At 42.2% G+C, this 72,089-nt stretch overlaps 3 protein-coding genes across 3 annotated transcripts; 2 read left to right on the forward strand and 1 right to left on the reverse strand.

Annotated features, from left to right (window-relative positions):
* The first annotated feature begins 4,418 nt into the window (after positions 1–4,418).
* Positions 4,419–51,001, forward strand: LOC117539399 (alpha-1,3-mannosyl-glycoprotein 4-beta-N-acetylglucosaminyltransferase C-like). The gene is made up of 5 exons (XM_034205565.1): positions 4,419–4,584; positions 8,585–8,673; positions 46,919–47,052; positions 48,744–48,891; positions 49,408–51,001. The coding sequence occupies exons 3-5, from the start codon at positions 46,933–46,935 to the stop codon at positions 50,571–50,573; spliced, it is 1,434 nt and encodes a 477-aa protein (XP_034061456.1). The 5' UTR covers positions 4,419–4,584; positions 8,585–8,673; positions 46,919–46,932; the 3' UTR covers positions 50,574–51,001.
* Positions 51,002–55,241: 4,240 nt separating this feature from the next.
* Positions 55,242–60,151, reverse strand: LOC117539385. Its single transcript, XM_034205536.1, has 6 exons — positions 59,894–60,151; positions 58,529–58,595; positions 57,573–58,246; positions 57,231–57,475; positions 56,832–56,885; positions 55,242–55,302 (listed from the first exon to the last, which is right to left on the reverse strand). The coding sequence occupies exons 3-6, from the start codon at positions 57,915–57,917 to the stop codon at positions 55,242–55,244; spliced, it is 705 nt and encodes a 234-aa protein (XP_034061427.1). The 5' UTR covers positions 57,918–58,246; positions 58,529–58,595; positions 59,894–60,151.
* A 2,463-nt stretch (positions 60,152–62,614) lies between these two features.
* On the forward strand, positions 62,615–69,167 carry rnf141 (ring finger protein 141). The gene is made up of 6 exons (XM_034205553.1): positions 62,615–62,757; positions 64,404–64,601; positions 65,435–65,543; positions 65,954–66,126; positions 67,524–67,631; positions 68,036–69,167. Exons 2-6 carry the CDS (start codon positions 64,468–64,470, stop codon positions 68,184–68,186), a joined length of 675 nt encoding a protein of 224 aa, XP_034061444.1. The 5' UTR covers positions 62,615–62,757; positions 64,404–64,467; the 3' UTR covers positions 68,187–69,167.
* The last annotated feature ends 2,922 nt before the right edge of the window (positions 69,168–72,089 follow it).

Genomic DNA, 72,089 nt, shown 5'->3' on the forward strand with positions numbered 1-72,089 from the left:
GAAGAAGAGGGGACACATGTTGATGTAGAAGAGACATGAAGAAGAGGGAACACATGTTGATGAAGAAGAGACATGAAGAAGAGGATTTTGCATAATAGGTGACCTTTAAGAGTACATTTTGCAATAAACAGAGTTCCATAAAGGTGTACAACGCAATTTCAACCAATTGGGTTAGAAGAAGAGAAATACAAATATGTCACATAAAAAAACAATAGCATCAAATTGATTATGTTCAAGATAATGAATACATCGTGCAGAAAATAACAGTTAGTAGCAAAATATGAATGCAAGAACATAATGTTGTTGACTAACCATGCACAGCAATATGAAGAAACAGAACACAAACCAGCAATACCAATGCACTTAAAATAATAAAACCATCGCTGTGACATCACTATGTAACACTTGCGCTTCCTAAAGGAAAGGAAAAACTCCAAAAAGCGGAATAGGGCCTCTTTATATGTAAGTCAGTCAAATATGACACACTTGTTAACCATGCAACAGTTATAAGAAACAAACGTCAAAATTACGATTTTAGCACATTGTTCATAAAACACTACTAAAAACATTAACTACATACTTATTGGACAAGTTACAGTAATAATATATAATTTTTAAAAACATATTGTGCAGTAGTTAGTTATAGCACTCATGTTTTTATTTCCAGGGCATTAAGGATTATGTTAAGCTCATCTGCCATTAAATATGCAATAAAGCACATAATAACATTCCCCTGGCAGTGTAACTTTAAAGTGTATGACTAATGACTAAAGGGCCATAAAGTGGTTTTGCACATTAACAACAAACTGCAGACGTCTTTCCATACCGTAGCTGCTTATTGATTTTGTATCAGTGCCAGGTAGACACAGGTTCCAGATCATTTCACAACACGATCATAATCAATAGCTGTGACTTAAGAAATGCTTCAGATACAGAATCCATATCAGGGGACATGTGTCAGAGCCTCCACATTTTTCTCTTTTAGCTTTGATTTTCTAACAGCCCATGAATGAAATGTGTTGCTGCAAATTACTCAAATATCCTTGAATGCATCACCAAGGACAGTTTTCAAAAAGGTTCTTAGAGGGCGGTAAATACATCCAAGGTATTCTACGGAAACCTTCAATAAACATAGTTGAATGTGGAACACCACCACCATGACATTTATTTTCATTGCTGCAACTTTGTGTGCTTTAATGCCAGATGAAACAATAACAAGACCAGCTTCCCCTGAGATTGGAAAAGTGTGTCCTCCATGTTTTATATACCAAAATAAACATGTTATGGATCAAAACCATGATCCTCTGCATGATGAACCCTCCCATCGCCTGCATGAATGGATATCAAAACTACAAAATGAAAATTATTTAATACTTTTAATTCCATATTAAACCGTGTAGCAAATCTCAACCATGTTAATTGTATTTTTTTCTTGGGGCCAATAAACAAACCAGCAGACAGAGAGTCCTCTAAAACCCATAAATAAAAACTAACAAGAAGGACGACAACATGAGTCGTGATTAACAGAAACACTGCAGCTCCCAATAAGAGCGGCGCAGATGTTCCTCTTTAATTTCGTGTTTGTTTCAAAGCGGACGCACTTGAATTAGGCTAATGCTTACTGGAGTATTGTAACAGCGGGGACTCTGTGTTAGTTTGTGGTGTTACACGGTGTGAGCTGAATGATTTAAGAGCTCTTACATTTTAAAACAGCCTCAGATACGCAAACACGACAACACCGATAGCTCTGCACGCCTTAAACTTGAGCACGTCTCTGGGTTTCATGCCTATTTAGAGTTAATTTCATATGAGGACATGGCGGCTTGGATCATCTACATTTTAAGGGGCTGGAAGGCTAATTATAATTGCAAATTGGTAACTTGACTCCTGGCCCTCGTTCGGCGCAGACCCAGTTTGAACTGATCATTAAAGGCTACATCCACTCAAAACTCACTCTCCTTTAATCCTCTCAGTGAAGACAATTTCGGGATTTTCAAACATGCGGCTCGTGCTGTGCTATATCATTTCACATCTTTATAAATTAATGTCAAATATAAATGCATTGGAATAAAATCCGCAGTTTCATTACGTTATGGAGATAAAAACATGATTAACACAATGGAAAGGGTTGAAGAGACTATAGGCTTTGTTTGCAGAGGTTAAATAAGTACTCGAACGAACAATCTGTTTATTTTCTGCCTCTAGAGGGCTCTCAAAAACAACAACATCAGGAGCGGAATTATCCGAAGAGGTGAACCTATCATCCACCACCCCGTTAGCAGGTGCCACTTGATTGACGTATCTTTGAGACATTCCTTGTCGCTCCCGACAATAATAGACTGACTTCAAGTGATGCTGCATATTTTCATGACATCACTCTGTCCGTCCCCTCAGTACGCACGGTGCTTGGGAAAAAAGCCATATCGTACTCTGCCCCCTCGACCTGGAACACACTTCAGCAGGAACTTAAGCTGACCAGTTTGATACCCATCACGGATTTTAAACTAATTTTAAAAAAGCTGGAGAAGTCATCTGTGGGTGTTTGCATCTGCTATATCTGACTGCTGTATATGGATTTCAATGACTACTTTTTTTTACGATGTTGTATTTTAGTGTTGCCTCTGTGTTTAGGCAAGGCAAGTTTATTTATATAGCACCTTTCAACACAAGGCAATTCAAGGTGCTTTACAAAAATGAAAGACATTCAGACAAAGGCATTTAAAAACAGTCATTAAAAAGAAAAAATACATGAATAAAAAGTCACAGTGCAGTTTAAGATATGTAGTTTAGTGTCCTGTCTGTCTGTAACTTTGTGTGGTAGTGTTACCACTGACAGGTCTCTCTTGAAAATGAGACCTTGTGTCTCAATGAGATTTTACACCTGTATAAATAAAGGCTAAATATGAAAATAATAATTATGCCAAAGTAACTACATACTGATACCGGTTAGTAAAAACCATGCTTTAATGCTTTGACAAGTCTGCAGACAGACGGCAGGCGAAAAACCTTTTAAAATGCGTGTTTCCTGAATGGAGATCGGATAGATCAGGCTAAACTAACGTTGTAGCTGCTCCGTCCAAACTCACAACAACATGATACAGACACAGATACAACAGCGACTGTATTCGTCATGACACAGACAGTCTGTGGTTTGTACTTGTTTAACTTTTGTCTAGTTTCTGAACAGATCTGAGGAGCTGTGACCTCTGAGTGCTAAGAGCTAACGGCTGCTGTATTGCTTTTCTGATTCAACGTCAGTGACGGCTGGCAATGCTGCACTTGCACTTGCATTCAGTGGATAAGCCACACAGTTAAAATGGCACTTTATGTTATCTGCTCACTGCAACATGTTATTTTTTTCTTTGTTGTTGTTGCTGTCAACAAAATAATGTACTAATTCACTCAAACAAATGGAAAATAAGCTACATACATTTATATTTAGGATTGTAATGAAGGAATGAATGAAACATAACATGATAGGTATGATGTAAATATATATATTTATCCTTTTTTACATGTTAGTTATGTTGTGTTCTTGGTTTAATCAAATTGGAAGTTGCACCAAATGATTTGCTGTAATTCAGATGCAATTGGCCGACATAAAAGGCCTCAAATTGGAAGTACTGTCTGGGCCGTCTTTTTCACTCAATTCTGTAATAGGTAGATCTCGCCTTTCACCAAGGCCGAGGTCGGGGATCTTGGGCTTAAAAAGGTTGGTGACCACTGTGCTAAAGGCTAACGTTAGCACAGCATGTTCAGTTAGTATAAAAGATCAACATCCTACTGTAAAAGATCTTAAAAAATTGTCAAATATTGGATAAAAAGTCTCTTCATGACCGAAAACAGCTGAAACGGACTGTTACCCTCATTAACACTAAAGATGTATCTATGTTTGAAATCTGGCAGTAGTGTGTCCTTGAATGCATCATCAAGAACAGTTTTCAGATATGTCTGGTTCTGGTTTCTTTCCTCTGCTTTTACAAGAAAAAAAGAGTTATGGACGTAACATGTAATTTGAGGATGCAATCTCGAACCTTGAGAAATACCGATATAATTGTTTCAATGCTATTTAATGAACGTATCTTATATCTCCTTTAAGATAAATCAAGGATATAATGGGCAATGAAAAGTGAGTTAAGCGGCTTAAAAACACTGAGACTCAGCAGAGTAATGGAGCTCTGTCTGCCCCCCTGTAATCCAGATGTTCGCTTTAATCAACAGTTTGATTGTTTCTCCAAGTTTCCGATGTGGAAGTGCTCTGAGTTTTATAGCTGATGCATTGCCTCTTTAAGTCAGGCAATCCAAATAGAGAAGAGAGACAGAGAGAGGAGGAGGAGGAGAGAGGCAAAGAGAGAGGTGAGAGCCAATAAGACACTCTGTTTGTGACACCTTGTGGTGGAGAGTGAGGGGGTGGCAGAGATGGAGAGAGAGGGGGGCACCAGTAGAGAGAGAGAGATCAAAGCAGAGGAAGAGGAGGATGAGAGATAGCAGCGCTGCAGAGAGCGAGCTCTGCGACGAGTGTTTACTCCACTTTCCCTGAGAGCCGGTTATGTTCCCTCTGCGTGACTCATGGAAGTGATTTAGGTGAGCAGAAAAACCCAGGTGTGTGTGTGTGTGTGTGTGTGTGTGTGTGTGTGTGTGTGTGTGTGTGTGTGTGTGTGTGTGTGTGTGTGTGTGTGTGTGTGTGTGTGTGTGTGTGTGTGTGTGTGTCTGCGCTGTGGGCAGGTAAGCTCCCTCTTCTTCTCTCTCTGGGTGTAAATCACTGTTTTATCTGCGAGGAGGAGCAAACAACTTCTGCAGAGTTTGGGTTGTGTTTAATTTTCCTCTCCTTACCTTAGCGCATCCCTTTAATGCACTTATCTCAACATTTGTATAGTCTTTGCTCGTGCGGGCTGTACGGTGGGACTGTGTAAAGTGTGAAAGTCGTGCTGCAGCCTCTCTGACATTGTGAGCCGCGTTAAGCGTCTCAGTATTGACAAAAGAGTAGCCGACGGCTGGATGAGGGAGAGGGAGAGGGACGAGTCAAATCTCCGCTTGAGGGACCAGGAGGGGAAATCAGCTGATAAAGATACCGATCTGTACCAGCAAAAAGATAATCCGGCATGAATAATTCTTGGCTGCTTGTCAGATTTAGAAACTGCTGAGGTAAAGCATCTGAAAAAAATCTCTTGTGCACAATCTCTTTTTCTTGGCATCCTTTCTGGTTCCTTTTTGGAGGCAGGTGATGTTTTATTTGTGTCTGAGCTGTCCTGAGTGACAGCCCAGCTTTATCACAGCGTTCATCATGACTCAAGCTGGTAAACTGCAGCTCAGTTTGTGACACAAATACCCCCCCCCCCCATCCCCGCAGCACTGTGGGAATAACCTGCCCTTCCTCTCACGGCTAGATTACAGTGAGTTACTGCTGTGTTTGTGTGGGGTTTGACCTATAATGGCACCTAATGGCATCATATGTTATTTCCAAGAGGACACTGTCAGACAGGACGCCGGCGCCCAGTCACATCCAGGTGTGATATGGGGAGTTGTTATTAATGTTAGCTCTCCTCATGACCCCCATCAAAACTACTACTGGCTGAGGTGCCGGACAAGAATGAATGGATCTGTTAAAATTAGATATTACATTTACTGTGGGCTGGATTTACCGTCAGAGAGCACTTCCATCACTCTCTCTGTAAAGGACGAGCCCAGAGGATATTTTGACTTGTGTTGGCTTTAAAAAAAGATTGAATGTGCAAAATATTCCTCAGTCTTCAACGTCCCTGTTGGAAATCCTTGTCATTGATTTGTCTGCTTCTCCCCACCTCTGTCTGGATTGGTACAAATCTAAAACGCTGAAATGAATCAATAGAGAGAAATGTATTTTACCTGGATGTACCTGTTTCATGAGCCATGTGGGGAGAGAAAACAACTCTGACTTGTTTTCCGATTTCTTTGCTCTGTGTGAGCTGTCTCGGATTGAAAACCCTTAATCACCTTCCTTTAAATTCGAGACATCATATTAAAGTTTCAGCGCCGTGGCTGGGTGAAATTGCTCACGCTGGAGAATCAATAAACAAGCAGAAACAATGAGAGGGGGAAGCTCTACAGCTAGTAAACACATTTAACAACGTGAGCCGCGGCAGGTAGGCTTACAAATCACTGTCTTTTATTAAAGTCAACACCATCCAGCATGCACAAAACTAACCTGGGGGAATGGAGATTTCCCACCATGAGGGGACAAAAACTCATGTTGATCGTGCCGTACTAAACCTGCTGTCGCTGTTTTCTCAATAGACTACAAAAGGTTGATGATTGTGCGTAAAATAAGCCGCATTACTCGCTTGAAATAAGGGTATGAAAGTCTCATGGGTGCAAAACCTGCAGTGCGACCTGGGATCTGTTTTGTGTCTACATCTCTCCCTGTCATTGGGTCTCTCCTGGACCCAATTACCAGATCGTTATTGGTACTTATTATGACTTTACTAAATAGGATTGGGTATAATTGGGATTAACGACCAATAAACATTAAAACGTTTTCTTGTCAATGACAGAAACAGAAGTGAATCAGAAACAGAAATGTTATCACAGTGGGACCCCAACTCCTTTCATAGCAGCACCGATTCCTTTGTCCTCATGTAACCTGAAAAATAAATCTGCACGAAAGAGCTTCTACTTAGTAACGTTTCCAGATTTTAAATTAGGTGCTTGGTGCCACATTTGCCATGCTCCTTTGTGTTTGCCATGAGATCTTCCCAGATAAATCACCATTGTTTTTGTTTCTGTCATTAACATTCCTGAGTATTTTACAATTCCCTACAGGAATGCACTTATGATCAGTCTCGTTTTTTTCGGACAAAAATGAACCTTAAACCCTTGAAGCTCGAATCTTCGCTTGAATCCTATAATCACAATATTGTCCAAAGCGATACTAAGTGAAAATAGACCCAGGAACTAAACCTCTGTCTTTATTGTCCCAGCATCCACCTCAACCAGCTCCCTACAGCCTCTGTTCTGTTAGATTGTATACAAACCTTTCCAGTAAACAACTCTCAGGCAGCAAATACAAGAGAGATAGAGCTGCAGACCAATTTCTGTCTTTTAGAAAACAAATCCCCCACTGCGTCAGGCCGTTGTGTCCTTGGGCAAGACACTTCACCCGGATTTGCTCCTGTGGGTAATGTCCACAGTACATGTATGATACTAATGTGTACTTGTAAAAGCGCCTCGATGACATTGAGGCGTGAAGATGGACGGTGTGGCGCAGTGCGCTGTGCAATGATCATCAGATCAAGGGGTGAAACCCGCCGCTGCTGCGTCTGTAAAGCCGTTGTGTCCTTGGGCAAGACACTTCACCTGAACTTGCTCCTGTGGGTATTGTCCACAGTACATGACCATTGCATGTATGATATGTGTAATGTGTATTTGTAAAGCGCTTTGAGCACCTGGAAAAGCGCTATAATAAATGTAAGGAATTATTATTATTATTAAATCATGCACTCGAGTGTTAGGATTCAGGACTGAGTTATTCCAGTATCAACAGATATACCTTCCATTTGGCGAAAAATCGATGTTTCTTATCACTAACGACAAGGTTGATTACAATTTGAAAAACTGCAAAAAGAGCCTAATAACTCAAGAAGATCTCCATCAACCCTGGAACAATAGAAAGTGTGTTTTCTTATTTATTTGGCCTTCAGAAGTCTGTCTCCCTCTCAGCTTCCCCACGAGGAGATAAAGTGTGAAATATTTGGAAGGTGGGTGGACTGCCTACATTTAAACAAGCAGGCAAAGTCTACACGGCCATCTGCTCGCACCAGAATATCTTTTTGAATCAAAGCTGCAGCTTCACAAGACTCTTTCTCGCTCTCACAATCTAGCATCTTGTTATCGGAGCGAACAGAAACACAGCATAACATGTGATATGTAAAAATACAAATCTAGGATACTTACTGTACTGTGTGTATATATTTTTCCTATGCAGTTTATTAAAATAAAATGTCAAGAGGAGGATTATATAGTGCTATTTAAAGTGTGTTACCCTCAAAATTATGTTTTGTATCCATGCTTTATTAAAAAACAATGATTGACAGCACCAAACTTAATCAAATCTAAAGTTGTATTCATGAAATGCTAATACACTTCATACAGAAACAGTGAAGCTACATAGTTTTGCGTTAAAAAGGCCAGAGTGCAATGAAGAAGAGTTAGAATGAATATATGTATTGGCCTGGCTTTCGGGTGGGCGGTGTGATTTTTCAGTATCTAAAATATAACAAATGATTGATGCAACAGTGATAAGGAACACTGCACAAGAACATTTGGTACAAACTTGAGTGCATAAATCTGCTTTCAGAAAGTAGACAACAGTTTCTGGAGATGGGCGATAATGAGGCACTTTTTCTCGTCAGTCTCACCACAGATGTTTGGGAGGTTTTTTTGGGGAGACAGCCCAACAGCTTTCTGTTTGGGAGTCTGAGTCTTAGCTCCGACTGAACATGCCCTCCTCCGTCTCGAGAGGCCAGACCGTGGGAGAAAATACATTACAGTCTTCTGAGTTGCAAAACAAAATGAGTCACCATTTATTGTTTATTTTTTTCCTTTTCAGGCCGACTCTTTTAGTCATTAAGGATCAATGCCAGTCCTCCGAGTGAAGAGAATAAACGCCGACAACAACCCGACTACTTCAGCAGGCAGGTAGGAGTTTAAGGCTCTTAAAATGGGCTGGAATAGGAGTGGAGAACCAGATCCAATTGTCTGATCCAAACATCAAACTCTGTAAACTGTATGCAAAAAGATATGAACTATGGTGATACTGGATGACAGCACTGCTGCTTCTAATATCTTGTTTTTTTCAAACTTAAAAAAGACATAATACAAATGACGGTATGTTTACACAATCACACTTAAATTCAGTCTCCTTTGGACAATATTAGGAAATGCATATTCATTAGTAATAATAATTATCGCATGAACATGAGCACTACACTCCAATGTCCACGTAACACCAAATAATCAACCATAGTATAACTGTATTTGTTAAAAAAATAAACGTTGCAATACAAAATGTATTCATTAATTAATAAATAATAATTATAAATAAACGGAAAAAAATACTATTTTTATTAAGGATTAAAAAATATGTAAAAAATAAATAAATACTTTCATAATAATGATAATGTTTTTATTAAAACAAATTAGAAAATTGATTTTTTTATTAAGGATTAAAACAATTATTTGAAACCTCATGGGCGCTAAAATAAAAGATTGCCGTGTATTTCAAACTCAATGCATTAGCGCCGCGGTTTGGGGTAAGGCAGGACCCAGATGCAGTTTAAGGAGAAGCGGGTTTCAAACATAAGCGAGCTTTAATTAATAAAAGCTGTTGACATGGCAAACAAGACAAAACCATCAATCCAAAACACGTGGCATGAGGACAAGGACAAAAACCAACCTGGAGCGTGACAAACATGGAGGGTGACAGGAAAAACAACGATCCGACAGAGCACAGGGGAAGACTAGACTAAGGCCCAATCCCAAACCACGCCCTACACCCTACCCCTACCCCTCCGTGAGGGAGTGAACTCCGTGGAGTGACATTCGCAGCTCAACATCCTGTCAGATGGAGGGAGTAAACACAGCCGCAAGCTTTGGGACGGCCTCCCTTCTCTCCGGCAGAAACAGGAAATGCCGTAACTGTAACAACGGTTTCAAATCAGCATCTCTTAGACAAAAAGTTTATATTAATAACTCAAATAAAACTCCAAACATCTTTCATTGTGTTACTTTTTTGTAAAGCTCTTTTAGTTTTAAACCTGATGTTTATAACTTCTTAGTTTTTTCAACGGTCTGTAAATATACACAACTTTATAACAAAATGCACACATTTACCTTTTTCTAGACTAAACACAGGTATGATCGTAAGTTAAAAACATATGAGGCTATCATGAGGTTGTTAACATCGCAGTTTATCAGTGGATGTTTGCTGGAACTACTTGTTAACAGCGTGTTTCCTGACGGACACACACAGCGTGACTCCGGTCAGGTAGAGACCGGTCTCCAGTCAGCATCGATGCAGACTCGCTGTTTGATGGCTTGATAACCCACTCCAACCAGGGGCGGACTGGGACTAAAATTCAGCCCTGGAAACTGACCCAGTCACATGAAATGTCAAATGTTAGAAATCCGCTGTTTATTATTTAAAGTTTTACGTCCGATTCGCTCCTTTTTCCCTCTCTGAACACAGCTCCAGTTTGGGCATCGGCCTGTCATCAGATTTCATTTTTAGTTGCTGCTGTAGCGGAAGTTTAGTAAAATTATTTTTGATGAAATACTCCAAATCTCCACCCTCCATAATTGCACTTGCTTCAGTTGCTTGCTACTTTTTAAGGGCGGTGATGACAGTTACAGTACGAACTGAAGTTGATGCGATTTGATTGGATTGTGAGGCATGACGTGAGCCTCATCTGATTGGCCAATCCCTCGATCTTTTTTCACCAAGGGCCTCCAGGAGAAAACGCCACTGAGTTCAAGGGATAATTCTCACCCACCTCTTGCCCTGCACTTGTATACGTGCCAGTTGAGCTGGTTCTTCCACCAGCTCAACTCTGTCCCTCATCATGAACGCAGGAGGCTGGCTGTATATCTGAACTCTGTCCCTCATCATGAACGCAGGAGGCTGGCTGTATATCTGAACTCTGTCCCTCATCATGAACGCAGGAGGCTGGCTGTATATCTGAACCCTGTCCCTCATCATGAACGCAGGAGGCTGGCTGTATATCTGAACTCTGTCCCTCATCATGAACGCAGGAGGCTGGCTGTATATCTGAACTCTGTCCCTCATCATGAACGCAGGAGGCTGGCTGTATATCTGAACTCTGTCCCTCATCATGAACGCAGGAGGCTGGCTGTATATCTGAACTCTGTCCCTCATCATGAACGCAGGAGGCTGGCTGTATATCTGAACTCTGTCCCTCATCATGAACGCAGGAGGCTGGCTGTATATCTGAACTCTGTCCCTCATCATGAACGCAGGAGGCTGGCTGTATATCTGAACTCGCTCCCTCATCATGAACGCAGGAGGCTGGCTGTATATCTGAACTCGCTCCCTCATCATTCTCTTCATCATCTTGCACTTGTTTTAAGCTGCTGCTGATAGTGCTCGTAGCAGCGCTGCTGCCAAAAAGGTCAGTCAATTTGCGACATGTATATGCTTCACCTGCGAGTGACTTCACCTTTTTTTCTCTTGCCTTCTCGGCCCACCTTTTTCCTTTTCGTTTTTTTTAATTTGTATCCATGTTTTTTCATTCTCCCTGTCTGCCGCGGCGTCTAATCCCTTCTCTTCGTGTGGCTGCCCGGTCTTCTTCGTGTGTGATTATTTGACAGATACTTGCCGCGATCACCCTCTGTCTGCCGTCAGCACAACTTAAATGATGACGTTAAACAATTTTTTTTAAAAGGGCCAGCCGTCAACGGCCCTTGGCAACCGGCCGTTCTGTGGTTCTCCAGATTCTACAGATGGCCAGTCCGCCCCTGACTCCAACCCACTCCCCCTCCACACTCGTTGGTTTGGAACAGCACTTAATGTGGCGGACCCTCCGCGCGAACGGAGGGGTAGTGTGTAGGTGTATGGCGTGGTTTGGGATTGGGCCTAAATACACAGAAGGGTAATGATCACAGGACAAGACACAGCTGGGCAGGGGAGGCAGAAACACAAGGGCAACAGGTGAACACAATCAGACACAGGACACAGGAAGGAAGACAAGACACAGGGAGAACAGAATTTCAAAATAAACCCATAACTTAATACACAAAACTCAAATCATGACACTATGTTATAAAACATTACACAATTGATATTAATAAAAGCTGCTTTACACTGCAAACCTGTACACCTACTTTTATTAACACAGAATATTGTTAGGAATCTATTATGACCGATCAGACCAATGAGCATAATATAAAGGCATTAGCATCAATACAATGTTATCATTCCCATCCCACATTGTTGTCAAATTAGTTGCACATTTTAACTGTAGGAACAAATGTGAGTCGTCGTCACCAGAACAACAGCAGCACCCTTTATCGGTCTGATTCATCATTTATTCAAATGTGACAGTTCTCACTTTTAATTGTGTGCATATCTGTGAACACTCTTTGTGTTGAAATGGGGATTTATGCAGCAGAGATTCAATCATTTATTCGACTGATTGTTCAAAACTCTGTCGGACTTTCCTATGCTGTATGATTCAGACACTAAATGGAGTACATGCTATTTAAATTAATAACAACAAGCTCAATTATTTCTTTACAAAGAGAGGTCACAGACAACTGTGTGCTCAACATTTAACAGTTTCTTGGAAAGGTAGACAAATTACTGTGGAGCGCAGAAAATGAATTATTCAGAAGAACTCTCTTTTCCATAAATTACTGTAACTTCAACAATTAAAAAGTTTTGAGAAGACCCTAAAGTACGTTTGCATTAAAGATTCATCCAAACCTCTGCTCCTGGATCAGAACAAAGTGAAGACTTCTTCATGATGAACATGTCTGGCTTTAGTTTGGACATCAGTTAACTTTATTTGATCCTTACAGGGGATAATAAGTTGTGCTGATGTGACTTTAACCCTCCTATTGTCTTCGTTTCCCCCCCCCCTTACTTTGGTGTTCGTGGTCAAATTTGACCGGTCCTGTTTTAACTGCTATTACATTAACACAAAAACCATTAATCATCACCAAATGTCCTTTAACACCCTTTCAAACTGTACATATTGTATCAGAGTACTGGTATACATGAAACACTGCAGTAAATATACAAAGAATAGACACTGAACGTGTGTGTGTGTGTGTGTGTGTGTGTGTGTGTGTGTGTGTGTGTGTGTGTGTGTGTGTGTGTGTGTGTGTGTGTGTGTGTGTGTGTGTGTGTGTGTGTGTGTGTGTGTGTGTGTGTGTGTGTGTGTGTGTGTGTGTGTGTGTGTGTGTGTGTGTGTGTGTGTGTGTGTGTGTGTGTGTGTGTGTGTGTGTCAGGTGTGATTCACATGGGGGCATTGGGCACATAAGGGGGGGAACACATATAGTGTGTGTGTGCCAGGTGTGTGTGTGTGTGTGTGTGCCAGGTGTGATTCACATGGGGGCATTGGTCACATAAGGGGGGGAACACATCTTGTGTGTGTGTGTGTGTGTGTGTGTGTGTGTGTGTGTGTGTGTGTGTGTGTGTGTGTGTGTGTGTGTGTGTGTGTGTGTGTGTGTGTGTGTGTGTGTGTGTGTGTGTGTGTGTGTGTGTGTGTGTGTGTGTGTGTGTTATCTGATCCGGATGGTTACTAATTCCTTTTCTTTATGGTGGGAACACCATGGGTGTTACAAAGTTGACTAAATCATCCAACATTCAATGAAAGTGTTGATCAGCAATTGTATATGTTCAAATGTCTACTGTGCAGGATATCATAAAGCCTTAATGCAATCGAATGTAAAACAAAAAAGTCATGATTGCTGAAAGTAGTAAATCGGTCAGATTTGACCCGAAGACAACAGGAGGGTTAAGCAAGACTCTGAACCTCTGCAAGCCTAAGTGTTAGATCTTGACATTTTAAGATTGACCGATTTACAAAAGCACATATTGGCAGAAGTGATAACAAAACAAGATTTTATTTACAACTACAATGAGCTCTTTTTGACCGTTCCATCTTTACTTGAACCAGACACTTATTTTTTGATTTATGTGATCAACTGGATTGTATAGATACTGGATGAAGACGAGCTACAACTTCTCAAATTAACGATTACTCATGTTTGGGGCCGAAAATGTCAGAAAATAGTGAAAAAGTCAGTTTAAGGTCCTAGAACTAAGTGATATCAACAACCACACTTGCTTACCACATAAACAACTTTTAATGGTTCATCAATTATCTGTTTCTTCTTGATTTATTTCCTGCATTTCAAAATCAACTTCTCAAATCTATTCCAACATCAAACTCCTCACGTGTCCACTCTTGGTTGGATATTCATTTTTAAAAACCACGATTTCAAACCCTGCGCCGACTTTGAGTGTTCTTTCAAGTAGAAGTGGAAGCATCAATTCAAAGGACAACATCTCCAACAATACGTCTGTTGTCTCCGCTAGACTTTTATTTTCCTCTTGCGTTTCGCAGACGTTTGATCTAGCTCCCTCCTAACTTTTGACAACTTAGAGGAGGGAAGCTTCCAGTCGTCCCACAAGGCTCAATTATCCCTCAGCCTGATAACAAGCCGGGGAGAGGAGATAGAGATGGTAGGATTCATAGAGATTGTCTGAGATTACCTGGCTGTGTTGGCAGGCGGAGCAAATAATCCTCTCCGTTTCTCCGCTCCATGCCAAAGAAATTAAATAAATGCTTCTGCTATGTAGCTCAATGTGCAGAGCAAGACATCTCTGACCATCCTGAGTCTGACGGGAGCTCTCATTATCCTGTAAATACACATCTGAAGACATGAAGCCCATTACAGCTCCCATCCAACAGTAAAGGTCGAGGTATCATCCTGCAGCCGGGTGAATCTCTGCAGCACATTTTTGTTGCATTTTTAATAACCATTGTTACATTTCCTCCATTTTTATCCATATTCTCTGTGGATTGTTTCACTTCACTGGAACATATTCATCTTTCATCATCTCTTTTCTGAAGTGCTGCAATAATCCTTCTCAAAGTTTTCAAATGTGTTGTTGCAAAAGATTTCTGCTCCAGGGACATTTGAACAATTTGTATGAAAAGAAAGGGAAGCGGGGGTTTAGAATAAAAGTAACAGCTGATTTGTTGGAGGAATAAGAGTCGGATGATGTAACCGTGTCATAATTAAGCTTGATTGTTGTCTTTTTGAATCCTAAATATAATACATGGTTGTTTTTTTGCAGACAAAATGGATATTGTCTCATTTTAGCAGTGCTGGAAAAATATTATTTAGGATTTATGATAGTTTTCCATTTCAGACAGAAAAGCTGAATCAATTGTGTTTTCAGAGAGTGCAAACACACAATGTGTTTCCCTCTTAGTTTTTATTCAGAGGACACCTAAACTTTGACAAGGCATGATTTGTGCTCCGAGGACATTTGAACAGTTTGTGTCAAAGGAAAAGAGGCAGAGCTGATTTGTTGGAGGATTAAGAGTCGGATGATGTAATTCTGTCATAACTTAGTATATTTTTTTATCTTATTTAATTCTTGTTATTATATTCTGCTCATTTTCAGGTTCATATTTGTATTTAGTGCATCTACTGTGACAAGCTCTTTATTTTTCTCATACTGCCTGTGCTGCAGCACCTCTTTTCACCCTCTGTCTGAAACCAGAGCTCTGATTGGTTAGCTGGCCGGCTCTGTTGTGATTGGTCAACCGCTTAGGCAGTGGCGGACTGGCCATCAGGACGAATCCCGATGGGCCGGTACTGAAGTGGGCTGGTCGGATAAATCACTAGCACCCCCCCCCCCCACCCCTCGAGAGTCCCAGGCTGATTTTTAGTCCCAGTCCGCCCCTGCGCTTAGATGTCCCGCCCCTTAGCCTATCACGTACAATATGTTGGAGCGCTAGTCAATAGAAGCACAAGTGTTACACAGTGATGTCATTATGTTAGGAGAGTAAACAAAGGTGTCCATTGGAGGCGTTTCAGGGGGAGAGAAACTCCCTCGGGAGGGAACCGTGGGATTTTAGCCTTTGAAGACCATTTACATGCACAGAAACCTTTATAATACACTACAGGAAGGGAAACCCCCAAAAAGCATACTAAGGCCTCTTGTTGTGTTGATACTTTTACTTGAGTAATATCTCCGAGTATTCCTTCGTCCTCTGCACCTTAACCTTGTTACAGCGTGAATCTGAAATCACTCTGCTGCAGCTTCTGATAAAAACAGTGGAAAGGAGGCCAATCATAAGAAACGCCTTCACCGCCCTCAACAAATCCTGGAACCCCGCTGGGCATCAGACAATGTCTTTATGTCCTCAGAGGGAAAAAGATCTCACACTGTACTCGCTATCATCTCTTAGTGAGCATGTCTGACACTGGCACAGATATAGCTAGGAACAGTGAAGCCAAAACAATCTGGTGTGGTTTGCAACCTAGTTTTATGGGTACAGTTGATATATTGTTGCGTGAAAGTGTTCTTTTAAAAAACAATATTTATGCTAAAACACATTTGACTGAGGAGAAACAGTAGAGTGGTTTAAGCTCTCTGATGTTTTATGCAGCACTATACAGGGTTGGGAGGGTAAACATTTATTCTGTTACGATTGCTAGTAACCGGAAAAAATGTTTTATCAGTAAGTAATCTGAGTATCAACATATAAAGGTAATGTAACCTGATTACTTTCCGTTATTTTTTAATTACCTCAATATAACGCAATGCAAATCAATACAAAATAAATGTTAATAACATGTGTTTTACTTAAAGGTGGGGTAGGTAAGTTTGAGAAACCGGCTCGAGATACACTTTTTGTTATATTCCATGGAATGCTCTTAACATCCCGATAGCAATGAATACATTAAGTGCTTTGACAAAAAATCCATAAAAAAATGTCATCCCTGGAAGCCGTGGCGCTGTAAAAAGCACGACCAATCATCTGAGCCGGCCCGGCTAAAGTAACTGGATGGCCTACCTGCCTGTCAGCCTTCCATCTGTGCACAAACTTATCTCGTGCCCTCATTGGTCATGTGCGCGTTCGTGTGTGTTGGAGGAGGGGCTCTGTAAGGAAGTAGCAGATTTCTTCCGGCTGTGTATTTTTAAATTCTAGCGCACTCGAGCTGGTTTCTCCAAAATTACCTACCCCACCTTTAAGTACATGACATGTTACTTGTTAGACGCTTTTATCCAAAGCGACTTACATACTCAATACTGTGGACAATCCCCACAGGAGCAATTTGGGGTGAAGTGTCTTGCCCAGGGACACAATGACATGCTGGGGTTTGAACCTGTGACCCCCTGATCCGAACACATACGCACAACCCACTGTGCCACACGCCTCCATTATATTATAAGAAACAGACCAATGTGACCTTAGGAAATAAGAAACCACAATATTTAGGATCAACATGTCTCCTCTGCTCAGAGATGTTATTAATAGTAACATCTGCCTTTCATTCAGCATATTCAGGCAGTAGCTTATACACCATCCCTGAAACACATGAGCACATACTACAATTTAAAACAAATCTGAGCTGACAGAAAATGCGCCGTTTTAGTTTGATACATATATTCAATACATTAACGTTTTTTTTTTGTATCCGGATTACTTTCTCCCGTTACATGTAATCCATTACTCCCGAAGCCTGGGTAAACATCATTTCTCCAAAACAGCGACTTTATCCGTTAACAGAGATGTCAAAAAGCTAAGCTGCTTAACAGACAGAAAACTCTGTTTGCACTTGACAGCACTAATCTGGTCCCAAAATAAATCTTCTTAAAATGTTTGGATATAATTGAAGAAAAAAAAGATAATCACAAGTTATTAAAGTGTCATAATTGATATTGCTGATCTTTGAATAAATGTTGAAGCGGTTCATTTCCATGGTGTGATCCTCCTCCACACTGAAGGTGAAACTTTTAGAGAAACGATGATATATGATAATATCAGATGTGAGAGGAGGTGAGTGTCCGTGTCTAATGATTCAAATCTCCGCTCTCACCTCTGATGGCTAAAGTAATTATGACAAAGTAATGCAGGGCTTGGAAAAGGATACCAACTTCAGAGAATCATCCACCTGAAGGAGTTAGAGATAATGAGCCGTGTAGCTTCTTAAAACTTAAGTGACTGTTGTTTTTTTACACACTTTAAGCAATTATCTTTATAGGTGTATACAAAAATAGTAATAGTTGTAATACATATTCTTTTTCGAGCACTTAAAGGATACTTTAAGCCACTGTACATGGTAAAAATTACGGTGGCTGACAGGTGCAAATGTACGGAGCCCCTAAAGGGACATGGAACAAAAAATAAGTAAAGAGAGAGAGAGAGAGAAAAAAAAAAAGTCGAGATAACGGGTTAGTTTCTCGTGAGCATGAGAAACTATCTCATGCTCACGAGAAACTAACCCGTTAACCCGGGTTTTTTTTTTGTTGAGAAAGTTACCGCTGCGCCAAGGAGGAAGTGGAGCACACAGGAGACAACCATTTCATTGCAGACTGTTGTTTACGTGGGGAAATGACGGTGCATACATTATTTGAGATATATTTTTAGCTCAGACTTAATTTTAAGGACATTTCGGCCAGGTGTGTGTGGTTAAAACGTAGCAGCCTGCGGTCACTCCAGGAGGCAGCGGGACGTGTAACTCAGACTCTGAGAAGAGCAGCACCAGCGCGCAAAGAGCTTTTACGCACAGCGCTGCTGCTGTGTTTACCTTAGAACAGCTAAAGAGTGACCGCAGGCTGCTACGTTTTAACCACACACACCTCTGCACACACACACACACACACACACACACACTTCTACACACATTGAACTGCCCAATTACTCCCCCTTTTATTAGTTTTATGAAGGAGATGTCCGGTCACCAGGGTGCATGATGTGAGTTCTCAGCCCCGCTCTGTGTGTGTGTGTGTGTGTGTGTGTGTGTGTGTGTGTGTGTGTGTCCCTTTAAACCAGCTGCGGCCAGCAAGTACTCTGAGAGTCGAACATTCATTCATAGATCAAAGCAGACTGGTTTACAGACTCTCCTGTTTTGCCAATCCGGTGCTTAAACAAATAGCTCTACACCCCTGGCCGAAATGTCCTTCAAATTGAGTCTGAGTTTGAAATATATCTCAAATAATGTATGCACCGTCATTTCCCCACGTAAACATAACAGTCTGCAATGAAATGGTTGTCTCCCTTGTGCTCCACTTCCTCCTTGGCGCACCGGTAACTTTCTCGAAAAAGTCAGGATAAGAGGATACTTTCTCGTGCACACGGATACTTTCTCGTGCGCACGAGATACTAACCCGTTATCCCGACTTTTATTCCGTACAAATGCGGCCCAAAACACTTTCATAAGGAATCGATGCAAATATAAAAACACAAATGTGCCAAAACACGAGCAAATTTAGAAACATCTTTTAACGTGACAAGACACGCGCAGCATTTAGAAAACATTCACTAACTTGACAAAACATGTGATACAATACTACTTAAACAACAAATAACAATAATTATAATAATGACAATCATCATAATCCTGATCTGATTTAAGTAAAGGTACTTAAATGCCCGCAAAATAATATTACAGTCCAGCGGCACCAACACAGTTTATCTAAATGAATACTGAGTATTAATATAACAGTAGATAATTAGCAGTGTGCCTCTTAATAGTTCAGTCATCTCTAAATGTGTCATCAATTTGCCTCCAGAAGGACATTCAGATGGGAGCTTATCAATCCTCCCTTTATATCTGCGACCTGCTGAACTGTGAAGAGCACACCAGTTAAACTCCCAGCATGCTCCATGCTTTCCGTACGATGGCGATTCAGATCAGGGATCATTTCTCTAATTAGTAGCGATATGCTCCTCTTCTTTGACACAAACTGAAGCCCGTCACTGATCTGATAAGCGTTTGACATTCAGAGCTCGGTTTTACCTTGCTTTGCAAATCCCAGAGGATTTCATCACAGACTGCTGCCCGCTTGCGTGAGCTCTCAAATTCAGTTTTTTTTTTTTTTTGTTTTGTTAGTTTCTACCCTGCAGTTGTTTCTGAGCTGCTGCCGTGCTGGTGCTGCTGTGGTTATGGCACAGTGCCATCATCCTTTTTGTTTTCCACTGGAATACTAAGCAGTGATTTCCGTAGTTGCTCTGAATGTTTTTGTGCAGTGGAGGCTGGAGGGTGTGTTGGGTAGCTTATACTGGAGCCACACGAGAACGGTAACGCAAACAAACCGAATTCAATATCAAAAAAGTCTTCCGTCCACACGCAATAGGCACCAGAAACGTGTCCGTTCACACAAGACCGCTCGAAAGCACTGGACACGCTGTAGTACATATGCCGGGCCTGTAAGTGGCGCTGTACTCCTGCCACAAAATACACCAAAAGCAGCGAAGAAGACTTCCCGTGCATGGTTGCCATGGTTGCCCTTCTGTTTATTCTCCGCTGTGGACGCTCTGGCTCTTTTTCACCCTCCCCGAGGCAAGCGTTTGCTCCTGCTGTAAATCTTTCCGGTAGTCCACCAGCAGATGTAAAACACCCACCTCTCCGCCTCTTCCAAGGGACGAGGAGACCGTGCGGCAGAGTTTCCGTTACAATTTTTTTCCGCCGGTCAACATGTCCGTTAAAATTTCAATCTTCCGGATTAAAATTAGAAAAGTGCGAGGTCTTCTTTGCTATATAATAATAAAAAACGGAGCCTCTCTTTTCCTCCCCCTCTTCTGACAGCCCAGCAGCTGATCTCTGAGCAGGAGAGGTGGGGAGAGGTGGGGCTATTGCGTCATCGTTATCAGGAAATGATCGTATAGGGCGTAGACACGGAGCCGTTTGGCCCCCCAGAGCGTTGCGTCCCCAGATCTACCCACCTTGGGACCCGTTATCTGCGTTTCCCTGTCGGCCTCGTGTGGCCGAACCGTCTATATGATAGAGAACTGTAGCGGATACGACCGTTACCGTTCTCGTGTGGCTGCAGCCTTAGCTTGTAGGGACTTGGCTAGGGAACTTACTGTAGATCTTTGTCACCTAAGTCCTAGAATGGACCAAATGGTGTTCAATGCAGGGTTCGTACGGGTGCTTGAAATCCTTGAAAATGCTTGAAATTTGACGTGGTGTTTTCAAGGTTGGGAAAGTGCTTGAATTTTGGGAATGGTGCTTGAAATTGAGATAAAGTGCTTGAAAATGTAAATGCTTTACTTTTACAATAAATTGCTGTCTGACTGAATAGTTCGCTTTTTAGATTAAAAGAAAAGAATTGCTTCGCTTCTAAATAAAACAGCTCTGCTCCGGCCTTCCCGCGATATGCGCGAGACCTGCAAGTGTTTGTGTTACGTGTGACCTAGGCATTCTGATGAGAGTGATAGATGACTGTGTGCCAGGAGGTTGCTGTTTCAACGAGCGTTGGCTAGCAGAAGACAAATACAAGCCATGGCTAAGACGAGGGTCAAGCCCACGAGTAGCCTCCTGCAAAGTTTGCAACATAACGATGGGAGAGTCTGCGCTGACGAGCCACATGAAAGGTACGCCGTCGTAGAGCATTTTAGATTAGGCTAACGTTGCATGTTACGTTTACGAGCTGAATAGCGAACTCGATTGAGGGATAATAATAATTGCAGGGGACAATCATTTCAGAGGAGCGTACCTATGTTAATATGTGCGTTACAGTCGGCATCCTGTGGTGTTCAGAGGATGAAGCACTCACTTGTAATTCAACCCAGTCTCCCGGCATTTCGTGTTATAGTCACGAAATATAATCTATTGATTCGACACAGAGCGATTTTGAAAGCAATGTATTTCTACTGGTAGTATGTTTCGTGCCTAAACCAAATGTGACTTGCTCTTTCGAAATCAGTAACATTGACCCGAAGACACATTTTCGTTTGTATTACTGGTCTGGGGGAAGCTCGCGAGTGTGTGTATTTTTGCGTTTGTGTACCGGGGAAACACTTACAAGAAACACCGGCTGTTGTTATGCTTGCTGTGACGTTACATTAGTCCGTTCTCTGCTTGTAATTATGCCGAAGCTTCAAAGTTGTATTTATCATCTGAATTTGCCGAAACAAGTTTAATATTCTGAAAGCCAATACTTTGTTTATTTGAAAACAGATTAAAACAAACTTATATAAAATTGAAGTATTATACAAGTAAAACTACATTTTGCTTTAATCCCATGTAATTGTAGAATGAACACAGTCTTCCTTTGCAGATGTATAAGTCAGGTGTCTTGAGTAGCATTACCTACAAATCATTGTACACATTTGTAAATATTATTTTCCACTTGTTACCATTGTGAGTCTATTTTTATGCAGCTCTGCGTGATTTTGTGGCTACAATTCAGACTAATACACTACCAGAGGTGGAATAAGTACTCAGATATTGTACTTGAATAAAAGTAGAAGTACTCAGATCTTGTACTTGAGTAAAAGTAGAAGTACTCAGATCTTGTAGTGAAATTATAAGTACTCAGATCTTGTACTTGAGTAAAAGTAGAAGTACCAGAGTGTAGGAATACTCTGTTACAGTCAAAGTCCTGCATTAAAAATGTTCCTCAGGTAAAAGTAGAAAAGTATTATCATCAAAATATAGTTAGAGTAGCGACAGTAAAAGTAGTCGTTGTGCAGATTGGTCCATTTCAGAATTCTGCCGTCTTCAGAAGTTTCATTTGGCCTTCAGGACTTGACAGCGTTGTCCTTCTGAGGATTCAATCTGTGTTTGCTCACAGCTCTGCTTTCTGGAAACTGCACACAGCGTTTTGCTTAGCAACCTGAACGTTATTCACCAGAGAAACGAGGGAGGAAGAAGGTCAAAGGTGAAGCTTTCTGTGGATTGAGTGCAGATTTAAAATGTCCTGCCACCTGACACTTCGTTTTTTTGGCAAACAGTTGTATCTGTGAGTAGGTGGAACAATTTGCATTATTTATCTCCACTTTGTGATTCAAACAGGAGCATTTTTTGAGTGTTTAAGTGTGACAGAAAGCTTCGTACAAGCAGCTTTTGAAAGAAAAACAGACGTCTTTTATTCGTCCAGTAGTGGAAAAGTGCAAATAAAATATGTAGGCCCACATATTAAATAAAGAGACAACATGAAGCAAGTAAAACATTCAAATAAGCACACAGCGATGGGAAAATAAGTAGCAGCATTAAAGTCGCCAGTAAAAAACAATAATGGACACACAAACTGAAAGATTGACAATAAAGTTGACTTAATAGGTAGTAAAAAGTATAAATTGCATTGTATATATGCATAGTTTTCTGACCAGTGCATTGCAAAACTAAACTCAACAAAAACAGATAAAATACTTTATTCCTGGGCCGCCATTCTGCTCAGTTGGTAGAGCTGGCAGGCCGTGAACTGGGATGCAGAGGACCTGGTTTCTAAATGTGCCCGGGACCATTCCCTCCATCTCCTGCTGTCAACACGGTCACTTCCATAAAGGCACTTGTTGCCCAAAAATACTCACAGAGATATTGCAGCAGCAGACCGTTTAGCTGGAACACTTGATGTAGCGGCAAAAACTCCCTATGAGTTCTGCCGCTGAGTCATTTATAGTCCATGGTGTTTGATGAAGACGACAAACAAACAATATACAACTCCAGACCACACGGTCAACAGAAAGTATCAGAGCAAATCACGTCGTATCCCCAAAGCCGGCATCCAACAGGTGACCTAAATACCAATAAACTACACCCACGTGACCATTGCCGGAAGTGATAAACAATAAGAATTAAACGTGATGCAAACAGAAATGAAGATAATAATAGAAATAATAAGTAATGGCAAAACAGGCATTTTGGCTCCTACACTTGATATAATTAAGCAATAGCTCACGACAGGCCGTGGTATATGGTCATTATATCACAGTTAAGGGGCATGGTTCAGCCCGATGCACCACGCCGAGGTACGAGGTTACTTGTACTAGGTTTAGTTTGTTCTAGGCTGTTGCTTGGTGTGGCGAAAATATTGCTCCACTTTCTCCGGTCCGCGAGATTCGGCTTCCAGTAGCTCTGGAAAGAGCTTTCGCAACCTGTGACCACTAACGGTCATAATTTCTCTGCTTTGTTTCAAGACCCGCATCAGAAAGCTTTTGAATGGTGGTACTTTTCCAGTTGGTCTACCTGCTCTTCTCGTAGCTCTGCATGTCGTTTAGGTGCATTTTTTTCTGGAGATAGGCACTGCTCAATCCACTCCTCCATAGTAAGACCCCCCCGGAGATCGAAGTTAACCTTAAATGTTTCCATCGTAAGCTTTGTAAGTTAGTTAGTTTCGTAACGGACGTAATGTAACAGCTGTAACGGTTGTAGCTTTACTCAGACGCGGAGGGATACATGACTTGTGAAAAGTAACTACAATTCTACCCGTGATATACGCTCATTATATAACGGCTAAGAACCAATCAGATTACTTGATTTGACTTGTCCGTTTAAAAAAGTATAATAAATTACAATTCCTGACGGTTTACATGATCGAGCTATTTAATGCGTAGTATTATGCAAAAATATTTCCGTCCAAAATGGAAACAAGACGTTTTGAATTCTGAGAGGAAACTCAAGTAAAGTTAAAGCACCTCACATTTGCACCTAAACAAAACAATTTGTGAGTACATTTATTTCAAGCTCTTAGGCATAAGACAGAAGTAAAGGGAAGAGTATATTGAATGTTAAATTGGCAGGAACTGCAGGTTTGGTAATTGCTCAGTTTTTTTACATTTGTTCGACATCTGGTGTGTGAGGTGTTGTGCAGGAAGAGCTGTAGAAGGTTTCCCAGCAGGCGCTCAGACAGGCTGCAGCTCCTCCAGTATTGATAAGGCGAACCCGTCTCCTCTTTCCAAACGTCCCCACCTTTTCCTGACAGAAACCTTTTGATCATTGTGAAAGGCGGCAACAAAAAGCATCTGAGTTTTATTTTCACAGAGTCTCTGCAGCTCCAATTCTTGGAGGAACTTGTGAAACATAAGAAACTCCCGTCAGACTTTAAAGACGTAATGTTAGGAATTGTTCTGTAAAATGATTCTCCTCTCTGTTGATGGGGATCTAGTTTGCTTTAAGCCAAGGCCCCCGGAGAGCAAAACAAAGAACACCATTCAAATCAAGTTTTATTTATACAGTACTTAGGTAACACAAAGTGCTTGACAAGCTAAAAGGAAAAGTATAAAACCAAAATAAAAACAATACTTCCCCACCCTTCCCTGGTAATACATTACATTACATTTAGTTTAGCTTTTATCCAAAGCGACTTACAATAAGTGCGTTCGACCAAGAAGATACAAACTTGAAGAAAACAGAATCATATAAGTACATCAGGTTTCATAGAGCCAAAACATTTCAAGTGCTTCTCAACTGGCTTTAGATAAGCCAGTCCTTTGTTAGTATATAAGTGCTTTGTTAGTAATTCTATCGCTCGAAGTGGAGTCGAAAGAGATGAGTTTTCAGTCTGTGCCGGTGTTACGACCCACCCTCTACTTAGTGGTAGAGACTCGTTGGGGAGACCCGCAACATAAAATACAACACAGCAAACACGCAGCATTTAACGGTGTTCATTTATTGTGATACATCCGTACTTACATGGCCAACCGGCAAATTAACAATGCGCTGGAGGACAGGAAACAAACAAAAGGACAAAGGGGGCCTGGGCCAGCCACACCACGAGCCGTAGGACCCAGAGCTTCCCTCCGCTACCCAGAAACCTAACAAATCCCTGCGGGAGAAAACAAAGCCGCAAAAACCTAGACTACCTGTTCCTCCAGAGTACATAAGACACAAAACACTAGGAATCTACAGATCCTGAAGCAGTAGAAGGAGGAAGACCACGGACAACCTCCTCCGGCATTAAGATTGGGTAAGAGAACTCTTCTCCTCCAGCTTCTGCTTTTCAAGTCCCCAGCTGAACGTAATTAGGACACCTGGGGGAGGCGGAGCTAGGGGCGGACTAGGTGTGTCTGTGAAGCAGGGAGACAGAGAGACATGTGTAAGCTTTCTGCTGTCCTGATTTCAATGGGGAGCTCATTCCACCATTTTGGAGCCAGGATAGCAAACCGGCGTGTTTTTGCTGATGGGAACTTGGGTCCCCCTCGCAGCGAGGGTGCAGCGAGCTGTTTGGCTGATGCAGAGCGGAGTGCACGTGCTGGGGTGTACGGTTTAACCATGTCCTGGATGTAGGAAGGGCCAGATCCATTCGCAGCATGGTACGCAAGTACCATTGTCTTGAATAAACGGCTAAGACACATCGCTTTTGTGATAAATAGAATCACTTAATACCAACCGAATTCAATAAAACAAGAATACAATTGTGAAAAAGGAAGATAATACGAATAAAAACATATATTTGAACACAGGAACCAGACAACCGATTAGACATTTGTGATCATACACATTTTATACCAGAAAACCTCAAAACAACAAATAGAGTGCCACAGTGACTCGTCGGATAATCTCCACATAGGTCTACCCTACTTTTATAATTTTCTAATCATAAATCTAGTCGCCAGAAGCAAATGCTAACGTTATGCTATAAAGGAACTACAGCAGGGTCGCTGCGTCACGCCAACTTAAGATCCATATTCAAAACTACAGATTCAAAATGGTTGAAGCGTTTGTTTGAACAGTTTGCCGGAGGCAGGGACTTGCTTTCAAGCAGAACACGGGGAAAACAAACTTAACGGGAGTGTTTACGTGTTTGGCGTAATGATGTACAACGTCCTCGACAACTTCTGTAGTCCTATTCAGCCACTTGTTAACAACCATCGTTTCTCAGACACGTAAAGTCTTCAAAAAATCACCAGTGGGGTCACTGCTGATGTATTTAATGTCGTAGAACAAAACCTGATACGTCTCTTAAATGTGTCTCAACCACAGACCTTAGTTCCAGCTATTTTCAAATTGCATTGCGTTTTGTCGAAGGAACCGGACGTGGTAAAATGCTAACTTACTTCCGGGTTTTAGGACGCGTCACTGTGGCACTCTATTGAAGTGTGTTTAATTAAATCAGACGGGACTGCATAACATATTAGTAAAATATCAAATCACACATATTTGTTTCTGCAGTATAAAAAAAGGGCCAATAACTTATAGGTGTGACAACTAATTGTTGCTGCTGCAAGTGTGTTCTTCTGCTTTTCTGGTTTATTTTCAAATCAAGACTCTCATATATATTCATATCTAAATCTGGAAATCACAAGAAAATCAGCAAAATTGCTGTCATTTAAACCACGCTTGAGGAATGGAGATATGAGAAACGCCAGGAACTAAATGAGAATGTATCCTGCAAGCACTTCCTGCAGTGCAGTGTTGAGCTGGTGTTCGGAGTAAACCTCCAGCAGAGTCTCATTATTCTTCCAGGCAGACGTGCTGCTGTCAGATTGGAAATGAGAGCGACTTCAGAAATCTTAATTGATGAAGCTGAGGTCGGCGGTGAGGTCCTCCTCCGGTCTCTTCATCAAAACAGTCAGGGAGAAAGTGCTGCTTTCAGACAAGAGAGAAATTCAACAAACAAAACACATTTTCCTGCAGAACATCCATATTCCCTCTTTCAAGGCTGACTGAGAGAGACTGAGCGCTGTCCTCAGATGATCCTGAATTAGGAGGGAATTCCGTCTCGTAGCGTGTGTGCGCCGTTTTGAAATGCCGCTCTAAATTACCCTTCTTCGGTAAAGCCACGCTCGCATTGCAGATGAGACAGATGGACTTTGAATTGGAATAAACAAAAAATATTGAAAATGATATATTTTGGGCTTTTTTGCTTCTGCCATAATTGCGGTCTTGTGTGTGTGGACTGTCACTCCTGTTGACACATCAGCTAGCTAGTGCCCACTGCCCACCAGCCACGCCCCGACACATGGGGTCATGCCAATCACAAAGCTTTGATGCGTTCAAGTGCATTATTCTGGCACAGGAAGATTATGTTATAGGACATTAACGATAAAACAGAATATTGTTGTTCTATTTTTAGACACATCTCGCGATCGACTGGGAATCTCCCCGCGATCGACCGGATCGCGATCGACACAATACTAGATCAAGACAATACTTGAGTAAATCTACTTAGTTACATTTCTCCAGTGACTCTCACACTCATAAGACAGAGTGAAATTCAAGTTTCCATCAAAAAGTAATCTCCCAAAAGTAAGCCAATAAAATGCAAAATAATGTGCCTTTCCATCCACTTCTGTCATGGGTATTAAAGTCGGAAACATCCAAACAAAACAGAAGGAGACAGTTTGAGGCAAGAAATGCTGCCAGTCTGAGTAAAAGTAAAGCCATAAAACATTTAAACTTTACACATAAAATGACGATTACTTACAAACTGAGACATTAGAGGAGTGTGGGTTGTACACGAGGCGAAGCAGAGCTGAAACACATTGCCTCCTGTCGTCTGATTGATGAGCATTCTGGGAAACATCACTTTTAACTTGAGCCGCAGAGGATTTATTAGCATCCTATCTTGTTCATCTTAGAGTCGCAGGAACCTGAGTAATGATCATTTTGTTGCTCTACATTCACACCATGGGGCTTTGTCGGGCTCGGCTCCACATTTTTTACTGCTATCTCCTGATTTTTTGGATGACTGTTCACGTCTGTGCTCTGGATGTGAAATATATCTGATATCAATAGGAGCTGACAGCGGAGTCAGGGAGCGTTCAGAGGGAAAGAAGAGCCTCTGCGCTCCAAGGCTGCCACATTTACACCACACTGTGAGTTATGACTGCATGTCAAGAGGCAGATGGATGAAGAGCAGACAACAGACATACAATACTGTTTTAAAACTGGTTTAATTCCTCCGTAGTATTAGTAGGGTTAACGTTTTCCACCGTGTTTATGGAGCAGGCTTAGGGCTGCACCATATTGGAAAAAACTGACATTGCGATTTTTTCCCCCCTGCGATATGTATATATTGCGATATGAAAAAATACAGGAATTGAAGAAAAGACAGTTTTTTTTGTCTGCAAACCATCCTTTCTTGAACTTTAATGCTATACAATTTGTATTTTTCTAACTATATTTAACCGGATGAAGGATTTTAGTCACGGACGTCCAGAAACTACTTTATTCAGTGTTTTTACCTTTAATCATGGGTCTGTTTGCTTTGGAGATTTGATTGGTGGCTTGCTGTGCATGCAGAGCCTGCATGTCACTCACTCAAATACCCCTGACATGAGAGCCGCGCAAGTTTTCCTTTTGTAGCAAGCAGAAAAATAATTGTAACATGACGTGTTTGAGTTAATTTGTCTACTTAATATCGCACGTCCTAAAAAATAAAAATATATAATAAAGACTAAAAATCGCACGTCCTGCGATGTGAATATCGAGCATGCGCATATCGCAATTATCGCCACCACACGATATATCGTGCAGCCCTAAGCAGGCTAATCATGTATTCACTTGCAAATAATACAAATTGTACACATGACATATGTTGCTCTTAATAGGTTTGTGCAGTGTTACTACATTTTAATTAAAAAACAATGAAATACCTCCTCAATATTGATATAACGATTTTTCGCGTGATTCAAGTGATTTTTATGTCTTTAAGGACCAAAGTGAAAGAAATAAGTATAAAGAGGACATAATGCTTGATTTCAGGTCCATATTTTGTATGTAGTGTCTCTACTGGGACATGTCTCCATGCTTTAATGTTCAAAAAGCTCCTTATTTTTCTCATACTGCCTGTGCTGCAGCACCTCTTTTCACCCTCTGTCTGATAAACTAGAGGGGAATAATTAAACCACTGCTTTTACTCGAGGTCTGAGTGTAGAATGTTAAAATCCCTTAGAAAAGATAACAGGTTATTTTTAATGAGACCCCTGTCTCTTCCAGTCGACTTATCTCTTCATGTCCCATAGAGATGAGCTGCTGCTTTCTCTCTAGTCGTCATGCTGATAAGATGTTGTCTAAAACTATTCCTTTTTCTATCTAACACTTTCATAAAAGGAGGAGAGAACAAATTCTAAATGTGTACTCGACGAGCAGAGTGTGAATCCAGCTCTGCCTTTGTTAATTACCATATTTCTGAATCCTCACCTCATGGCTGTGACACCACCTCTTCCTCTCTGGATGGTTTTACAGCGAGATCTTGTTTCAGAGTCAAAAGATACCGGGCGTCTCTGATGTTTCCATCACACACGTGTCGCCATGGAGACCAGCATCCTCTTACTGTCCCATAATGTATTGCATCTCTTCACCAAATCATACATGCGCCCCCCAAAACTACACCGCACCCCCTGAAATCACTCCATGAGGAAAAAAGTACATTTACTTATGTTCAATTTAGAGATAGGCTGCTTGTACTTCAGAAGTTAAATGTTATGTCAGTTGTACGTATTGTTATTAAGGAGACCCCTGTCTTGACATCACTGAGTAGAAAGAAATAACCCTATATGGTGTAAATCAACAACTTCCCAATCTAAAATAATTTCCCAATTTGGGGTCAATAAAGTCTACCTAATCTTATCAGCTTAAAGTTACTACGTACATTTCATCAAGTACTTTCTACTACATCTCAGAGGCAAACAGACCTTTCTACTCCATTGCATTCATTTGATAATATTCAAGATATGAATGCAAATATATATTTTGTTTTTTAGAACACAAAGCCTATCCCCACCTTTACCAACTCCAACATTAACCTTGCATTTTTTTCTTTTCAAATTATAGATTCATTTATAATTCAATCATTTAAAGAGGCCCTGTTGTGCTTTTTGGGTTTTCCCTTTCCTGTAGTGTGTTATTTAGATTTCTGTATATAATCTAACAATATAGCCATATATATTATTCTGAAATGGGCTATTCTGCATAAGAAGTCTCAGTGTCTGCCTCCACATGGATGTCCCTGTTCCTGCAGTAACAGGCTTTGAGAATATTTAATGAATCCCTCAATTTCGTTTTAGATTTGGAATCACACTTTGGAGCATGTTTTGCATTTATCTGACACACTGGGATGCGGGCAGAGTGACAAACAGCAGCTCACCTCGGGACATATTGACTCCTCACAGGAGGAGCTGCTTGTTATTGAAAGTGTGCTTCGGTCTCTGGTGCTTTCTCGCTGATAGAATTGTATTATTGGCAACTCCGGTGAGATATCATATCCCTCCGCCCTATCGCCCCACAGCGAGTGAAACGCAATAACAGGAGAATTGATTGTATGTGGACCACGCAGCAGCACTCAGAAAATGTGTTTACTGTCGTCTAAATGCCAAGAATCCGCTCTCAGCAGACGCTCCTCCGCCCGATGAATGATTAATGATCCGGAGTGCCTCACAAACACATTTACACCCAGGTAGATCAGCAGCATGTCAATCCTCCGTCAGCGGGAAAGTGATGTGCAGGAACTTGTGTTCATCTGTTAGGTCACGAGCAATAATGTGTATTTGTAGAAATAAAACAGGCTTTCATGGTTAATCTTTGAACATGATAATCAGAAGAAGACGTGCATTTTTTGTATATAGCCGATACATTCAATACATACATTTCTTCTCTATCTTTTCATTTTTGGGTATTTTTGCCCGGCAGTATCAACATCTATGAGGTGACAATGTTTCTGAAAATAACCCCCTTCCTCAAACACCACCCACCTCCTGTCAACCACTTCTCACTCAAATCTGTAATTTCCCCACCTATAATTTCACTCTGACGTCAAACAAAGTGTGACTGAGTCATCGAGGTCCAACACCGATCCTCAACGCTACATAATAATCACAGCGGCTGTTCGCCTCAAATAGACCACAGAGACACTGTGACAAATCTCTCGCTGCTTCATTCACAAAAATAACCAGTTAGAAGCCAGTGGTGGACTTTAACCAAGTTCATTTACTTGTAAGAAAAATATTGAGCTAAATAAAGTCTTTAAAAAGCCTCTTGGATCAGACCTTTTATTTTTACACAACCTGATTTTGGCTAGTCCCAGAAGAAAGTTGGAAATGATGAGAGAAACATTGTGAAATTCTGCACATCACTTGTAATCCAACTAGATCCACCGGTAATATGGAATAATTTAGAGCAGTGGTCCACCAATCAGAGGGCTTTGTCAGGATTTGAGGGAAAGGTAGGACCCACATGCAGTTTAAAAAGGGAGAAGCGGGTTTCAAAGGGTAACAGAAAGCGAGCTTTATTTCACAAAAGCCGATGACAAAAGAAAACAAGGAACAAACTTAACATTACCAAATCAAGGGAGCACGAGTAAGGAATCCAGGACCAAAAACGTCAGGGACAAACATGGAGCGTGACGTGAAAGGAAAGACAATGAACCGACCTGGAGCACAGGGGAAGACAAGACTAAATACACAGAAGGGTAATCACAGGACAAGACACAGCTGGGCAGGGGAGGCAGAAACACAAGGGCAACAGGTGAACACAACACAGGAGGGAAAACACAGGAAGGCACAGACACAGGGAGAACAGAATTGCAAAATAAAACCATGACAAGACAGACAAAACTAAAATCGTGGTTCAGACCCAGCAGTAATAAATCAAATCAGGGTTTATTTATATAGCACATTTTTAAAACGATTTTTGGTCGAGCCAAAGTGCTGTACATATAATAATTACCTTACAGTAAGGACACTATACAGTAAATACAACAGCACAATTTGTGCAGAATATCAGTATGAGAAAACGACACCCTCTGACCTTAGACGCTCACATCGTACAAGGAAAAACCTCCGGAGAAAAACCCACAGTTTAAAGGGAACATGGGAGAAACCTCAGGGAGAGCAACAGAGGAGGGATCCTCTGTTGAGTTTAATGTCAAACTGTCCTTGGAACATGCCAGATTGCTTCAGTGCGTGAGTGTGTGTTATTGTTTGTGTCTCTCCTGGGGCCTATACTACGAAGTTGGTTCAACCTAACCTGGATATGTTTGAGTTAGCCGGTTGGCCTAATCCAAAACATACGCCCTCTCGCTAAACTGTACTACGACGCTGGTTATCAAGTGGATCGCTCAAGCCAGCTGTGTCCTATCTAGTTAGGTGCGCGTTCACATGAAAGGGGTGGTATTTGGAGCATTCGACCAATCACAAACATGGAGAAGCGCACTGACAGCGCAGCGTCATACTTCCTGAATGAAAAGTGAACTTTAATACTATAGTCAAATATGAAGAAGTTAAACTTTAAACATCCATGACTTAAACACTTTATCCAGGATCAAAGCCACATAGCTGCACCTGCAAGGTGAATACAGCTGGCAAAAGAAAAAGTGTTTGAATGCGTACATTAACAGGTTTATGATATCACTGCCCCGTCTAAAACACGATCTGACTTTAATTACATTTGTCTCGAGTGTTTCGTCAACTTAATGTGTTGCTTAAAATAATACTTCGGCATCCAGTATGTGACACTGTGAGTGTTGCACGGCCAGATACGGCTCAGCTGACTCAGATAAGGAGATATATGATACATTATGAAGTGATATGCTGTGATATGAATGATAATGGGACACATCGTCTGCACTCAGTGTACTTATGTTGTGGCAGATATTTAAGTAAGCTTTCTTAACGCTAATGTTATAATAGTCAGATTGCTCTGAAGATGGAGGTGATATTCTATTAATGTTCACGTTCACACAGTCGGTGATTTTTGCCGGCCGTCTTTCCTGCAACGGCAGTTTTTCTGTATTTCCTTTCTCCTGTAATATGACTTGATCGCTTTAAACTCCGCACACTGAGCTCTGATTGGTCAGCAGGCGGTGCTTTCACTGAGTTGAGCTCTTAGCCTGCAACCTAACCTGCTCCCGACCAGGTTAGCCGCTAAGCATAAGTTACCATGGAGATCTAGCCCGCTAAAAAGAGAACCAGCTTCGTAGGACCGGAAAGCCGGAGTTTCCCCTGAATTTAGCCGGCTAAGCGAAAATCCTGCTTCGTAGTATACCCCCCTGGTGAGCAGGTAATAATGATAATAATAACTAAATAGATATATTACATTTATTTTATACGCTATAGCGCTTTTCTCAGAACTCAAAGACACTCCATTAAAAACATTCCATGCAAGCATGCGACAAATATAATGATCATACATTCATGTAAAAAAAACGTGCGTGCGTGCGTGACTGTCGTAAAGAGCTTCGAGGGGTTGAAAAACATTCACCATATTTACTTTAAAGTCACACTTGAAGAAACATTCCTGGAGTTAAAACTCATTGAATAAAATATATTAAAGCTGCTTCTGTTTGCTCGCTGCAGTTCTCCTCCAGCATTATGTCACGCTCCTCTTTCTTCCAGCAGGCAGGTCTCTATAGCTGTACTTTCTTTTGTCACGTCTTGTTTTCATTTCTGTTTTTCCCTGATATCAAACGTCAGATCTGAAACTTGCATCAGCGCCCCCCCGCTGTGACTGCTTGTCTTTCCTCGGGTACAAAATAAATCCCTGCTGTCACAGAAAAAACTTCTCGTAACTGATTTCCACCTTCTCATTAATGACATGCTGCTTTCTATCACTGTATGGGGCGAAGCCTGCGAGCTAGTTCAGGCAGTCAACTCGAGCACCAATGATACATTAACACGTGACGCACCTCGTCCCTCTGACAACCAACCAAACACATTCTCCTAAACATGCCGCTCTATTGAAGCTGCCAGGTCTTCCTGCCTCTGCCTCGCTGTGCTGCTGCTGCTGCTGTGTTTCATGTTGCTGCTGCTCGCCTGCCCCACCACCACCCCAGCTTCCACCCCAGCTCCACCCCAGCTTCCACCCCCACCACCACCCCAGCTTCCACCCCACCACCACCCCAGCTTCCACCCCACCACCACCCCAGCTCCACCCCAGCTCCACCCACCACCACCCCAGCTTCCACCCCAGCTTCCACCCCACCACCACCCCAGCTCCACCCCAGCTTCCACCCCACCACCACCCCAGCTTCCACCCCAGCTTCCACCCCACCACCACCCCAGCTTCCACCCCAGCTTCCACCCCAGCTTCCACCCCAGCTTCCACCCCAGCTTCCACCCCAGCTTCCACCCCACCACCACCCCAGCTTCCACCCCATCACCACCCCAGCTTCCACCCCAGCTTCCACCCCACCACCACCCCAGCTCCACCCCACCACCACCCCAGCTTCCACCCCAGCTTCCACCCCACCACCACCCCAGCTCCACCCCACCACCACCCCAGCTTCCACCCCAGCTTCCACCCCACCACCACCCCAGCTTCCACCCCAGCTTCCACCCCCAGCTTCCACCCCACCACCACCCCAGCTTCCACCCCAGCTTCCACCCCAGCTTCCACCCCACCACCACCCCAGCTTCCACCCCCCTATCACCACCCCAGCTTCCACCCCAGCTTCCACCCCACCACCACCCCAGCTTCCACCCCACCACCACCCCCAGCTCCACCCCACCACCACCCTAGCTCCACCCCACCACCACCCCAGCTTCCACCCCAGCTTCCACCCCACCACCACCCCAGCTTCCACCCCACCACCACCCCAGCTTCCACCCCAGCTTCCACCCCCACCACCACCCCAGCTTTCCACCCCCCCTATCACCACCCCAGCTTCCACCCCAGCTTCCACCCCACCACCACCCCAGCTCCACCCCACCACCACCCCAGCTTCCACCCCACCACCACCCCAGCTTCCACCCCACCACCCCAGCTTCCACCCCCCTATCACCACCCCAGCTTCCACCCCACCACCACCCCAGCTCCACCCCACCACCACCCTAGCTCCACCCCACCACCACCCCAGCTTCCACCCCAGCTTCCACCCCACCACCACCCCAGCTTCCACCCCACCACCACCCCAGCTCCACCCCACCACCACCCCAGCTTCCACCCCAGCTTCCACCCCACCACCACCCCAGCTTCCACCCCCCTATCACCACCCCAGCTTCCACCCCAGCTTCCACCCCACCACCACCCCAGCTCCACCCCACCACCACCCCAGCTTCCACCCCCACCACCACCCCAGCTTCCACCCCACCACCCCAGCTTCCACCCCCCTATCACCACCCCAGCTTCCACCCCACCACCACCCCAGCTTCCACCCCCCTATCACCACCCCAGCTTCCATCCCACCACCACCCCAGCTTCCACCCCACCACCCCAGCTTCCACCCCCCTATCACCACCCCAGCTTCCACCCCAGCTTCCACCTGTAGGCTCGGGGATAGTTATCTAATCATCACTCAATGTTCTTTGTAAATCTGTGGAGCGATGAGGCCCCCAAACTCAAACTATATGCTGCTTCTAATAAACATATTAAGAACACGTGAGTTGTCTGACTGAAATATAAACAGCTGTAATGAGAAAGGGAATACAATTTAAAGGACCATACCAGTTTGCAATTTGAGCTACAATTAATTTACTATTTCTTATTGCGAAAAAACAGGTTTAGAATTCCGTTATGTTTGTCCTACTGTTTTCCCCAGAAACCATTGGTTCTTCATATGGACTGAATTAAAGTAATTTCAGACACAACTCAACCAAGAGTTGTCAACTAACATCAATCTGCATTTAGTGATTTGTGTTACATTATTGTTGAGTGATTTGCATCGGTCTCTTCATTGTATTATATCATAACAAGAAGGTATCCTATTTAATTTCAAGAATTTGAAGAATATCTCAAATATCCCCTCTGCTCCTCATTCTTTTCAAACATACTTGCTCATGCCTGTGCAAAATGAATGAACTCTGACTCATAGTAAATTGTCTAAAACGTGCAAAACCAATCGTTTTTGAAGATCCCTTTGCAACAAAAGCAATGCTGCATCAACTCCAATCCCCTCGCTGCAGAGAGTCGCATCAGACAACCAAACATGCAACGTGGGGAATGAATTTGTTGCAGCTGTGCCTGTCCCCATGCATTTTTAATGGGTCTCGTCCAGCAGCAGGAAGAGGCTAACTGCTGGATCCCCCCCCCCTCCACCTTGATGAATAAGTAAACACAGAGCCAGGCACAGAGGCAGTCGCTAAAACTCCCCTCTAGTAGCAACAAGATTTGCTTTCTTCTAGAAGAAAATGCTGTTTAGTCGCCGATGATTCCCTCGCCCGCTTCCTCTGAACTCGATTAACATTTTCCTCTGAGTTCCAATCCGTGTGCCAACTTTAATATTGAGTGTCAGTGGCTCAATCAAACTTGAAGCAACCCTCATTATGGGACATGAAATCTCGCTTCAGCTGTGATGTTTGGCTGTTAGGATTGTGGTGTTGAGGTTTTACTTCGATTTCTTTCAATTCAAGACATCTAGATAGGACTTTAAAGAGGTCCTATTATGCTTTTGTGATGTTTGCCATTTCCTGTAGTGTGTTATATAGGTTTGTGTGCATGTAAATGGTCTGCACTTTCTCTCCCACACAGAGGTTGCGCTAGACTTTTTCGCTGCCCGTCATTTTTGACGGACAGGATCGTAAAACTTCTGTCAAAATCCAGAATTACCCGTCGGCCTTTACACAACTCTGACGGGGGGGGGGGGGTGGAAGCATGCTCGTGAACTGTCAACGTGGGGGGGGGGGGGGACAGTTCACATGCGCCATATTATGCATGGCTGCTGCACCTCGCGGGAGTGTGCACAGCGTAAAGCCAAAACTCACAGACATTTCAATGATTCGTACGGCACAGTTAGGTTTGGAAACGGTATGATTTCCTTTTTGCAGGGCATGCATAACACGGCATAACACCGAAGCCTCGCTGCGGGGAATCTTTGGCGCTGTTCCGAGTTTGTTCTAATCTGTCAAAATGACGGACTGCTTTCAGATTTGTCCGTCATTGTTAAAAAAAATCCGTCATAGACGGAAAATATTCGGTTAACGCGACCTCTGCTCCCACACACTCTGTGAAAAGAGGTGCTGCAGCACAGGCAGTATGAGAAAGAAGAGCTTTTTGAACATTAAAGCATGGAGACATGTCACAGGAGAGACACAAAAATACAAATATGAGTCTAACATTTTCATAGTAGGGCCCCTTTAATTAGCAGAAATGAGCAATGGATTTAATTGTAAAGCATTTGGCATTTATTAACCGATAAATCAAACAATATAAACAGACATGTGTTTTATCAGTGAGTAATATAAATATATGTTACACTCGTTTCATCAATGTTAATGTTAATTTCCAACTCAAATTAAATCAGTGAAAAACATTAAAACAAACAGCATCACCACATTTTCATCAATGTCACTTTATCAATCGTTTTCCTGCTGCACCCACACACTCTGACACACTCTGACACCCCCCCCCACACACACACACACACACACTCAGCGGTGTCCGTGTGGCTCCCGCCGGATGTCAACAACCAAATGAACAATGGTGTTTACCAAAAGGCCTTGTTGTTGAACACACAGTCTTATTAACATGGCATCTCATTAGAGGTGCTGATTATCCATTTTATAATTAATATTTTGAAAGCATTGCGTTCTCATTATTATTCTGAGTTGAATATGTATTTGCTGTGACCGTAACAGCGCTTCATATTCATGTCCCTTATTACACGAAGCTTAGAAACGGTCGAGCTAAAGGCGGAGTCAGTGTGCAGAATTTCAAACATGAGTTTTGCTGTGATGTAAAACAGGCTCAGTGTGTTCCCTGCTAAATTAACTAAACGTCCATCAGCATGTCATCCACTTTCCATTCATTATGTTGTATTTGTGCTGCGTGTCAAGAAGTTCAATCTTAGTGAGAAGAATGTTTGGAATAAAAAAGTTTATTCTTGCAATTGTAGTAGCAGTGTCATGGAAATTGTGGTGTTAAAGGTTATGAAATGTAACCCTTAAGTAATTGATTTAATCTTCAAGAAGCATTTAAGTGTTTTATAGAGTGGTGCAGAAATTAGCACTATTTTTCGTCTGAGATATCAAATATTTCAATAAATATCCACGTTTGTTATGAACGTATCTTAAATGCGTTTATTTTCTACATATCTTTGCCATTTATTTAACCCTAACCATAACCCAATAAGCTGCTGTGTCGTTTATTGCACCGCAAACATTAAAACTGTCATTGGAACGGCGATCAAGCTTGAAGCCACAGAGCTCTTTGTTTTAATGTTTGAGGTGCAATATCAGCGTATCATATGCACGCAAAATCGGACTTCTGCGTATCTATTGCACGCCTTTGCAAAGTCGTGTCATTTGTACGCAGACTGTGAGACCGAGTTCGTATGTGTGTAAAGCTTGCTACCGATTGTCTAAATGAGACAACCCAACATCATGACAACAAGCATTAGCCGTCTTTAGCTTAGCAATGGTGATGCACAGTTTTTTAAGACACATGGAAGCTTCGGACATTAACAAGTTGGGTATTTACTGATGTCTTTTATGTAGTAGAACACAATGTGAACATCTCTAAAGCTTTTTTTTAACCGCTGCCCTTATTTCAGGCATCCAACAAAAAACATGTTCATAAAACTGATGACTGGAGGGAACCGGAAGGAAGTCATTTCTGGGTTTTAGGACTCATTCCTGCACCACTCAGGCTGTCTGTTTCCATTTCAAGCCTCTCAAAACTCCAAATTGAAATCAAAACAAAGCCTTAATTATCCTGCTGCATTGAACCTTTTTGAGCACCATTATCCTTCCCTCATATGATGATGGTTTGCTCATCACAGTCCTTGTGATGAAAGCAGCCTGCAGCAGACACCACGCTCTGCTTCAGAAGAGTGGCTCTGCAGAACATGTAAATGTATCTGGAGTGTATTTACCTTTCAGGTCAAAGAGGAACATGAAAGGCTTCTGCAGTATTCCCAAAGGAGCTGCTGTAATGAGGATGGGCTCTCCTCAGCAGTCAGTGCTTTGACCCACATTAGCTCTCCGCCCGGGGCCGCGGAGCAGGGTGGAGATGGAGAATAATAGCAGGATATAATGTCTAAGACGCACATTGTGTATTAAATTATATTCACAGAGTTCCACAAGGCTGTGTGAAGTTCATAAACTAGAGGGGATTTAAAAAAAGGCATTAACAGCCCTTGGCACAGATTCCAGAGCACATCTCAGCGACACCGTGATCTACTCCACAACATCTTATACTGCAGAGCATTACTGGTATTACTGCCAGGCTGCAGCCGCACTCAACTCCAAGGAAAGTCAACTTTTATCTGTGAGGTTACACACGGAGGGAAGAACTTCACTAGAGACCCTTCTAACAGGGTGAAACATGAATGATCAGAGTTATGAGGATTAAACATCCCAAAAACATAATTATGAAATAAAGAAAAACATGGGATATATGTTTAAGTATACTCCGATAAAACATGTTGCTCCTCATATAATCATTATAGGATAGCAGTAATGGTGTATTAATCCGCAGCTGGAAATAGTCCCAACAAAAACACACTTTTTCATCCGGTTAGTTTGCTCACACGACAGTGAATTGCTGTTTTAGGAAATCACTGGGCATTTTTATATCAAATTAAACTATATATTTATGAGCTGTTCAAATAATGTATTCAATAAGACACATGGACCAGGGTCTGAAGGCCACAGGAAAAATATAACAGCATACACAACATCACTGAATCGGTTCGCAACCGAGTGTGAAGCGGCTGGGATGAGGATCAGCACCTCCAAATCTGAGGCCATGGTTCTCAGCAGGAAACCGATGGACTGTCCACTCCAAGTAGGGAATGAGTCCTTACCCCAAGTGAAGGAGTTCAAGTATCTCTGGCTCTTGTTCTCGAGTGAGGGAACAATGGAGCGTGAGATGGGCCGGAGCAGCGGGAGCGGTACTGCAGTCGCTTTACCGCACCGTTGTGACGAAAAGGGAGCTGAGCCAGAAGGCAAAGCTCTCTGTCTACCGGGACATTTCCGTTCCTACCCTCACCTATGGTCATGAAGGATGGGTCATGACCGAAAGAACGAGATCGCGGATACAAGCGGCCGAGATGGGTTTTCTCCGCAGGGTGGCTGGTGTCTCCCTTAGGGATAAGGTGAGAAGTTCGGTCATCAGGGAGGGACTCGGAGTTGAACCGCTCCTCCTTCGCGTCGAAAGGAGCCAGTTGAGGTGGTTCGGGCACCTAGTTAGGATGCCACCTGGGCGCCTCCCTAGGGAGTTGTTCCAGGCACGTCCAGCTGGGAAGAGACCAAGGGGTAGACCTATGACCAGGTGGAGGGATTATATCTCTTTGCTGGCCTGGGAGCGCCTTGGGATCCCCCAGTCAGAGCTGGTTGATGTGGCCAGGGAAAGGAACGTTTGGGGGTCTCTGCTGGAACTGCTAACCCCGCAACCCAACCACGGATAAGCGGGAGAAGATGGATGGATGGATAGACAACATCCTTTTTGGATAAATGCTTATAAAATTGTGAACAAGATTGTTGTCTAATTGATAACATATGAACTGAAATATACTGTCAAAAGCAACCAAATGTGTTGTGCAGTGAAGAGGGTAAAAAACTAAATATATACTCAAATATTGAATCAAAAGGGAAGCTCACATGTGATCAAAGACGTACATAGTAAAGAAAATTAACAATCAGCAGTATAATATTCAGCATATATTGCACTATGGAGTCTCGTGGCGCTGCAGCAACAAGTTTCCCATCCATCATTTTGATTTCTTAATGTATTCAGGGATTGTTTTTGCTGAGAAAGCACACAATGTTCCAGAGTTTATACACGTCCACACCTGGGAGCCTCCCAGTATCACCAGCACAGTGTCGTACTGGTGGAGCTTTAGCTGCTGCTGACAGTAACTGGGATGAAGTGTCTTGCTGAAGGGCAACTTGATGGAGGGTGTTTAATTTAAATCATCACTCACTCATTCTCCACAATCACATGTTCACAGTTGGTGAAACCCTCCAGCAGCCGGCTCCTCCCGTATAACTTTAATTAACTCTGTCAATTTTCCCAATTACTGCTCGTATCAGACTTTCTTTGGCATTTAATCTTCATTTAAAGATCTGTCTCTGATACGACCTGACGGGAATGGAAAAGAAAGTCTACTATTAATGTGCGGAAACAAAGAAGTACTTTCTAACGCACCTGAGGTTTTTCCTGCTTGTTCTAATCTCCTTTTTCTGTGTTTGTTGCATCCTGACAATTCTCTGAGTTGAGGTTTATACAATAATAGGCTGAAAAAGGCAATATTATATAATCCTGCAAAAAAAGAAACAGATTCAATCTAAAACCAAAGCCTTTAGAGGGTGCACTCCGCTGATTTTACATAAATAGTTAATATTACAAAGTTATAAGTAGTTCTACAAAGCAAAACAATTGTCTGACTGGTTAGCTGACCGGCTCGTTTGTGATCGGTCAACCACTTAGAGATGTTCCCCCCCTTAGCCTATCACTTACAATGTGTTTGAGCGCTAGCCAATGGAAGTGTTACATAGTGATGTCACTATGTTCAGGAAGTAAAAAGGAGTCCAATGGAGGCATTTCAGGCAGGGGGGGGGGGGTGTGTGGGAGAGAAACTCCCTCTGGAGGGAACACAGGGATTTTAGCCTTTGCAGACCATTTACATGCATGAAAACCTATATAAAGGGGCCTACACACCAAACTGACACCAAAGAACACGTCCCGATGGAACACGACTGTTGTGTCGCCTCATGTCTCCTGCGTCTTGGCCAACAGTCGCACTGGAACACACCGCAAAGACTTCAGCCGACGGCCAAGAAGCTCATGGGGCTTTCCCGAACCTGTGTCGAGAGCTGGAGTTAAATGAAATCTCAGATCTGCCTTCTTAATCGTTTGTTTGGGTCCCTCACTTCCGTTTCGCTTCTCATGCACTGATTCGCTAAGCTGAACAGCCAATCGGAGTGATTTCTTTGGCCGACTGCCTTTAGCCATCTGCCTCCCGATTCAACATGTTGAATCGGCGGCGGAAGGTGTCGGCATGGCCGAAAAGACTCAACGGTGCAGGACACACCAATCTGAGTAAGGCGACAGGACGCTCATCGACGGCCCGACATCTATCGACGATCAAAATCGGGTTGGTGTGTCCAGGCCATAGCACACTAAGAAAGGGAAAATCCCAAAAAGCATAATCGAGCCTCTTTAAACTAAAACAGAAATGTAAGGGTGCGTTCACACCAGCCTTGTATAGTCCGGTTGAATCGAACCCTGGTGCGTTTACCCGCTTGGTGCGGTTCGTTTGGGTCGGTGTGAACGCAGTCCGAGACCTCTGAAGTGAACTAAATAACCGGACTCTGGTCCGCTAAAAGAGGTGGTCTCGGACCGCTTGCAAGTGAACTCTGGAGCGGTTCATCGCTGGCGTGAACGCAGTCCGCACCAAAACATAGGAAGCGTAGTATTTACGAGTCACAAGAACGCGGATGTCTTCCAAATCTTTAGCGAAAGAGTCTTTCAAGACATCCGCGGTTGTTTAGTTAAAGAGTGAAGCAGAATGAAGAGTTGAACAGTGTCGTGTAAAGTAAAAATGCTCCGTCAACTACATAATGTCAGAGCCACCTGCCGTCGGTGAAACCCCCTCCTGACTGCAGAACGTCTCTCATTATGTGTTTTATAATGTTTTTTAACGGACGTTGTCTGATTATATAATCATATGCGATGATCTCCAGATTAACAGCAGCATGGAAATAACCTGCCGATGCTCCATGGCGGAGGCTCCGGTAGAAATGGCCGGGATTTGCGCTGTACCTGTTGAGGCTAAGTTCAGGACCTACAATGGCAGAGATGGATTCAGTCTTTTAACAAAGTTTAATAAAGGAAAAAAGGAGCAACTAAAAAACAATCCACAAAATGAAGGTGGATCTAGTTCACGCCGGTGGCGGCGGCAGGACTCAGGCTGGCTCGAGCAGACACTGGAAAAACAGAGGAAAAAACAAGGTTACTCTTCAACAAAAACAGCAAGAGAAAATCACACTAAGCTAGGATACTATGACGTTCAGCTCTACCGAGTGAGACGGAATTATCTGGCACTGGACTGTGAACATGGAGGAGTTGATTAGATGAGTACAGGTGCTCCTCATTGTGAACCAGCTGAGCCTTCTAACGATCACCACACTGCACAGGAGAGAGAGAAGACAGAGGGGAGGAGAAAGCAAAACACCTAAACCATAACAGTACCCCCTTAATGTCTGACCAACAGCATTTCCATGCACATGACTTGTGTTTAACAAACCGAACCTTCTGAAAAATGAAACAATGTAACAAACTGGTGCGCACCTGAGAAGTGACTATTAGGTGTGAATGCGACCTTAAGACTCTGCTTTGACTGAAATGTACCATAAGATATGAAAATAGACCCTTAGTTGATCACAAGCCACTGTTTAAAAGTACAAAAGGCTTGTTTTAATAATAAATGCTGTTTTCATGAGTTTTCACCGGAGAGGACAAAGCTGCTCTCCTGTTTCACTCTGGAGAGACTGTACAGTTAGACGGATCCTCCTATAGTCTTTTAAAAACTCATTGGTATTCCTCTCTACCTGTTATTACTCCCCTTCCTCTAATCTGAAATGACTTCAGTCGTAGAAATGAGCTTTCGGGGCGCAGAGAAGCAGTTTGTTAAACCAAAGCAAACACACCCAACAACAAATGGTGCTTATTTATTCATAGAAGAACCCTCATTTCCATATAAATATATGTGACCTATGGGAGGCTTGTTTGTTGTTTGGATTCACTCAGAGAAAGCAAACAAAAATCTAATTTCTCAACAGTGTTTTCTCTCACAGACAAAGCATGCGGCCATTATTTCACCTTGTTGGATTTTCTTTCATCGTTTCAATATCTGATTTTGCTGCTATCTCAGATAACGGTGTGTGTGTGTGTGTGTGTTGAAGTGTGTGTTTGTGAGGACTTTCATAATACATATTGACTCCCAGATGTCATTGAGTGTCCACTTAGCTTGCCGCTGCATCTTTCAGGTGGAGCTTTTTCTTGACACAACACACTAAAGTGTTCTCTTCTCTTGTAGATATAGATGTGTTTTCTTTCCCTTTCTCTAAAACAGAACTCAAGCGATGAATAATAAGTTGTTTATTGAGTTATCGGGCCCAGCGGCTGCAGCATAATTGTCCTTATCACGGGGGAGCTCACGGCTTCTCACATCCAAGGCTACGTTTTTATGTTACGCAACTTCAGAATTAGGGAAAGTGTCGTGGGATCTGCTGTTTCTTTTATAGATGAGGAGCCAAATAGGCAGATAAGGAGCAGGGAAATTATTTTTTACTTCAAGGGGCCCTATTATACTCATTTTAGGTTCATATTTGTATGTAGTGTCTCTACTGGGACGTGTCTCCATGCTTTAATTTTCAAACGCTCTTTATTTGTCTCATACTGCCTGTGCTGCAGCACCTCTTTTCACCCTCTGTCTGAAACCAGAGCCCAGTCTGCTCTGATTGGTTAGCTGGCCGTCTCTGTTGCGATTGGTCAACCGCTTAGAGATGTCCCGTCCCTTAGCCAATCACGTACAAACCTATATAACACACAACAGGAAAGGGAAAACCCACAAAAAGCATAATGGGGCAAAATGAAATGCCAATAGTAAGCAGCACTGCAGCAGTAATCTGATTACTTCTTTTGTATCCTGATGACATAATCCTGTGTGTGTGTGTGTGTGTGTGTGTGTGTGTGTGTGTGTGTGTGTGTGTGTGTGTGTGTGTGTGTGTGTGTGTGTGTGTGTGTGTGTGTGTGTGTGTGTGTGTGTGTGTTGACGGCCACATCTGTCACGCTGAGCACCTCGTCGCAACCCAATTAAAGATGAGAATCCATCCGGCATGCAGATTGATACTTCAGGCTGCGACTAATGATTATTTTAATTAGAGCTGCTCTAATCGATATTTTCATATTAACAAAGGAGCAAATGAGGGTGTGGGATGTGAGAGGAATGGCTCACAGTGACAGGTCTCATCTCGCCAGACCTGTGTCTTTTAGCTCTTAATTTTGGTTTTATAGCCCCCAAACTTTATTGCTTTCATCAACTCGGCCTATAAATCAGATCTTGCTCCACTCAACATAGCCTACAGCCTATGCAGATTTGTTCTTGGTTGTCCTTTTCGTACACATCACTGCACAATGTGTAACCAACTTAAATGGCCTTCTTTAAATGTAAGAAGACACACGCATTGGCTTCGGCTGATATTTAAATGCATTTATCTGAACTATCCCCCTTATTTAAAGCAGTATTTTGTACCCTACTCGTCAATTCATCAAGTTAGACATTCTGTTCAGATTTATTTCTCTGTCCCCTCTGCAAAAAAATGGATTGGCAGAAGAGCGTTCATTTTCAAAGCCCCAACTGACTGGAATACTTTACCTGCTGCTATTAGATCTCTTGCATCATTGGGTTTATTTAAACATGCATTATCATCTCACTTTCAACTGGTCTGTACTTATTGTTGTGGAATATTTTCCAAGGCCCATAACTTTGACCCAGTGTATCAGTTCAAACTGTCCTGACTGAGCACAGGCACCTGTAACCTTGGCTGCTGTGCTCTCAGTGTTTTGTCTCCCTGTTCCTGCCTGTTGGCGTCAGCTGATAGAGGTGTTATGATTCTATCTTGTTATGCAGCATGTTGATGATGCTCTCTGAACTAGCTAAATACATGGGTCTGGGGTAGAGTTCTTCAGATTTGACGTGGCAACTCTACCGTGAAGTCAGAACCTCTGACTCTTGGACTTGTGATGTGAATCCTCCGGCCGTTAACTCCAAATAAACCATCATGTGTTTGACATCAAAGCTACTGCTCCTACCGTGTCTCCTTCCTGAGTCGGTGACTCCCACTGCATAGCTACACAGAAGTTTCCTCTACACTTATTATAACTGATATTGATGAAACTGATTTGCTCGACTGTCTCAAATTGTAATGATTGTGTGCATTGCTTGAATTTCACTTAACAGACTGTATGTGGTTTGTCTTGTGTGTCATGTTTTGCATTTTGTCTTTTGTTTATGTATGTCTGTAAGTTGTTGCTATTGTCGGGACCCCCTTGAAAACGAGATGGTGCATCTCAAGGGGTTTATCCCAATCAATAAAAATGTCTATATGTAAAAGCAAAACAATAATACCAGCTCATCTCCAAACGACCCAAAGACTAAGTGTGTAGATGTAAAATCATACATAGGATAAAAGAGGCCCTGATTAATTACTGTACAAGTCACCAAACCTTTATTTAAAAAGTGAAGAGAGAAGATAACAAGCACAACATCACTTATGGAGGGTCAACATGATCAGATATGAAATAGAGTGCACAATATACACGATGACATACATATGAGATAATAAGTAAAAACTGACAATTATTTTATGATCTATAATAAGCTGAGTTTTACCGAAGACACAGTTGAAATCTTAGCAGTGCAGCTTCTTCATAACGTTGGAAACATATTCTTACATTAAATGAGAAACAGAACAGCTTCAAACTAACGTTGCCTTTTAGTCAGTGGTTTACTGTTGAGTTATAACACTTTGAATGACCAGCTTTCCTGTTCATCTCTGATTTCCTGCAGAGATCTTGAGGCTCATGTGGAAGTCCGTGGAGAAGATGAGGTGCTTCAGGAAACGCTCCATGTTCCCCTTCCTCGGCTTCCTCATCACCTTCCTCCTCTTCTTCAACCTCTACATGGACGATGGATACGTGCTGGTGAGATTCATCCGCATTTTCTTTATGCTTATTGTACCATTTTTCATTCCGTCATTCGAGGCATTTTTTTTCTCAAGCCACTTTATATTCTACTACATTACATTTAAGACTGTTTTCACATTTTCACATTTCCAATAATGTTGAGTTAGACTGTTGTTTAAACCAATTAAACCCCATGGAAACCCGCAGGCGGGGGCAAAACGCAACATCTAGCAAGAAACAGCGTCTGAGGGTTTCTTAATATTTAACGAACTATGAATGTGTCATACCCAGTTAACGGGAAGAAACTCAGCTTTCAGACAACAAAAGGGTAATAACAAAGGCTCTGAATTAGCCCTGAGCAAAAAAATGCTAACGCACTTAGCACAGAACTCACGGTAAAATACCCTTATTACGTATCGGATCTGCACAAACAAGATATCAATTAGCAAGCTGAGATTCCACAGATTCCAGAAATATAAGTTTCATCACTGACCGATCAGAACTCGCGACGAAACGACAACAAACAACAACAACATTTGCTTTACGGAGTAAAAACGGCTAAAAACGTCTTGCCTTTGTTGTTTTCTGGTCAAAATGTGTGTTCAATTGCATTAAAACAATAAAAACGCTGCTGAAGGTTAATCCATAGGTTAATCCAATGTCTCTGTGTCACCTTGAAATGATTACTGATAATCCATCATTCCATTTTTATGTCAATAACGGAGATTTTATATTAGCTGCTACGAGAGTGTATGACAGCTTCCGGTTCCGGGGCATTCTGGCTGCGCAGCACTCGTTCACCAATGGGTAATGTTTAGATTGATTTTAGGAACCTCCCCTCGATTCTATTGGCTCTAACGGCTCAAAAGAGGTGTCAATCATCAAAATCGACGAGGGGGGGCAGAGATATGGAAAATCCACCCAAATGACCCCAGAAGTGTTTTTTCTTTTGCTAAATCTGTCTAAAAAGGTCAAATGTCACTTGTTTTGCATCAATCTTGATACAGGGTACTTATTATATGTTATAGTTTGGATTCCTAAAGCTTTTAGTCTACCATCCCATCATTCAAGGGTGGTTTTCACTATAAGTAATGTTTTTTTTACTATGTTCAATCTGAATTTACTTTAAAATTTAAAAAATCTATATTGATTCTGACTTTTCTACATCCAACTCACAGGTGTAACCTTGCTTTGAGAAAAAAAGATTATTAATGTACTCCTTTTAGACGTGAAGTATAGTCATTTGTTCTGGGAATGTCGTTTTCGAGTCTGAGACCTGAAAGCAGGCTCTGGGGTTAACAGGTTAACAAAACTGACTAAACAATCATATGATCAAAGTTCCTCAACAGCCCATAATGAGACATAGACCTTAGTTAATAGTTCAAAAGGAGCATTTTCAGATTTTAGTGCATTTTCCTGTGTAGACTTAAATACTTTCATACCTTAATGAATACTTTGATCATTCATATATAAATAACCCTGTGACCTTAAGAAGGCTTTGTTTTTCTCCCATGCCTCCATGGTGAACCAAGAACAAAGAAAAGTCTTGATACATTTAAATAATTGGGGTGTTGCTTTTTAAAACAGCAAAAATACACTCTCACACAACTCATGCAGTAAAATAATAATCAATCATCAAAGCACAAATTCAAGGTAGCACCGGGTGAAACAAACTATTTGACTGTGTGTTCTTGTCATTTGTTTTTCAGGAGGCAGAGAAGAGACAGCTGGGAGAGACGCTGATGCATCCTGGGAACTCAGAGAGATACGTGCACACCTTCAGGGATCTGTCCAACTTCTCCGGGACCATCAACGTGACGTATCGCTACCTCGCAGGAATCCCTCTGCCTCGCAAAAGTCAGTATTTCTACCGCAGATATACTACTCTGTGTATGTAGGGCTTTTTCTGTAGTTCTGAAAAACGGTTGTGTTCCTTTTGCCTATATGTTCCCAATTAACTTAGAAAAGACACAATACTCTTTATTTGATAAGTATTTAATTAACTCAAAAGTGTCCAAAAATAGGCTACCATGTGGTTAGTTTATATAGATGTATTATCAGCATCATTCAAAAGTGAAACAAAAGCACGACACAAGGTACAACAACAGAAAGACAAACTTTGAAAAAATGACTTTTGAGAAATATAAAACTAGCACATGAAGACAGATTAAGATTAAGACATATTTGAAAGAAAACATATGATAATAAAAGATAAAGCAGATGAGTTATACATGGGGGATTAAAATCAAATCGATGTTCAATTGTAAAAAAAATTGAACTATGATCTGAGATTTTTGCCGTATCGCCCAACTTCACCTTTTGTTCACGTTTTGTTTCAAAGTGAAGTAACTAAAGTAATGTTGATCTTCACAGAGTATCTCACCATCGGTTTGTCGTCTGTAAAGAGGAAAAAGGGAAACTACCTCCTGGAGACGATCAAATCCATCTTCGATCAGTCCAGCTACGAGGAGCTGAAAGAGATCGTGGTGGTGGTCCACCTGGCAGACTTTGACCTGGCCTGGTGTGAGAACCTGGTGCAGGAGATCACCAGGAAGTTTGCTCACCACATCATAGCGGGACGCCTGCTGGTGATCCAGGCCCCGGAGGAGTACTACCCCTCTCTGGACGGGCTGAAGAGGAACTACAACGACCCGGAGGACCGCGTCCGGTTCCGCTCCAAGCAGAACGTGGACTACGCTTTCCTCCTCAACTTCTGCACCAACCTGTCTCACTTCTACATGATGCTGGAGGACGACGTGCGCTGCTCCAGGAACTTCCTGACGGGGCTGAAGAAGGTGATCACCTCCAGAGAAGGGTCCTACTGGGTGATGCTGGAGTTCTCCAAGCTGGGCTACATCGGGAAGCTGTACCACTCCAGAGACCTGCCCCGCCTGGCTCACTTCCTGCTCATGTTCTACCAGGAGATGCCCTGCGACTGGCTGCTCATCCACTTCAGGGGTCTGCTGGCCCAGAAGGACGTGATCCGCTTCAAGCCCTCGCTGTTCCAGCACATGGGCTACTACTCCTCCTACAAAGGAGCGGAGAACAAGCTGAAGGACGACGACTTCGAGGAAGACTCCATAGACATTCCTGACAACCCTCCTGCCAGCCTTTACACAAACATCAACGTCTTTGAAAACTACGACGCCACCAAGGCTTACAGCACTGTGGACGAGTACTTCTGGGGGAAGCCACCGTGCACGGGGGATTTCTTTCTTATAATCTTTAACAAATCGACTAAAATCAGCAGGATTAAGATAGTGACGGGCACCGAGGACAGACAGCAGGACGTCCTTCACCACGGAGCGCTGGAGGTGGGACAGAAGTCTGTGGACACTAAGCAGGGCCGGCAGTGCACGTCCTACATCACGTTGGGTGAGTTTAAAGGCGGCAGCATCGAGGTCACCAACGTGGATCATAAGATCGGCTTCGACATCGAGTGTGTGCGGCTCGTTGTCACCGCCAGTCAGAAAGAGTGGCTCATCATCAGGACTATCAGCTTATGGACCACGCAGCCTGTGAGCCAGTTCATCAATTAACAGAGGGATGTTATAATCTGTAATGTACAGGATCGATTTGGGAGTTCATTTTGGACTACTTCTGGGAAATTACGTTTATGGGATTCAAAGCAATCCATATTTTCTTGGGTTGTTCAGAGATCTGCTGTATAGCTGCGTTTCCACCACCTGGTACGACTCGCCTTACCTCACAGTTACGTATCTTCCTCAGCAGAAACAAAACACTTTCTGAATCATTTAAACAAAAGGGGCGGGAAATCTCTAAGCAGTTGACCAATCACAATAGAGCCGACCAGCTAACCAATCAGAGCAGACTGGGCTCTGGTTTCAGACAGAGGGTGAAAAGAGGTGCTGCAGCACAGGCAGTATGAGAGAAATAAAGAGCTTTTTCAACATTAAAGCATGGAGACATGTAGAGACACTACATACTGATATACACCTGAACATCAGCAGGAGAGGACTCTTTAAAGTAGAGACACTACATACTGATATACACCTGAACATCAGCAGGAGAGGACTCTTTAAAGTAGAGACACTACATACTGATATACACCTGAACATCAGCAGGAGAGGACTCTTTAAAGTAGAGACACTACACACTGATATACACCTGAACATCAGCAGGAGAGGACTCTTTAAAGTAGAGACACTACATACTGATATACACCTGAACATCAGCAGGAGAGGACTCTTTAAAGTAGAGACACTACATACTGATATACACCTGAACATCAGCAGGAGAGGACTCTTTAAAGTAGAGACACTACATACTGATATACACCTGAACATCAGCAGGAGAGAACTCTTTAAAGTAGAGACACTACATACTGATATACACCTGAACATCAGCAGGAGAGGACTCTTTAAAGTAGAGACACTACATACTGATATACACCTGAACATCAGCAGGAGAGGACTCTTTAAAGTAGAGACACTACATACTGATATACACCTGAACATCAGCAGGAAAGGACTCTTTAAAGTAGAGACACTACATACTGATATACACCTGGACATCAGCAGGAGAGGACTCTTTAAAGTAGAGACACTACATACTGATATACACCTGAACATCAGCAGGAGAGGACTCTTTAAAGTAGAGACACTACATACTGATATACACCTGAACATCAGCAGGAGAGGACTCTTTAAAGTAGAGACACTACATACTGATATACACCTGAACATCAGCAGGAGAGGACTCTTTAAAGTAGAGACACTACATACTGATATACACCTGAACATCAGCAGGAGAGGACTCTTTAAAGTAGAGACACTACATACTGATATACACCTGAACATCAGCAGGAGAGGACTCTTTAAAGTAGAGACACTACATACTGATATACACCTGAACATCAGCAGGAAAGGACTCTTTAAAGTAGAGACACTACATACTGATATACACCTGGACATCAGCAGGAGAGGACTCTTTAAAGTAGAGACACTACATACTGATATACACCTGAACATCAGCAGGAGAGGACTCTTTAAAGTAGAGACACTACATACTGATATACACCTGAACATCAGCAGGAGAGGACTCTTTAAAGTAGAGACACTACATACTGATATACACCTGAACATCAGCAGGAGAGGACTCTTTAAAGTAGAGACACTACATACTGATATACACCTAGAATGAGCAGAATGTGTCCTCTTTAAATCTTGGTTCAGTAAAAGAAAAACAACGATGGCTTTTGATGGTAGTTTGCCATTTAAAGTGCAAAGTTTGTGAAGACGTCCTGTGACCAGCCCGTAAAAATTGCCCGTACTGTACTACACATTTCTAACATGAAACTTTGGGGTATTGAACATTTCCGGGTTCCCAACAGGACTCTATGAGCCGCCAAATAGACTTGAATGGAAACCCAAACAGAGTAAGACGATGGAGCGTCCATGTGGTGGAAACGCAGCAAATTATGTTTTCTAGGGCTGTACCCGAATGTGATGTTTTTAATGCAAAGCTTTTATTGAGGTGTTTGAAAGAAGCTCCAAATGTCTGTTATCAATACTGTGTAGCAACACCCTGAAAATATTATGGAAAACAGAATTATTTGATTTTGTTATGCTGTATAAATGTAAATGATGTTGCCGTGAGATCGCTGCACCTTTAAAACAGGAAGGTGTTTCTCTTTTGTGAGTTTTTTGAAGAGGGAGAGTGTGAATTATGTTTTTAAAGGCTTTACGCCAATTAATAGGATTGAAGATTTACTTTAATCAGATAAACACATGTTGTTAATTTGGGAAATGATCTATCTTTTTGCAATAAGTTATTACAAAGACCACTGCAGTCAGAAAGAAACACATCTACCACTGAAATGTGTGAATGATATAATATTAATAGTATAGCCGTGTCTTTATCTGCAACTATGCAGAAATACCTGGTTAGGACAGAATGAATTGTCATTTGCTTCTTCAAATTATTTGGTACAGCCCTATAGAGAGGCGAAGTCCCGCCCATCTACTTCCGACCCATGGCCTTATTTCGGAAAAATTATGTATTGAAGTCAATGGAGAGAGAAAGATTATCTCTCGGTCCCGTTTGAATTGTGCCACGAATTACAGTTTGTCGTAAAACTGTTGAAATATAAGACTAAAAAAATACGCAACTAGAAAGACTACAAATCGCAGAATCCCGGTCCCGCATGCTGGCTCTCACGGAACCGACTAACTCCCCTTGAGTGTATGTACAGCTCTCAACGTGCCCAGACTTGTAGTGATTTTCGCCTCTTTTAATGCTTTTCGCCTCATTCTGAAAGAAAGAAGTGAAATGTAAAATTATCTTTTAAATTGACAAACATCATATGTGTAATTCGTGGCACAATTCAAACGGGATCAAAGATAATCTTTCTCTCTCCATTGACTTCAATACATACTTTTTCCGAAATAAGGTCCCATGGAGGTCCACCGGAAGGGGAGGGACTTCGCCACTCTATTGTTTTAATGTATTAAATAATCTGTACAGTATGGAGCCTTTATACAAATGTACATTTTCCTAAATCTGTATATAAAACTGTTCTTACATGGCTGCTTTCTTTATTTGTCAATTAGCACAAGGAAAAGCACATAATGCAGTTTAAATGTGTCTCTTTGCATCTCACCACACACACATGTCAGGGCTGGGTCTGTCATAATAAAACCTCGCTGGAGCACATTTGGGGGATTTGGTTCCTTGCTCAGAGGCTCTTTGGCGGTCCCTCTGAGGCAAACCCTCTCCAGCTACCAGTCCGCACTGCATACTGGGTCCTTATGTGGAAATTGAACCTTCAAATCGTTGCACGTGACTCTTCAGGGTGTCCGCGGGGTCTTAAAAAGTATTAAAAGTTGATAAATCAATTTAGCGAAAATTAAGGCTTAGTGGGTTAGAACCCGAAGTGGCGATGAGGTCTTAAAATGTATGGAAAGGGTCTTAAAAAAGGTCTTAAAAGTTATTACATTTGACTTCAGGATTCCTGCATATACCCTGCTCTTGTAAATGTGCTTTTTTATAACCTGGTTACAGATGTTTCAAATCATCAGAATTGTGTAATACAGTGTTTCACTTTGATTATCAGGACATTTTTAGGAAGTCATGCACTCAGACTCAATCAATCAATAGCTGCCTTTCACATGCTGTCTCTAAGTTCTAATGAACGAGGGTGGCTTCAGTGCAACACTGTTTCCTACATCTAATATTAAACACAATCTAAAATAAATTGAAAGAGAAAAGGCAAAGAGGGAAAGTTTGAATGGCTCATTAGACCAGGGTCGGCCCGTAGCACTGGCGTTATAGATGTTCGCCTAGGGCGCCAGATCTGGGGAGGCGCTGCTCTGACAGCTCTGGGAGGGAAAAAAACATTTTTCACCGATTGCGCTCATCCTAATTTTTGGCCTTGATGTAACAACATTCATAATTAAGTAAATGTAACACTCTTTTCACCCCGGTTATACTTTTCATTTGCCCTGTACGATGGGCGCTGTAAGTGATGATAATGGGGGATGTTGGCTTATCAGACGCCCGCGGCTCACAGCCAAAGTGCATGTACATGTCTTCCGAGTCACTTGCTTCAGAAGCAAGGCAAGAATCCTTCCTGGCATTCGGAAAACGAAGAGTGGAACAGGCGAGCAAGTGTGCAGGTGTGCGTCATATGAGAGGCCCCGCCTTACAGTTTCCGCCACAGATTTGGGGAAATTGGTCCGTGCGCAAAGCATTGTGGGGATTTTAAGACCGCGGAGTCTACACATGTGCAGCCTCGAAATTTCTCGCTACGAAGTACGCCGGCCTCGGTAGAATTCCAAGTATGCTGGACATTGAAACAGTCCTTCGGCGGCACTCGATGACGCAGTATGCTTGAAATAGTGGCTCTGGAGCAGCTTTCCTCGACATTGAGAAACACCCAGTGAGTTTAGATAGTTCACTTTAGTCCAAGTTATCTCAGTGGGTCTCAAACGTTTTGATCCCAATTTATGTAAACAAATATTTCCAAGGCACTCCTTTATAATTATTGGGATAAACAGGTTTGAAATCATTTCAATGTATACTATAGGACAGTAAACCAGACATATCGTTTAAAACTGGAGAGATCAAAAAATATGCATAAATAGATAAATGTTAATAGGTCAAATAAGATATGAATGAACAGCAAAAATCTCGCCTAGGGCAGCAAATTGTCTAGAGCCGGCCCTGCATTAGACGGTCTCCATGAGTCATTCTGTCAGGACTTGTGAGCAGCCGGAGGACCTGAGCGCCACATTGAAGACGTTTCTCCTGTTCAAAGGTGGGAAAACATGCTGAAGAAATCATTCATTTATTCACGTACCTCTTTCTCAACAATCAACTGGCAACGTCCTTACAGTCATTACTTGATTTATGTATATAAACAGAAAATAAGTATTATTTTATTTGATATAGCTTCACACTAATATCTTCATTTTAAGGGAACTCTTAGATTCCACAGGTTTGAATATCACCAGCAGATTTTCTTTTGGTATAGGCTAATGACAGAAGGTAATGGATCCTGTTGATGGAGGGGCGTTACGTAATTTGACCTCCTTCAAAAACACAGATTGTTGTGTTGTATACATAATTAGAATTAGTATGGAATCAGATCATTATAAGAACTTCTCTCTCCTAACTCATGTCTGTTTCTAACTTTATCTTCAGTTAATTTGTGTTTGGTATCGTTTGCTGCCATCTGCTGGTAAGTTAATTTGTTTAAATGTAATAAACTTTATATATACAGTCTATGGCACATGTGTCAAACTCAAGGCCCGGGGGCCAAATCAGGCCCTCGGTGGATTTAATTTCTGCCCACAGGATAATTTTAAATTCCTATTAGATCTGGCCCGCCGGTATATTGCACGCACACCTTCACTCCATCCTGAGGGTCTCCTCAGCTCAGAGCCTGAGCCCAAACATTGATGACCTTGCACCCGAGATGAGATGCCAAGTATCTGAACTAGCATCACAGAGCAGCACACTGAGTTTAATGGATGTTTCCTTCTGCACTTTCTTTCTCACGACAGCAGGGCAGGTTTGGTTTGTTCTTTGAGGGAAATAGTTTTCTTGAAGCTGTTGTTGGCCTGTGAAAAAATGTAATCATAAGAAATGACTCTGGAAAAGCTGCAGATAGAGCCATAAGAAATGAATGCAACTGATTATTTAATGTTGTTTTTATAGGCAATAATTTAAGCTTTGTTAGTTCCAGGTTTAATATGTGCAATAAGTTCATTTCAATAAGTTCTGTAATAAACATTGAACCAGTCCGGCCCTCCACTAGTACCCATTTGTTAAATGTTGGCCCACTTTGTATTTGAGTTTGACACCCCTGGTCTATGGTAATAAACTAAATCAGGATCAGAGTTGGTTAACACATAAAAGGAATTTGCTTTGGTATATATGTGGTACATACAAAGAGAAAGGAATAAGAATATGTAACAAAACTAAATAAAATAAAAATACGACTGTTATGACAGATATTTAAAAAAAACTATTTTAAGACTATTATAACACATTAACAATAATTACACATGACAAATACTATATACTGGATTTAAAGGGGAGAGCTGTGCTGATTTTAAAGCGGTAGTGTGGAGAAGAAATGTGCAACATGTGAAGGATTCATTGAAGAAGAACTGTGAAAATTATGAAACTAGTTGACATTTAAAAAGTGTTTAATAAGTAAGGGGTAATGTGCAGCGAGGCGGTCACTATGGGGAAAAGAACACCCGACAGGCAGATCAGGATCCCGACGCGTAGCGCATGAAGGGTGCATGCAGTTTGCTTTTCGGCCAAACTGTATACAGTTCAATCGACCGGACGTCTTTGTGCAGATGTGAGCGTCCTTAACCCTGTAAAGCCCAAAAATAGAAAAACATTAGATTTTATTTTTGTTACCTTTCAGATGTTGTTGTAGGGAGCCTCTGGAGCAGAAGTTTTTAGCTAAATGTTGTAATATTGCAACGTTGGGCTTAGGTGGGAGCAGAATTCCTGTATTTCTACTCACATTGTCTGAAGAAATATATTGAATATTGATTGCTTACTTAGCCCTACATCAGTAGCATGAATAATAATCACACATCAGTCATATATTTTATGAATAGTCATTTATTGAATATGAATATGGAGTCCAAAAAACAGTTTCTGTCGTCAGAAAAGCACAGACGTCACACTTGGTGCATTGGGTGTTTGTGTACCCTTTACTGCAGTGTCTGCAGCGTCCTCTCTTGGTCTTCCCTGGAAAATGTGCCACTAGGTCCTTCCGTACATCCAGGGGAGGCTGTGATCTCTTGGATGGGGCCCCGTTTGGTGGACTCCCATCACCTGAGGGTGGTCTCATCTGAGCAATCAACGGGCTCCTTGATGCCACCGTCGCTGCTGGGCTCCCGTTGCCTGAAGATGGTCGTCCTCTCTTGGGTGTTTTCAGAGGAGTTGTGTTCACCTGATTAGAACAGAGTCAATCAGGATACAAGTCAAAAATATTACAGTGAAATATAAAAAAATATTACAAACGGCAAATAGCAGAAATGCATTCTTACCAGGATGAGAGAGGATGCTAGATCTGCCTGAAACTGTGTCCTGTTCAGGATCTCCTGCTTTGGCATCTTTAGAGCTCTGCACTCCCACTCGTAGAGGAGCCAGGCGTTGATCACAGCAAGGATGATGGTGTGCCAGAATATGTACACGTGCCAGCGTCGGGACTTCATGGGGAACTTATATTTGGCCGTAAACGAGTCCAACAAATCCACATCTCCCATGTACTTGTTGTACGTAGCCACAATGGAAGGCCTCTCAACTTCTACGTAGGTTTTGTTGGCGTTGAATGTTCTGCACAGGGTCTGGTCCAGCAAAGGATGAGACAAGTGTGACCGCTCTGCTGTCATACCATTTGACAGCACAGATGGTTGGTCGCCACTCGGATGTCAAAGCTTCCTCTCCCCTTTTTCTTCAAGCTCTTCTCCTCTTCAAGGTTGCAGTTGGGTAAGCGCACCTGCCTGGCTGTTCCCACATAATGAATCCCACGATCAAGGAGCTTCACTACCAATGGGACACAGGTGAAGTAGTTGTCTGCGTAGATCTTGTAGTTCTGACCTTCTGGAAGCGTGGAGACAAGCTTCATCACAACATCACCTGACAATCCAAGTTCAGACTTGGCTCGTATCCCATTGACTCTGCCTTGGTACACATCAAAGTCACAGATCATCAACCATACCTGTGGGTGGGGGGGTTAAAATAAATAAATAAAACCTGTAAACAAGGACTCTCTACGAACCCTGAAGTCAATATGGAGCAATACATCACTTTATTTTATTTTTCCTTTGTAATGATCCCCATTGTCTTCATGTGCTATTTGTAACATCTGTACTGTTTTGTATTGATTATTACTGTTCTTACTTCTTGTCATTTGCTGGATTATGACTTGTTTGCAATAAAAATATTTGTAAAAAAATAAATAAAGTCACAGATCATTCCAGAGATTTCAGTTCTCACCCACTTTCTCCGTTTTGGATGGCATCACATCCTGCACACTGAATTGAGGACCTCTCTTTGCTGCTGGCATTCTGAAATGGAAAAAGTCATTAATAAATATGTATCACTAATACATATGCTTATTATATTGTAATAGATTACCTGAAGGAATAGATAGGGTGGTGGGACAAGGGTTCATTCTGTCTGGCTTAGCCTATTATCATACTAAAAGGAATGCATGCACCACCCCCTTCCAGGTGTCCCGATGCAACAAGTATCTGAATCCTATTTACATTGCACACTTGAGTCACACAATACTACCTGGCTTAGCCTATTATCATAATAAAAGGAATACCTACACCCACTCATGCAGATTAACCAGTTCAACAAGTCACACAATGCTGTCTGGCTAATGCTAACAGGCTAATTATCATTCTAAAAGGGATACATCCAAGTGTCCCAACACATTTCAGAAACTGTTTCTGCAAGAACCAGAGTTAAATGTATTTTTGCAACTAAGTAACTGATAAGATACAAGTAGAGTTTAAAATATTGATACAGATATAATTTCACATACTTTTATCAGAAATAATGTATTAATTTATTCAATTCTGGTCTTAATTCAAAATCTTAACAGAGGACACATTTAGAACTTAGTTATAGTGAATTATCAAAGACATTATATTTCTATTTGTGTTTTATTTCCATATGTGAACATATAAGAAGGGCGGGGTCCATGACAGGTGCTTATGCTATTTTGACTACCACACTGACCCAGTGTTGTAATATTACAACAAAGACATAAGCTGCTCAAAATCCAATTTCATGAATGTATTCCACAAAAACTAAATATGTACATGTTCTAGGCAGGACCTGGCTATAAACACATTTACTACCCAATAGCATTGTGAGGCTGAACAAAAGGACCTTTTGACTATGTAAATGTAGTCTTTAAAAAAACAAAACATTTACTGACTTTTTTAGGATAGCTTAAAGTAATGTTGTACAATTACAACAGTGGGCCTTACAGGGTTAAGCAGTGCAATGCATTTAGACTCTAACCATTTTAATTCATGTCGTTTCACTTTCAAGCATTTTCAGGAAGTTTACTAGCACATTTGTGCAACTTTTCAAACAGGAAATGTATTTGACTACTTCCCTTATTATTCCACCTTTCAATGTGAAAAAGCCACCGTGCAATTTGATTTGATTGGAAACACACTGTTGCATTTGTGGAGAGATCATGTAGATGGGCGTGCCTACCTGAATGCGCGCGCATCTCACCGCATAAAAGGAGGCCTCGCCTCCTGACTATCATACCGTTGTCTTCAGCAAGCAAGAGAAAACAACTGAGTTAAGAGAGACGGATAAAGAAGGAAAATGGACTCACCATTACTGGAGCAACGACCCTGCCCTTCGTGCCCGGGCGTTATTGCAGGCGCCGACCTCCACCGCCGCTGTATCCAGTGCCTGGGGTCCGACCACGCGGTTGCCAACCTGGGCCTGCTTCCGGCCTGCAGCGCCTGCAGCGCCTGCCGTCTGATACCTCGGTTCAGCCGCCGCCAGCGGCTGGTGCAGTTCGGGGATTGTTACGTCTCGCCGGTGGAGGACCCAGAACTCGAGGTGGTGGAGGACCCAGAACTCGAGGTGGTGGAGGACCCAGAACTCGAGGTGGTTGAGATGGAGGAACACGATGAGGGAGTGCCCTTCGTGTTCGCCATGCCAGCGGACCGGACGGGCCCGCCAGTCGGGGAGAGGGACGACGACGCCACCTCGTTGTCTGATGCTTCCGGCGACCGCCAGAAAGGCCAGCAGCACAGGTCTACGCACAGGTCTACGCGGCAGGACTTCCCGGCGGTGATGACTATGGCGGCGGAGCGTGTAGGCTTACCGCTCCCCCCACCGTTGCCACCAAGGGCGGTGAACCGCCTACTTCAGGGCTTCTACGGCCCTGCCCGTCCGGCCCAGCCGGCCTTCGTTTCGCCCCCCCTGCCAGACATCTGGCGGCGTGTGGAGGCGACGTGGCGACAGCCACTGAGGACGAAGGCTCCGGTGGAAACATGGGCTGGAATCCTCAGGGTGCAGGGCCACTCGGACACCGGTGTGGCCCCCCTGGATGAAAGTCTGGCGGCCCATCTGCTTCAGCAGGCAGCCGGGTGGGCAGAGGGGAGAAGGCCGCTGTCGCGTGACCGGGAAATTCTCGAGCATCTGGATAAGATGTTCAGGCTCGGAGCGCAGATGGCGGCGGCGGCCAGTAATCTTGGCGTGTTGGTAGTGTCGCTGATTACCCCTCAACAGGACACCCCCGCCCCCCCGCCTGAGGACGGGAGTGATTACTCGGACCGCTGCGTGGGCCAGATTAATAATCTGGTCCACGGTATGGCTACCGCAGCCGGCCGTGTGATGTCCCTGGCCACCGTGGCGTCGCGTCAAGTGTGGCTAGGTCTGACCACACTGGCCAGGAAGGACCGAGATGATCTCCTTGGGGCACCCGTTTCCATGGAAGGGCTCTTCGGGTCGACATCATCGGTCACCCAGCATTTCAGTCGCCTGGAGGAAGAGAGGGCGCAGCTCAGCCGCATGCTGGCTCGCTCTCAGGCCCCTCCTCAAGAGAGAGAGTGCCCGGTGGTGGTAAGGCGGAGAGAGAGGCGCCGGTACAGAGCCCCCGTTGCGGCCTCTGCCTCCGCGGTCCGTCCCGGAGAACCGGCCCAGTACCGGCACTCACAAGGACAGGCCGGCCGAACCCGACGGGCTCCGCCTCAGCGAAGGGGTGCTGGGTGGGGTGCACCGTCCTCCAGGAGCTGACGGGAGGAAGCGTCCCATTATTATATAATGCTAATTTAGCAAATAGAACCAGTTTATCGCGTAATGCGTTTTGTTTTCATCTTTGTTAGTTTATATTAACCAAAGCTTACATTGTTTTAGATGTATCTTAGTTTTGTTGAGTCAAATGTTAGTTAGTTGCAGTGGTGTAAAGTAATCGAGTAGTCTACATTTACTCGAGTAGCCTACTGTAATTAAGTATACTTCTGAACTTAGTTTTTCTTTCAGTTTCATAATACAACATGTTCACCCAACAGTGTAGTCTATTTGTGTTAATCTGTATCTACACAGCCGACATGTAGAGAGAACACATCAAAGAAGAGGTACTTGTATTTAACCGGCGGGGAGAGGTGCTTTCTCGAATCCCGCCTGCGCCCTATTTGACCCCACTGTGTTGACACAATCGTCTTTTCATGTGAATAAAAGAAATTGCTTGTATCCTATCCCAGTCTGAGTGTATTTTCTTTCCACACTGCCTGCCACATAATGTTGACCGTACAGATTCCCCACTCGCTGCCCAGGTGGTAACTCCAGTAAAGGAGGCAGCTAGTGGGCATGCGCGGGTGAGAGTGATAAACCGCAATATGCCGATACAGGGACATTATGGCCGGCGTAGCAGGGTTAGGAAACACATAACGCCGAGTGTAAACACTCCGCTTGATGCATTTCACTGTTTGGGTGAATGCGTCATGGCGGGGCGCGCCGGGATGAGTTCCAGGACCTCAGTAGAGAGTCGGCCCTTTCCGCGTCGACCCCTTGCTGCGGAACGGGTCACTCACCAGAGAGTGCCACAGCTTTATCGCTGTCTTATGGGGAATGGAAGCGCAGCTGTGTGTTAACGGATTGGATGGGCAGGACGCTGAGACTGGGTTATTCACTCCAGTTTCGCAGCATCCCTCCTCCGTTCACAGGCATAAAAGAGGCAAAGCTATCATCCCGGTTCCCAAGAAGACGAATTCTGGATCTTTGCAGCCTGAATCTCCACATTGAACGCAGAAAATTCCAGATGTTAACTATAAAACAGTTACTGGGAAAACGTACTACTTTATTGTAAAAAATAAAGTAAAATCTATTCAACCAGTAAAGATTCATAATACGTACTTATATATGTTTAACTTTATTTGTGCACTTCAACACAATCATGTGGTATAAACATATACTACCATGAATATATGAGGAAATATCAGGAAGAATAAAAATAAACCAATCGTTAATTTGTGGAGTTTTTGCCTGAGAAAATACTTTTAAAACTCTTGACATGACTGATTTTTCCCTAATTCATTTCTTCTTCTCCCGCTCCAGTAGGTGACGGTAATGCGCCGACAAACACCAACGAAGAAGAAGACGTAGTCAAACGGCGCCGTGTTGTTGTCAACAAGCAGGAGCTAACAGATCCAGCTGCTCCTCCTCCTCAAAGTTGTGGAGTGTTTGGTAAGAAAACAACCTCACATTTTCCCATGTCATGATGAAGAAACAAATGTACCTGTCTTTATTTAGAGAGGTTTTACGGCTTTACTGAATGTTTGTTTACCTGCGAAATGATGCTAACTACATTAGCAAGTCATGTTTAGAGTAAGCTTCGTATGTGTGTTATATCTTAAATCAAATGGGTTTTAAAATAAGAATAAAGCTGCTGTTCACCACAGTGACGAGTCACATATCTAACTGTTATCGAGCTGTTTATTTTGTTAGCTTACTGTGTATGTGGACGTTATTATATCATGCTAATTCAGCAAATAGAACCAGTTCATCGCGTAATACGTTTTGTTTTCATCTTAGTTTCTGTCAACCAAAGCTTACATTGTTTTAGATGTATCTTAGTTTTGTTGAGTCAAATGTTAGTTATTTGCAGTGGTGTAAAGTAATCAAGTACATGTACTCAAGTACTGTAATTAAGTATACTTCTGAACTTAGTTTTGCTTTCAGTTTCATAATACAACATGTTCACCCTTAGTCAACAGTTTAGTCTATTTGAATGAATCTGTATCTACAGAGCCGACATGTAGAGAGAACACATCAAAGAAGATAATACAAGAAGAGGTACTTGTACTTAACCTGAGTGTTTTCTTTTTGTACTTTTGTACTCCACTACATTTTGGAAGGACATTTTGTACTTTCTTACGGCACTTCATTTATTTTACAGATGTGTTTACTAGTTACTTTTGACACACAATACTAAAGGAACACTTCAAATTATGATTATTTGGTATAGAATAAACGATCCAACATTATATCTAACTAACTAAAACAGAAGTATTTTTAATTTAAACAATTTTTGTTCAAAGATATTTCACAGTTATTTTTTGCTGATTTTGCTTAAAAATATTCTTAACTTTTACCCCAAATACTTAAAGTACATTTTCCTAATCTTACTTAAATACTTTTACTCAATGCAGTACTTTTACTTAACATAGAGTATTTTTACTGTGTGGTATCAGTACTTTCACTCAAGTAAGGAATCTTTCTTGAACAAACAAAAATAAGTTTACAGACGTCCGCTTTGTTTCCAGGAAGTTGTGGTTAGAGAGCAATAACTCTAGTAGGTGTTGTGGGTGGGTGTACGTGGCCGCTGAAACGTGAAACCAAAGTCTATAACAGTCATAAAAGATAAACGTGTGTGGATTAGCGTGTTGGTGTTCGGATCAGGTTCAAACCCCAAATTGCTCCTGTGGGGATTGCCCACAGTATTGAGTATGTAATGAACAGCTCTATCTTAAACGAATGCTCTCTCTGGTGTGTAACTTGTGAGTGTCTTCCATGGAGGACTAGAAGGGGTATGAAGTTATTGTACGCAGAAAAGATAAAACCTAATCTTTATTCAGACAAGCAAGCTGTTAACTTTGAGGTTTTATGTCCACATGTATCACACAAAAATCACACTCTGCCAGTTTACATGTAACTTTCAGTCTTTAAGCAGTGCAATGCATTTAGACTTTAACCATTTTAATTCACGTCGTTCCACTTTCATGCATTTTCAGGAAGTTTGCGAGCACATTTGTGCAGCTTTTCAAACGGGAAATGCATTTGACTAATTCCAACAAACAAAACCTAAAGACTACCTGTGTGTTTCCCTCCAGGCTCTGCTGACCTGGATGCGCTGCAGCCTCCTGCCGCTGCCTCTCTCTCTCTGCTGCAGCCAGGATGGGCCAGCAGCTCTCAGGTCAGGCGCTGAACCGTCTGCCTGAGAAGCTGGTGAAACACGCAGGACTCGTACGAGACAGCGGCTACCTGACCTACGAGGAGTTTCTGGGGAGAGTGTCCGAACTTAACGACGTGTAAGTGGCAGTCTTTTCAGTACATTCAGGTATAAAGTGTCTTAAATTGTGCGGATACATACAGCTGTTTTCCAGTTGTTCAGAGACAGTGCAATCAAGTGGAGGTTTAAACAAACACCTGCTATTGACTTGTCTCACGAAGAATTGCTGTATGTTTTGTATTGTTAGCCCTTTATTTGTGGCTTCTAGACATTACTTTACCATGGTGCCTTACTGGTTATTTGAAACATAATGACTTTACCTACAATGGCCCTAATATGCTGTCCTACATTTTGGACTGAGAGCTAAACTCTGCACATCTAGCTTCAGTGCTGTTCCTTCATCTTGGATCTTATTCCATAGACACGAGGCCCTGTTTCTGACAATCTAATTTGAGCTAACTAGCTTTCAGAGATTGTAACTGAGAGACAGGATAACAAGGTTAAAGTGAGTTAGTCTACGTTGTGACCAAAGGAAGAACATTTGAATGACATGGCAGATTAGTGTAGAAGTTTTTATTATCGCAAAGTTGGAAGACAAGTGTAATGTCAGTGGTTATGTAGTGCATAGTATGTACTGTAGTTTCATTTCTACTTGGTATCTGAAAAGGTTTCATATTTTGAATAATCTCTTGTCTCTGTAAAGCTGAGTTCACAGCACATTAACATCACACAGCAGTTTTGCCCAAATATACACTTAAAATCTAGAGGAAAATGTAGAAATATCCAGAAAGTGGCATTACCTTGTGTGTGTTTGCATGAGGAGCTCTGTCTATTGCAGACGAGAGGTAAACTGACTCAGAATGCTTTAATTGAGGTTCATACTCTCTCTCTGTCCTGCTGGATCTCTCTCAGTACGGCTAAGCTAGCCTCTGGACAGCAGAAGCACCTTCTGTTCGAGGTGCAGCCAGGATCCGATGCCACCGCCTTGTGGAAGGTGGCTGTCAGAGTCCTCTGTACCAAGGTGAGTCCAAACACAAAGTAAGTAAGTAACATTTATTTATAAAGTGCTTTTCACAGACATAGTCACAAAGTGCTTGACAAAACATTAAAACATCATAGGAATCATAAAAGAATAAATGACCACACAAGCCACGTGTTAAGAAGTGCTAAAAACACAATACACAGTAAAACACCATAAAAACATAGGATACAATAGAATCAAATAAAAGCACACGGGTTACCAAAACGCCTGCCCAAACAGGAGTGACTTTAGCTGACTTTTAAAAGAGACAGCAGAGTCAGCGGCCCGTAGGTGACTCTGTTGTCTGTGGGCAGAGTGTTCCATAGCTTAGGAGACAAACATCACATGCCAACGAGAACATCAGCCCACAGCTTTGACGTTGTGTTGTGACTTCCTTTGCCTGCTCTCAGATCAACAAGGAGACCGGCATGGTGGAGGCTTCTCGCATCATGAACCTGTACCAGTTCATCCAGCTGTACCGGGACGTCACCAGCCAGGCTGCAGAGGTCCTGTCTGCAGAGGGAGCCTCCTCCGCCCAGCTGCCCTCCACAGACTCCTGCCAGGCCAGCATGTGGATGGGCAGGTAAGGTCACAGGAAGTCGTCCCTCAAACTGACAAAGACCCCATGACTAATTTATTCAATTAATTTGAAAGAATATGAACAGTATATACAGTGATTCACATTAAAGAGCCTTGAAAGACACCACATCTAAATATCTCCTGGTGTTGGGATTCAAACCATGACTGTATGTATATAACATTAACCTTGTGAATATTATTAACTAACTAATCAAGCAGAGTCGACCAATAGGTCAGAAGACATCCAATTAGAAAAAACTAACAATACGGTAAGAAATATAAAGAGAAAGGATACAAATATACACAGTTCAAACAATAATTATCAAGAATGAGCATTTCATTTATAAAAAGAAAAAGGATAACCATTGTTTTTACAAGTTGTACTTTGGCTTTGATAACAACAACTCCACAGTGGTGTTAATATGCCAGTGTTGTCCTTCAGCTTAAGTGGTTAAAAAAAATCAATGAATACATTTTTTTCCCAATCAACACAAATGTGGGTGCTGCAGTAAAACGTAAAAGTGTTTGTCCAACCGGCTGCTTACATGAGGGATTGAAAAACGTATTTTGAAGCTGAATCCCTGGTTTATCCCCCTGGAAGAATTACCATCCACAGGAGGAGCTGAGGCTGTTTGAGGGGAACCATTTTACATTTTCATGCATTTTTATATCACTGATATAACACATTTTTCTCAGGGAAATCCTTACCATCAAAATGCATCTAACCTTAGGCATTTTATAGATGGATAGATAGATGGATGGATAGATAGATAGACGGATAGATAGATAGATGGATAGATAGATAGATGGATGGATAGATAGATAGATAGATGGATAGATAGATGGATAGATGGATAGATGGATAGATAGATGGATAGATGGATGGATGATAGATAGATGGATAGATAGATAGATGATGGATGGATGGATAGATAGATAGATGGATAGATAGATGGATAGATGGATAGATAGATGGATAGATGGATGGATGGATAGATAGATGGATAGATAGATGGATGGATGGATAGATGGATAGATGGATAGATGGATAGATGGATGGATAGATGGATAGATATATGGATAGGTACTTTATTGATCCCAATTTGGGAAATGTTTGGGTTGCAGCAGCATAAAAAACAAGGCAATAAGAGAAATTAAGACACAAGGAATGAACAGTCCAAAATATTTCTGAAATATAAATAAAATAGCATTAAAAAGTTAATATATATATACACGTGGAAATACACATTTCCAGTAACAAATATAATGCAGGACATTATTGTGCAATAAATTGATTATTCAATATTAAATTCCAAGATATTACATTCTTTAGATAAAAAGCCATACTTCCCTGCTTCGAAAGTAATGAAACATCATCCCTCTGTGTGTGTGGCCCTGCAGAGTGAAGCAGCTGACGGACGAGGAGGAGTGCTGCATCTGCATGGACGGGAAGTCCGACCTGATCCTGCCCTGTGCACACAGCTTCTGCCAGAAGTGCATTGATAAATGGTAAGGGGGTGGATTTATTATTGTATTTCTTGGTTATCATGGAAAGTAGTGACAAAGAAGTCACCTATGATGAACAAACACTAACATTATATCAGTATTTTCTCTATTTTAGAAGCTTGTATTGATGTTTTAAATTAAACTTTAAGGGCTTAACACCAGTAAATATGGATTGAAGCAGAATAATATGTTTGATAAAACACATACAGTATGTTGAATAACAAAAAAAAAGGTTAGATTTTTGTTCAATACATTTTAAAACACTCTTTAGTTTAGCCTGATATATCTGCAGCTGTGCAGACACAAGACTTTAAAACGACATGAATAGAGAAAGCTGTACAGTGTGCAAAAACCCTTAACTGTTAGATACAGTCGTAAATATGACACTCTGTCTTCTGTCTCTGCAGGAGTGGGCAGAGTCGAAACTGTCCGATATGTCGCCTGCAGGTGACTGCTGCCAATGATTCGTGGATCATGTCTGATATCCCCACAGAGGAAGACATCGCTGGCTACATCCTCAACCTGGCGGATGAGGCGGGCCACCCACACCAGCCTTAACACACAGCACACAAAGTAGATACTGAGAGAAATAGATCCACACCAAGTAGACACACAATGTCCCTTTCAATATGAGGAGATTTTGTTACTATAAAGCTAACATAATAAAAGGAGTATGCAGGGTTTCCTTCTCCTTTGAAACCTCCCCTCCTTTAAATCCTGAAAACTCCCAGGATGCTCTTTGTAACCCAAGTATTGTAGATGTGGTGCTTTATGGGAACTGTGTGTGATAATACATTGTCTGAAGTGACATTTTGTATTTGTTATATGTTAGAATACTTTGTAATATATTAATTTAACACACAGAAGATCCAAAAGAACCGCTCTTACAATAATTGTTGGATTACTAACTAACATGGGAAACCTTTTGAAGGGTTTAACCAGGCACTTTATGCTTCCATGCTAATATGATTGTGATGGAAGCTGGTACAAAAGAGGTGAAGTGAGTTCAGCCTTTGTGTTCAGAGAGAGTTATAACCATGGGTTAAATATTCATAGTTGTGAAATTGAAATGAATAGTTTTACATTTGTGAAAAACATATTCATGTTTTTAAAGAGAGTTGGACGAGAAGATTGATCCCACACACGTCTCTACCGTAATTAAGAAGCTAAAGCCAGCAGCTGTTAAACTTAGCTTAGCAGAAAGACTACAGAGGGAGAAACAGTTAGCCTGGTGCTGGTCAAACCATATAACCCATCGGCACCTCTTAAGTTAACTTGAAATGTTGTTTAAACTGTTCCCGAATCAACCATTGGCCTTGACCTACAATATGTCACTGAAAGAGACGTGTGCCAACCAAGATGAGACTCAAAATGATTACAAACAGACCACGATGGGTCCAAAGAAACAATTATGAAAAGGGCAAAACAACAACAACTACTATGAGATACAAAGCAACTAAAAAGTCACAACACTAACCACAAAAGAGACGCTGTGGCTTTGTATTTAACAGAATACATTAAAGTTATTACAATCACATATCTAACTCTCCGCCAGAAAGTGAAGAACCGTTTCCCAGATTGTCAAACTTTTGCTTTAAGTGCAAAACCCAAGAAACAGCATTCATGGTGAAACACTAAAATCAAATTAATTTCCCACCCATAAAGCTGTTCTGTAGTCTGTGCGATGTAACCCTGCATGTTTATATTCCACATGACATGCCTTATGTGAACCTGGTATATAAACTCAGATAGTGACTGATCATAGTATTTTGGGTGTACAGGACTAAATAGTTTTATATGATTTTAAATGACTAGGCTTGCTGTAGTTAACCACTGTTGCCCCTTTCACACCAGCGCTTTTTCAGCTCCGGCTCGGAGCTGGAGCCTGAAAAGCGCCGGTTTTTCCTGTTCACACCGCAGCGGCGCCGGCTCTTAGCTCCAGAATCCGGTTCACTTCCAGCTCCAAAAAAATTGTCGGTCTAGAGGCAAGAGCTTCGGAGCTAAGAGGTGGCGTCGCTTACGTCTCTCTTACGTCGAGGCGTGCAGGAAACTAAACCCTCCTCCCCTGAACATGGGTCGACTGTCATGCCTGCCTACAAGCAGTAGTGCTTATAAACACACTTTATAAAGTCAGCAACACTAACCAGGCTTCGTGTGATTCTGTTTATTTGTACCATTACTTTGACCATCCGTTCACTGTTATTGATCATTGTGGAGAGAGGCAGACGTGTTGTTTTGTATTATAGCAGCTATCGGATGGAATCAATACATGGGCTGCACAGGTTTTCGTGTCCGACTATCACAAGTAGAATCATAATAAAAATACGCCGGTAAAATGTGCCTGTAGAAAACGGTTTATATGCCACAATAGGATTCTTTCACACACACACATACGGGTTTTGGGCCGAGGGCGACACCGTACTTCCGGTATCAACCATTTCACGCGAGGTGCATACAGAATATCATAGTCGATTACCTTAATCAATATAGTCAACTCTAAAATACCACATATATGCATTGGCATGATAATATTATTGTGACAAGTGGGGTATTCACCTGGTGTTTCCAGAAGATAGACGTAGATGCAGCCAAAATCGACCGAAGGCCACTTTTGAGGGTTGTAATTCCATACATTGTACATCCAACAACCCACACAGCTCTAGTTTACGCTGGTAACGACCTAGAGCACACCCCTCAAGTCCAGAGATGTAATCCGAAGACATGCAGCGATTTCTTCGGTCGTTAAATCAGAAAAAAAACCTAGTGCGCTCTGCCTGGCAACATCAGCTAGCTGTTTATATTAGCATTGCCAGGATTTTTGCACCTCCAGAAAAATGGCGTCTTTATAAATAAATATATGGCGCGCGTTGCATTGTGGGTAGCTTTGACGTCACTGTGTGTGAAAGAATAGCAATAGCAAGTAGTCAGTTTAGCTTCGGTTGCTATGCTAACATCACCCATTTTATACCAGAGAAACTTTCATAACAGCGTTGTGATGCCAAACAGCGTCAATTCAGACTGACACACATTCACTTAGGCTAAGGGGAACTGGGGATATATATCAGCTGCTTGTGTGAGTCGGACAGTGAATACTTTAGAGCGGCAGCTGCAGTGTGAGCTAACCGGGAGCTAAGGAGGAGAATAAACTCCCGTGGAAGAGCAGCGGTCGGTAATGCTGCAGAAACACATTAATAAACAATGAACCACGGCACTCTGGAGAAAAGCATAAGGTTGGAGAAGTCGTTATTCAATTTAATCTGGCTTCGTGAGATTAAAAGCAACACGATCATCGACCCGACGCAGTTCCCCGTTGTTGTGAGCGCCGTAATGCCGTTGGGGAGCAAATCAGCGATGTAAACGGTGACGTCATGACGCAGCAGCGGCAGCACCAGTCGGGTGCTGGGCGGTGTGAACAGAGCGGGAGCAGAAAAAGGGAAACCGGAGCTGAACCAGAAAAGCTCTAGCTCGGAGCTAGAGAGGGAAAAGCGCTGGTGTGAAAGCCGCATCAGTTATCTATGCTATTTTCTTCCTTTTACTTTGTATTTAATTTTATCCTATAATTTGACCAATGTTATTTCATTCTGATTGCGCTATAATTTTCTCTGTCATGGCCGTAATGATAAATGACTGAATTGTCAATATGGGCAGCATTTGAGTTACAAGTAGTTAACTCTTAAACCGGTAAAGTCATTTAACATTTGAGAGCCAAAAAAATTGTTTATTCCAGATCACATAAATCACAGGCTTTACTGATGATGGTTGTGATTATGAGGGCTGAATCCATGCTGAAGTTTTGTCATGTGTAAAGTAAACGTCTTTCAATTTAATTTTCGTTAGTGATATTTTTCTATTCTTATGAGTTATGTATGGAGTTTTTATTTAACATGTTGATGGGCAACATTCAAACATCAGATGGGTCAGTTTTTTGGATTTCACATTTTTGCAAATATTAGTAATATTATCTTTTCATTTGAAAGAGTAGTGATTTTGTGAATAGAAACTTGATTTATGGTCATTAAATAGGGCCGTAAACATTTGAATTTGACAAAAAAAAACATTCTTAACTGGGGATGCTGAAAAAATGCACTTTAAAAACTCACTGAAGCTTTCCTTCTTTCTTTTTGTTGCACTACCATAGATGATTTTATCTCAGTGGTTAAAAATATTTTCTGACACTGTAATCCTTTTACAGCAGCACAACAAACAATTTGCAGCAGTAAGGGACCTCCTTCATTAGTACTGTACGCAGTCAATTCAAAATGTATAAAACAAAGTTGTAATATTTAAAGAATGATCAAATGTTCAACTTTCATAGCAGATTACATACAGCATCGGATCCTGCACACACATTGTATTTACATTTGTTGAATGGAAGAAGCTGTATAGAGAGGCGAAGTCCCTCCCCTTCCGGGAGCCTCCATGGGACCCCGGAAGCGGAATACATTGAAGTCAATGGAGAGA

The sequence above is a fragment of the Gymnodraco acuticeps genome, unplaced genomic scaffold (assembly GCF_902827175.1).
Source record: "Gymnodraco acuticeps unplaced genomic scaffold, fGymAcu1.1, whole genome shotgun sequence".
Taxonomy (NCBI): Eukaryota; Metazoa; Chordata; class Actinopteri; order Perciformes; family Bathydraconidae; genus Gymnodraco; species Gymnodraco acuticeps.

What these genes read in the sequence shown, in the direction of transcription:
- rnf141 (XM_034205553.1), top strand. Translation starts at nt 64,468, where the DNA reads ATGGGCCAGCAGCTCTCAGGTCAGGCGCTGAACCGTCTGCCTGAGAAG. An exon ending in GTGTCCGAACTTAACGACGT is followed by an intron (nt 64,602 to 65,434) that starts GTAAGTGGCAGT and finishes GATCTCTCTCAG; the next exon opens with TACGGCTAAGCTAGCCTCTG. An exon ending in GCCAGCATGTGGATGGGCAG is followed by an intron (nt 66,127 to 67,523) that starts GTAAGGTCACAG and finishes GTGGCCCTGCAG; the next exon opens with AGTGAAGCAGCTGACGGACG.
- LOC117539399 (XM_034205565.1), top strand. Translation starts at nt 46,933, where the DNA reads ATGTGGAAGTCCGTGGAGAAGATGAGGTGCTTCAGGAAACGCTCCATG. An exon ending in TGGACGATGGATACGTGCTG is followed by an intron (nt 47,053 to 48,743) that starts GTGAGATTCATC and finishes TTTGTTTTTCAG; the next exon opens with GAGGCAGAGAAGAGACAGCT. An exon ending in AATCCCTCTGCCTCGCAAAA is followed by an intron (nt 48,892 to 49,407) that starts GTCAGTATTTCT and finishes TGATCTTCACAG; the next exon opens with AGTATCTCACCATCGGTTTG.
- LOC117539385 (XM_034205536.1), bottom strand. Translation starts at nt 57,917, where the DNA reads ATGACAGCAGAGCGGTCACACTTGTCTCATCCTTTGCTGGACCAGACC. An exon ending in TAGCATCCTCTCTCATCCTG is followed by an intron (nt 57,476 to 57,572) that starts GTAAGAATGCAT and finishes TGTTCTAATCAG; the next exon opens with GTGAACACAACTCCTCTGAA. An exon ending in TGCAGACACTGCAGTAAAGG is followed by an intron (nt 56,886 to 57,230) that starts GTACACAAACAC and finishes TGGGCTTTACAG; the next exon opens with GGTTAAGGACGCTCACATCT.